The following is a 72,089-nucleotide window of genomic DNA, read 5'->3' on the forward strand; positions in this document are numbered from 1 at the left end:
AGAGAAATAATATGAGACTCGCATTAGTTTTTTTTTAAGTATAGGGGCTTCGTGTGCCATTTGATTTTGATTTTTTTTTGTGTTTAGTCCTAAATCGAGTTTGTTAGATTTATACTTGAATAAGAACAAATTCAGTATGGAAATTTAAGGATAAATATAAACAATAATAAAACATGATCAATATATAATTATTCTACCGATTCAAAAAAAGTTAGAGGGTAAATATCTATTCAGGACAAGAACGGACGCATGATTCCATGTTAGGGGTGAACTTAAATTTATGGGGCGAACTAAAATTCCCGAGAGACGAAACAAATTTTCAATAGAAAATACATAAAATAATTTAAAATATATGGTACTTTTATACTTTTAGGAGACAACAGCCCCCACCTGCCTCCTCGATCCATTCCTGATTCAAGATCTATTTTGCCTATTTTTGAAACTAACATATATCTAATTGTTATTTAAACCGGAAAAGAATAAGGGTTAGATTTAATTTATCTAATTGTAAAATAAATATTAATTTAAGTATTTAAATAAAAAATATGGTCTAATATACTTGATTTTTTAAAATTTCAAAACATAGAGGACCTTAAAAGTAATTGAATCCAAAGATACCGAGGACTAGACTTAATTTATTAGTTTTAAAAATATGAGGGGACTAAAAAACAATTTGACCCAAGAATTTTGGAGGAGGCACAACACCACTAATAATTCCATATCTACCAAATTTAATTTCTATGCGATTATTAGTACAATTTTTCTCAATCATCTGACATACCTAATCTAAAATTTTCGATTCTAAGAACACTAGCTTCATTGGAAAACAAAGACTAAAATAAAATAAAATAAAATACAGGCAATATAGTTTTAGTCCCCAGAGCTAGCAAATTTTTTAATTTAGTCCTTTAATTTTTTATCCGTAACGGTATTTAAACTTATATTTTTAAGTCATTTTAGTTCTTTTGATTATGTCACCTTGAGAACATATTGAGTCTTGGGAGCAAGGATGATCAAATTATTCAAATTTTATGAGTTTCGACCTGACCTAATCATATAAGGTTGACATTTATTTTTTGAAATTTAGATTCAGACGGGTCAATGCAAGTTAGGTCAAGGCTAGGTTCATATTTAGGGTAAAAAATTCTCGATCCGACCTAATTACTACTAAAATTTACCTTTTTATATTTAAAAATAATTATTATAATATCTCTGAATATTTTTTTCAATTATATCTCATAAAATCGAGTAATAATGTGAAAAAAGTTTGTCGGGTTGGGATTAATTTACCCTAAATTTTAGGAGGGATGAAATATTAAAAACAGGGTAAACTACGAATTTAGTATATAAAATATCAGTTTTGGTTCGTTTTAGTACTTAAATTTTTAATTTTTTTAAAACCATACCTAGCGTTTAGTTTGCATTTTATTTTAGTACACTGCTATTAAAAACTTAACGTGTTTAGTACCTAAACTATCAGTTTTTATCTGTTTTACTACCTAAATTTTCAATTTTTTCAAAACTTAACGTTAAATTTTGAATTGGATACTAAAATGAAACGAAAACTAAAAGTTTAAATGACGGGTCCTAAATAAAATAAAAAATTAAACTTTAGATATAATTTTAAAAAATTTAAAAAGTTAAATATTAAAACAAACTAATATTAATAATTTAGATACTAAACGCGACTTATCACTGTATAAAATAGTCGAGAATTGATGAAAGTTTTGAAAGTTCGGGTCGGGACTGCTAAAAAATTGACCCACACCATCTCGGGTCCATCTATATTGGGTGACGTGGAACAGAAAAACCAAACTCGGAGACAAATTTTCATTATTCCAACATAAAATAAATAAAATATCAAACATACACATTGTCCCACAAATCGGCATTGAAAGTTTCAAAACTTAATTCGGCACAATTAAATATTAATTAGGATAAATTACACTAATCAACACTGAACTTTATTCTCTCTCCTACTTCACTCACTTTACTTTAAACCTGTTCAATTTCCTCATTGAATTAATATAGTTAGCATTTTTGGTCGTTGAATTTAAAAAATAAAATATTCATCGAAGCAACGTCTTTTGAATCTATATAACGCTCAGTTGTAACGACGTTAAGTGAGAAAACGACCGAGTGACCAAACTGCTAATTGTATTAAATTCAATGAGAAAGTTGAAAGGATTTAAAGCAAAGTGTGTAAAATATGAGTGAGAGAGAGATTAAAGTCCAGTGATGTAATTTACCCTATTAATTAAGCTAATGTTCGTGGTCGGAATCTTGAAAATAATTTTTAATCATCTGATAATGACAGTTAATTCAGCAGCCACCACTTAAACAGTGTCGATTTAAAAAAAAACAATCATGATGAAATCACAACAGAAGCAAAACTTTTAATATTAAAAAATATTTTATTTAATCTAGTGAATGAAATAAATTAGATTTCGAGGGTCTCCTTTATCTTTACAGTATTTGATTTAGATTAGTCGATCAATAGATCAGATATCAATGATTAATTAAAAAAATAATATTTGTATTTAATTGTTTTTTTGAAAGTCATAGGTACTGGAAGATATTTGATCTCTGTATAAACTATGTGTGTTTTTATAGATTTATTTTTATGTTAATTAATTATTTGTTGATTATATTTATATTTTGATTATTAGTTCAGTGATACTTTGTAATAATAGATTTTGATTATAATGCCTCATATGCATAATTTGTAATAGTAATTATCAGTGTTATTAAAACCGGACCGGACCGGCCGGTTCAACCGGTTGAACCGTGAACCGGTGGCCTGTCCGGTCCGATTAACTCCTAAAATCGGATGAGCACAGAACCGATAAAGAACCGGCTGAGAATCGACAAAATCGAGATGAACCGGCTGAAAACCGATCAAACCATTGGTTCTCTTATTTTTTTTAAAAAAATTAAATCAAACAACGTCATTTGTTAAACGAACTCGAGTACTGTTGAGCTTGACTCGAACTCAAAACTTTAAAAGTAAGCTCCACTCGACTCAAAACTCACGAGCTAAAAATTATCAAGTTAAACTCAAACTCGAAATATAATATTAAACTTGAACTCGAAAAGGCTCGAACTCAAAAAAAATTTAAAAGCTCGATTAAAGCCTGAAATTCGAGCTCAATTGAAGCGAAAGAATAGTTCACTCTGTGCTCACCAAAAGGCTCCATGATTTTGAATGTCAAATTACCTCTAGTATTTATAGAAGTAAGTTGGGATGCTCTTCTATGTTTCTTAGCCATGTGTGATTGTTTTGTTCTCATATTTTTAATCTTTAGACTTTTAGGATGATCTTCTATGTTTCTTAGCCATGTGAGATTGTTTTTAAAAAAAAATTAAACTAAACGACATCGTTTGTTATGATTTTTTTCAGCCCCAAATTTATTTTTTTATTATAGATATATAATTATATTTATTATTTAATATGTTTTACCATAAATATTATGTTGTAGTTGATTTGAATCATTTTGTTTCACTTGATTTTATGTTTTTAACTTATATATGTTATGACTTGTGATATTGTTATACATTTTAATATTGTAAACTTAAAAAAGTGTTATATATATATTAATATTGCTTTGAATATTATGTAAAATTAAAAAAAATATTTTATATAAAATCCGGTTGAACCCGGTTAAACCAGTGAATCAGTACCTTCACCAGTTCAAGGTCCGTTCCGATTTTAAAAACATTGATAATTATAGTTTAAATATTTTGTCTGAGTAAAATATATAATTTGAAAATTATATTAATTATATTAGATTTTGTTACACCTTGAACGAACGAAAGTATTTTACGTGAAATATAGAAATAAATTATGTACACATATAAAATAATAATTTTTTGATCAATCTAGGATAAATACAAAAATAATATTTGTTCAAAAACTCAATTATTTGACAATTAGAGTTTATATTCTTAACTAGTGGCGTATCTAGGGGTGGACCTACCTATGCCATAGCCCACCCCTTGCTTTAAAAAATCTAAAAAATATATATTTTTAGATTAAGTCTAAATATATATTATTTTTTTATTATATTTTAAAATTTTAAAAAAATACATACAAATTATGTTAAGATAATTTTTTAGGTATAATGCCAAAATTATCCCCCAACATTTATTAAAATACTTATTTTACCTCATATTCTATTTTTGGAGCAATTTGACCCCCCAAAGTTTTGTTTTTGAACAAAAATGCACATGATATTTGACAGAATAATCAATTTATTTCATATTTTTTTAATTTATGGGGTATTTTATCCCTCAACGTTTCATTTTAGGTTAAAAAGGCTATGATTTTGGAGCGTTAATTGTGTGTTAAAAAAGGCTCCTACGAGGACCAATTGGGTTGTAGAAAAGCAAGTAAATTTCACTTTTTACTACTGAAGTCAGTTGATGGGTTTGATGACGAAATATACTTAAAGGGACATTATGTTTATTAAGCTTTTTATAAACAAAACCCATAGGAGATCAAATATGTTTACAAAATTATAATGGATAAAAACTTCAAATTCATTTGATTTTTAGCACTTAAAAATCAAATATTGTGATTAGAATTTAAACAAAGGTAAGGGTAAATATACTAGAGGTTATTGAAGTATACTCAAATGATCATCTAGGTCATTGAACTTTCAAATGTCATAAAGTGATCATTAAATTTATCGAACAATTACACAATTATCACTACATTTCATCAAAACATTACAAAATTGGCATAAAATTTTATAAAATTATTACAAAATGATATTAAATTTATCAAAATGTTATAATTCTTATAACATCAGATATCATTTAATTTTGGATTTATATTATTTTTATAATTGAAATTTAAATTGCTTCAATTTTAGTATTGAACTTTAGTTTCGGGTTCAATTAGGGCTTAAATTATTAACAGCGTGATGTCATGATTCTTTTTCCCTGTTAACTTTAGTTTGCATATCAATTTTGTCATAATTTTAAAACGCTTTCATTTTAGGCACCAAGCTTGGATTCGATAATAAATTTGGTTCATACACAAAGCCATAAAAACCTCCAACTGCCATTGTTGTTCTATTATCGCCTATCATCAGTCACCGCTCATGACAAGATTAATACTATAACGTTCATATTTCACTCCTATTTCATTTCATATGATTAGTTTTTTTTTTTATGAAAGTCAATCAAAATTGATGAAAATCTATTAAAGGATAAATATTCTATTGCTCTGTTCTCATTCAACAATTGTCCGATTAGGCTAGTTTTGAAGTATGATGTTCGTATTCTTGATAGAATGCTTCTCATCATTTAGATTTTTTAACAAACACCTCAAACTCCTCAAATTTAAGAAAGCCCTAAGCCTCAAAGATGGTGGATTTTTTGTGTTAAGTTTCATGATTTTTAAAGAGGTTTTGAGAAAAACTAAATCGATAAATTGGTAGAGAACGACGAGACGAGTTCATTGATGTCTAGGGACCACAAAAAATTTCAGAGAACGACATCTTTCGGTTACACCTAAAAATGAGTGAAAATCTCACTTTACTAAAGAAGATAATACGATACAATAAAATCTATTTTTTGACTTTCACATCGACACTACACTGACATATCATTCTACTATTAATAGTTTAACGATCCAATATTTTAATTGAACATGATACTAAAATCCAGTTCTTAAATTAAAATATTTTAAAAATATAGTAATAATATCGATATACAATCTAAATTTAATGATAGTGAATGTAATTTATGCTATTATTAATTACCACTTATAATAATAATAATATATTATTTTTCTTACTATAGAGTACTATTATATCTTTGATTTTTTATACAAACGTCTGACTATTTTTTTTTGGAAAGAAAATTACTTCCCCCCCCCCCCCTGTTCGAGCACATTCCAAGACTTTGGACATGACACAGACATGACATAGTTTTGATTTTGAAAAGGAAATCTAGTGACAGAATGGTTTTTCACGTGTTTCATTCTTTTCTATTTTGGTCGGTTACCATAATTGGCAATTTGGCATGCACAATTACATGCCTTCAAATTCATCAAACATTATGTGTTGAATTCGAAATGATTTTAGTTTGAGGTTTATCGTATATATTTATTTTGCCCATATTAATTTTAGTATAAATGTTGATATATTTAGTTATCAATTTGATGGTATATTACAATGATTGATTTATATTTTATTTATTTATTTATTTACAATTGTTTTTGTACCTAAAAAATAAAAATATTTAATAGTTTACTATAGGATTGAGCACAATAAATTGAAGAAGTAAAAATTGATATGAATAATAGTATTTGGATGTCTCATGGGTAGGGATGGGCATGATTCGGGTTTTGGTCAACCCGACCCGAAAATTTTACATGCTTCACCCGACCCGAAAAATATATACCTTCCACTCGACCCGAACCCGACCCGATTTTTTGAGATAAAATCCGAACCCGATCCAACCCTAAATAATAATAAAAATATTATTTTATTCAATAAAAATAGTGATTTAATTGAAAAATATATACATAGGAGTATTATTGTAATTATTCATAAATATATGATAAATTTATATTTTTTCCATGTCGGGTCGGGTATTTTTCACTCTAAACCCGAATCCAACCCGAACATCACCTTTAAAAACCCGACCCGAACGGGTTGGGTCAGGTCGGAACTCGTCGGGTTCAGGTCCTATGCCCATCCCTACTCATGGGAGCACGTGTTTGAAAAATAGGGTAAATATTGTTTATACTTCTGAAATTTTAGTTTTTCTAATTATAGTATTGGATTTTGGTTTTAACTTCAATTATGTCATTGGATCGTTAAAATTCAAATTGTGTGATGACGAGAACAAAAAAAATCATTTTGGTGTGACTATTAATGCATAAAATGACGTCACCTTATGCACAAAACTTTAAGGATGTATCGATTTTTCAATAAACTTTTAAATAATTCTATTTCTGGCATTGCATTTTTTTCGATCGTCGTCAACAAGCAATCATATTCCATCATTGACCTTTTTAAGTGGCAATATTGGTATTAAATCGTTCACATTCACTCTTCTCCTAAGATTGGGTTTCCACAAAATCATTTAGAATTGATGAAATTAAACAAAAAAAAAAGATCTATCAATTTAGGGTGGGGACTTTTTAGATTTGAGGGATTTTGGGTGTTTGCTCGAAACTTCGGACGAAGAGAAAAATGATTTCGAGGAAAAGAAACAACATACCTAAAAATTACTCTCATTGAACCATCATTGGAAGAGATTGGAGTATTGGCACATTAAAATTTTAATTAATTTTTTGTCTATTTTAAGTGAGTTTCGTGAAAAACTAATCATAGGAGAGAATTTTTAAATAGGGATATAAGTGTTTTTTAGAAGAAAATGAGATGAATGAAGAAAAACTGTATTATATTTATAGAAGGCGGTCAGGTAAAGTCATCTCGGACAAGGTTCGAACCTTGACTTTTGGGCGGACCCGACCCGTGCCCAAGAGTTTTTTTATGGATAAATTATGTTTTAGTCCATCTGTGTTAGCATATCATTCAATCTAGACCTTGTTGTTGTTGCATGGTTTTGGGTGGATCCGACTCGTGCCCAAGAGCTTTTTATGGATAAAATTATGGTTAAAGAGATGATTGTTATTCCTAGAGGTAATGAGTTCAATCTGTAATGACTACAAAATATTTGAGTATTTATTATTAAATGATTAAAAGTCTTTAGAACAAATACTATTATTTTTTTTCTTTTGGTCGGCAATGAGCATATTAGCCCTATCAATCCGACCATTTTTACCTTCGATACACACGTGTCATATTTTTATTTAAGATTATGATATATTTCATATAATTATATTTACGCTTATAGCGTTAATAAATGACAAAAATCCTATACACGACGAGATGTTGCTTTGACGAACCGTATTGTATTGACATTTGATGAAACACGTACACGTCACATAGACCATAAAAATTTACCAAAATTGAATTGGAAAATCAAACTTAATAAGACAAAATTATCAAATTCAAGGAAAAAAAAAAGAATCGAATAACGAAATATACGTGGTTACTATTTTAATATTTTCACACTTGTCTCATGCATAGACTAAAGGGCTGTTTGTTTACTTCAGAATGATTAAGCGTTGAATGATTTAAATGCTGAATGATTCAGAGGCTCTGTATGAATTAGCTCTGAATGTGACATGCTACTTGATAATGGCTTTGAATCATTGAGAATGTACTTCTGTGCTGAATCATTCAACACTGTTTTGTTGAATCAATCAACACTGAATCATTCAGAGGTGAAAAACAAACAGTCTGAATGCTGAACGGTTCAACATTCAGCGCTGAATGGTTCCATTCAGAGCCAAACAAACAACCCCTAATATTATTCCACTTCTTGGAAAAATTAATTAAATGGAAGAAGTTGGTCCAAGTTTTGCAAGGTAAAACATTTTCTTTAATACTTGTATCTAACATATGAAGTTGATCTCAATTTAAAGGAAAGAAGATAAATGTATAATATGATTAATGTAACTTAAAAATTATTAAATTATTTAATCTATCGAGTGATCTCAATGATAAAAAAAATAATGTTGTTATCCCTAAAGGATTCAGGTTCGAGTAATTGCGTCTGTAAGGTTTGTGCATTGCCCTAAGTTCAATTTTTTAAATAAATATTACCTTGTAATTATATCAGATTATAAAAAAATATTAAATTATTAATATATTTTCGATTGATGATCTAATTGTTCATCTCTTTTGAAATTTTATAACTTTGTATCCTCTAAACTTTTAATATAACTTTAATTTTCTAAAAGTTAAAAACCCTAAAATAAAATCTTATGTTTGTATGTAAGATAAAAAAAACTTCATTAATTTCCTTTTCATTTCCTATATAGGATTAACGTAATATTATCCTAGTCAAGAGCAACTAAATGTAATTACTGAAAAATAAATAGGGTAAACTACAGAGTTTGTCACTTTTGTTTTATTTTTTAAACGTATAATCACTCGATCCAAAAGAGTTAATATGTTGTCACTTTTGTTTCATTTTAATTAAGACGTGGTTATTTTTATTTGAACCCTTAAACTTGAGATAAATTACTAATTATGGGTCTTTTTTGTCAATCCAAAAATAATTCAGGGATAAAAAATCAATTTACCCCCTTTTCCCCATATGTTTTCTTCGCAAATCAGAAATGGAAAATCCCTAAAACCAAACTCCCAAATTTCATTTTAATCCTGTCACAATTCCATAAACCTCCAGCATCGTTCAGTTGCCGGTGACCGTCACCGCTATGCCATCGTGAGCGCCTGATCACAGCGATCAAAACCCCGTTGAGAGTGCCTCGTGAGCCACAACAATGTTATCAACAAATTTCGGTTGATCCAGTCACTGTTAGACCTCATCGTCACCATCCATGTGCTCCCTGACATCTTGCAAACCAAACCCAACCGATGTGAACATCCCCGTCGCCGTCGTTGTAACATCCCAAACTACGGGTTAGTGACTAAATCGTAAATTTTTGGAATTTGGTGATAAAAGTAGAATAGTTAAATAGTTCAATGATTTATTTAAAAATATTTCCTGAAAGTTGTTAGTAATTATTAAAGGAATTAAAGGGGAAAATGGTCATTTGACAAGACATATATTTTTTCTTTTTATAAGCATGAATCACGTTGAGGGGGGGAGAGTTATATGAAAACTCTCTTATTCTTCTTCTCCTCTCTTCTTCACGTGTGCCAAGTTAGAGCAAAGGTGAGTTTTCTATTTAGTTGATTATTTGTTGATTTTATAGTTGAGTTTTGATCATTAGATGATAACTAAGCTTAAGGAAAGCTTAAGTTATCCTATAATCAAAAGATGAAGAAGTTATGAAAGATTTAAGTGAAGGAGTTTTTAAATGAATTTCTGTAAAAGAGTTGATAAGTTGAATTTGAAGCTAAATTCGACTTGTCATTAGCTTAATTAAGAGATATGAAGTGATAGAATTGAAATTAGAACATATTGAAAATTTGTGTATGATTATTGATTCCATATTAAAGATGGGATTTTGAGGTTTAAGATGAGATAAATGGATATAAATTAGTTTAAGTATGTGTATTTGAGTTAAGAATATAAAAGGGGATAAAATATGAAGAATTGAAGTTAGAAATAGTGAATTTTCGTAGTTGAACAATAATTTCTAGGTAAAATTCCAGATTATGTAGGGGGCACAGATACCCCCTGGGGGGGTATCGATTCCCCCTAAAGAAAAAAATGGAATTTTGATTCATTAAACTAGCTTAAGTTGTTAACATAAGTTATAAGGTTTAGGCTTCTGATAATCATTCCGAAAATTATGTTTATGTAGATATTGAGCCTAAACAAGTTCTGGAACAATCAAAGAATTAGTATTGAATCAAAGCAAGACTAAGGTGAGTGCAATTTAAATTGTACTTATGTTATTGTATGTGTGACATGATTTGTATGAGTATATGCTAGTGTAATAAGACATAGGAACCGATATAAGTTATATATATATATGTTTACATAAGCTTATGATATTGACATAATGAATGATATGAATATGTGATATATGAACATAGAAGATTAAGTGAATGAACATAGACGAGATATAAGAATAAGATATGAATAAAATGATATGAGTTATATGGGAAATATATGTGAACAAGATATGATATATATATAGGTTTATGTGAAACCATGCAAAGTGATACGAACTATGTGACATATGAATATGAAATCATATGATAAGTTATATGAATTACATGAAAGTAAACTACGTGATTATATGCACATGTGATATGTAACACCCCCAACCCGTATCCGACCCAGATATAAGTCTGATGTGTCACATTGACTTTTCAAACTTTGACTCTTATAGAAAATCACGGGAATTTTTAAAACTTTCATTAAAACGAAATACATTAATTTACATAAAACCATAAAATACAAAATCGATCAGAGTATTCGTAATTAACACTTATTACATGCCCACATTCTATACATAACCAAGTACATACTTTGTCAGTTACTTCTGATCTGATCTCTTAGTAGTATTGCTGTCCGTGCTACTTCTATTTCCACTTTTCCTGATTCTTTGTACCTACGTGTAAATCACTTACACGCTAAGTCATAGACTTAGTGAGGCAATAAATAAATATACAACAATAAACTTATGAATGTTCATACTTACCATTGGATCATGACATTTCAAAATGCATGTATCTATCACACGATAACATATATAATCATATAATGCACATACGAAACTTACCTTCTTGTATCACTTTCACTTTAATTCGGTATTTCAATTGCATTGCCCATGTATATTATTGAGAATAGAGGTATGTGAGTGCATTGAGGTTGTGCACTAATGCTGTCACCACAGCTCGTATCAATTCCCTCATGGGGCACCGAACCTTAGTTCAGTATTCGTCCTGAAGGACCACGATCCAGAGGTCACAATATAAACTGTTCATATGTGCCTTTAAACATATGTAGACTGTTCATATGTGCCTTTAAACATATACAAACTGTTCATATGTGCCTTTAAACATATGTAGACTGTTCATATGTGCCTTTAAACATATACAAACTGTTCATATGTGCCTTTAAACATATGTAGACTGTTCATATGTGCCTTTAAACATATGTAAACTGTTCATATGTGCCTTTAAACATATGTAAACCCTCGACTCTTGGCATGCCAAATACACCTATAGTTCTCATATCGTATACTATGGGCATTATTCTTATATCTTTCATATCACTTATTCTTTCTCTTCTGTCACATACCACATGTATGTGTAATTATATATTTCATATCATATCACATGTATCACAAGTGCATACATTCACGTAGATCATGTAGCTCATATCACTTAATTCATATCATGTTCTCATATCACATATCATATCACCATAATTATCATGTATGCATGTTCACAATCATTGTATTATAAAAATCAACATAAGGATTAGACTTATCACAAGTCTTATTCCATTATACTATACATATAGTATGCACTTACCTTAGCTTTGCTTTGATTCGATTCTAATCCTTTGATTGATCCGGAACGGGATCACGTTCTATATCTACATCATCATACATAGATCTATATTAGTATTATAACTAATATACTCTAATGGTTCACTCTTTAGATTAAGAAAAAAGTCAATTCATCTTTTAATGAAGGTATGCATCGATGCACTACTGATGCATCGGTGCATAAAAGGTATTCGATGTAGTATTATTGCTGGTATGCATCGATGCACTCCTTATGCATCGATGCACCAATTGCATTCGATGTTTCACTATTAATGGGATGCATCGATGCACTACTTATGCATCGATGCACGAATTGCATTCGATGTCTTTATTTTAAAAGAGTGCACATTCAAATAATTTCTGGGTTTTAACCTTGATGAATCGATGCACTATGAATGTGCATCGATGCACTCTGCCCAGAACCTCTTTTTGAACCCGAAAATCCATTCATTTTGGATTAAATCCTTCATGTTTAATCCCCTCTTTCACTCTTAACTCTAGTACACATCCTTAAACCAATTTATACTCATTTATTTCATCTTTAACCTTCAAATCCTATCATTCATATGAAATTCAAGAATTACATCAATAATCCAACATGTTTGAATTCCACTTTTAACACTTCATATATCTTAACTAGATTGATGACAAGTCAAATTTAACTTTCAATTCTAGTTATGAACTCTATTCCAATATTTCATTTAAGAACTTCAAATCTTAAATCTCTCCTAACTCCATCATCCTTTGATGTTAAGATAACTTAAGCTTTCCTTAAGCTTAGTTATCATCTAATGATCAAAACCCAATCTTAAACTTAACAAATAATTAACTAAGTAGAAGACTCACCTTTGAGCTTGGAGATACCAGAGGAGAGGAAGAATAAGGAGAAGAAGTTCTGGAGATCCCTACATGCTTATCTCTTAATAAAGAGATAAGATAATTATCTTTTAGATAAAAAGACCATTTTACCCATTAATTCATTCAATAATTACTAAAACTTTTAGGATTTATCTCCAGATAAATCATTAAACTAATCCATTCTTCTATTTTAACCACTAAATTCTGAAACTTTACCATTTAGTCACTAACCCATAGTTTGGGATGTTACATGATATGTATGTTACATGATATGAACTTATGTGATATATGTTTTGTGATATGAGATATATGTTCACACATACATGTGGTATGTGACAGAAGAAAAGGAACATGTGATTGTAAGATCAATGATTACACGTACATGTGATACGTGACTGAAAAGAAAATATATGCGTTTATAAGAGGAATGGTATGAATAATTGATGTGAATTGTTATAAATGATAATGCCCATGATATGTGATATGAGAGCTAGGGGTATAGTTGGCATGCCAAGAGTCGAGGGTTTACCTATGTTTTACGGAACATATGGACAGAATTACCTATGACTTTTGGGACATATGGACAGTATACCTATGTTCTAAGGAACATATGGACAGTTTACCTAGGTTCTTCGGGACCTATGGATAGTTTTCGAGGTTCTGTATGACCTCTGGATAGGTCATTCGGGACATTTATACGAGCTGTGGTGACAACATTAGTGATGCACAACCTCAATGTATTCATATACCTTAAGTTCTCACTGGTGTACATGGGATAATAAAGAGATTTAATAAGTATACTGAATATGATATGTATATGTGATTTGTTATATGGAATAGATCACAGGATTTATGTAATGGTATATTGGTTTGCGATGAGCCAGTGACGGAGTTACCGTGGTAAGAAGTGACTCCTAAAATGTTATTTGATTTGTGAATGATATATGCTTTTATATGATATGATCGTAATAATTGTTCATGCATTTGATATGAATTATATGATGTTAAGTGTATTTCTTTATGAAATGTTTTATGATTTTATTATATGTTTATATGTCTCACTAAGTCTATGACTTAGCGTGTGATTGTTTCACACGTAGGTTCCAAGAAGAAGAAGATTGTAAAAGTTATACAAGACAGGTCAGTTTCTCATTTCCAAAGATCAGATCAGAAAAGAAGTTAATAGTATGTATTTTGTAATACTTATAGTGGTTGGCATGTAAGCAAAGATTTGAATCCAATATGTTTTAATCGGTTTTGTAAAATCATATGATTGAATTTTGGAATGTTTTAAATGTGTATATGTAAATGATATATTTTATACGGATGAAACCTTAGATTTTTATGAATTTATATGTATTTTATGGAAGTACTGTAGCATGGTATCGGTTCCCTGAAGCAGGGGAATCGATTCCCTGGCAGATTTTTTTTAACATTTGCTACTGTTCATACCGTATTTAACTATTCATAAATACTTTTTTACCTCAAAATTTTATAACAAACACATTTGAACAATCAATGAACATACTTTCTTAATATAAATTCAAATGTTATGTTATTTGCAAGAAGAAAGGTTTTGAAATGTCAATGTGACATCTCGGTCTCGTATCCAGGTTGGATATGGGTTGGGGTGTTATAGTCGTGGAAGGGGTGAAGTGTGGAACTATTTTGGGTTTACAAAAAGACCCATAATTAGTAATTTATCTCAGTGACCATGTCTTAATTAAAAAGAAACAAAAATGACCACATATTAACTTTTTTGGATCAAGTGACCATACGTTTAAAAAATGAAACAAAAGTGACAAACTATGTAGTTTACCCAAATAAATATCAAGAAAATGTAAAAACTTAAAAAATAATTATATTTATGCTATTTGATTATTGTTTGTATTGTTATAAATATTATCATATATGAAATATATGATTTTTTTTGTTGTCCTCTCGTTTCCAGGGCTTAGCTCTGATTAATCCGGACCGACCCGTGTCACATACTTAATTTTGGTGGATAAGTCTTCTAGCGGAGATTTTCTACATACACAATGACTCGAACTCGAAAACTAACTTAAGCGATATCAAGCCACATACCACTTAAACCAACTCCGTTGGTAAACAAATACTTTTGTTTTAATCCATATTAAAAAACCAACATACTTACATCCAATGAAAGGTTTATAACTTTAAATTTGAAATTTAATTCACTTGGTTTTTATAATTACATTTTTTATAAACAGCCATATAAACTTATTGATTGACTAATTTTAGTTAAGGTGATTACAAAGTAATATATGTTCTAAATATTCTCAACCATCTAACAATGAATGCTCAATCACCCTATGCAATCGTTAATACTTGAACTCGTGATCTTTAGGAATAACAACAACTCCTTTAACCACTAAGATAAGTTGATTTGTGCCTCTTAACTTAACTTACTCCATTCACAATATTAAAATTCAACATTGCAATAATGTTTGATAATAATAATCATTCTACATTTTTTTTTCATTATTTTTAAGATAAACTCTTCTCTATTTTCTTAGAGATTACAAAAATTTGCCCTAAATATACAATTGACTATATTATTTACCTCAAAATCTACATAAAAGTCCCCCTTTCCATATAAAAAAAAACTCATTACCATATAAGGCTAAGGGGCTTTTCTTCATCTATCCTAGGGTTAATGTACACTTCAGGTTCTTTGAGATTGAACCAAGTTCACCATGTTGATTGCAGCATCTTTCCATGGCAAATTAATGTTGAGATTTTGGGCACTCAAGATCAAATCCCTAGCCCTATTCAACAATTCAAAATTCAAACCTTCTTTTTGAATCCCTAAACATCTTTTGGGCCATTTGAGTAAGCTGATGTAGGTTTCAAGGTCATGAACACATGAAGGGTTTTGGACATTGAAGAAATTCAAGACTAATTCAACACCCACATGAGTATAACATGAGCAGCTTATCCATGGCAGCTCTAATCTTCCTCCCAAGAAAACCCTAAAGTTCTCATTGAAGAAGACGCCTGGTAGCTTTGTGATGGGGTCATTGACATTCACTATTCTCAGCACTTTAACCCCTAATTCCTCACACCTTTGCTTGAAACTTGAGTTACCCACTCTTGGTCCCCCGAACGAGAACACGGTGATCGGAACTTGATCTCCGGGGATCGAATTATCAGCTTTGTTTAACCCGAGTTCGGCTATGTCATAAGCTAGAAGAAGAGCCAAAGCACTCCCCATACTATGACCTGCCAAAGTTATACTTATGTCCTCACCTTTGTGCTTGTTTAATAGCCTTGAGACCTCTGATAAGAGCTGTTCGCGGCAACTCTCGAGGCCAAACTTGCTGTCGGCTTCGTCCGATGTGTATAAGCTCAAAAACCCCGATTCAACCTTCACTTCTGGCCTTTCGTGGTGAGGGTCGAGCTTTGCGGGCGTGAGGGAGCTCATGAAGTTCGCCATCCATTCATGGTTCGTTACCGTTCCTCGGAACGTCACGAGCACGTCCCTTCTGCCGAGCCTCTTGGTCTCTTGGTCGGATGAAACCGCTACGTATCCGACCCAACGACCGCAAGAAGCTTCATTTTGGATTGGGATGTTGACATCAGGTGTAGCGTAGATGTACTTAGTCACTTGGTAGCCAGAATTATCCATCCCAACCTCCTTCAACATGCTTCTCTTCCCGTACTTGCAATTCAAGTACCGTTTCGAATTCGAGTCGAGATCGAATGCCTTGTAGCAAGCGGCGACGAACTCGCCGTATCGGATTATCTCCTGTCGGAGAAGAGGGTGCAAGGGTTCAACTAAATTCTCCCAGTTCTTCGAACCCTGCACCTCTCTCCAGAAACGAGATAATCTCGAACCGGTTCCTGTGGTACTCACCGCCATAGCCGGTGCCGTCACTGCCGAGTTATTAGCGATCACAGATTGTCTCGATGAACAAAACCCGGTTTTCTTCGGTAAACAGACTTGGCCGAACGAATGTGATTGAGTTTGAGCCTCATTGTTCAAGGGGAATGTAACATGTTTGACGTTTAAGCTCGGTGTTAAAGCTCTGCTCGCCATATGAGAGTGGCTGTTTAGAGAGAGGAAACAGGGTTTGTAGAGAGAGGAAGGGGAAGGAAATTTTGGGTGAAAATGGAAGAAGGGGTTGGGATTTATATAAAGGGAGGGAAAAGATTAGAAGCGGGGAGCCATGGAAACGGTGTTTCTCTTGTGGAGAAATAGAGGGAGGAAAGGGGGAAATAATATAAGAGCACGTTGGGGCGTGTATTTGACTGACATTATCGTCAAAATATTTTTTATTTAAGAGAAAAAAAAAATGAGATTTTTCATTATTTTATGTGGTCGGTTGGGTTCGAAGCCTTAAAATTGTTGCGGCTGGTCACTCGCTTCTCTTGGACCGGTCAATTTTTTTATTCGAACCAAAATAATTTGATTCGATTAATTTAAATTTAATTCGATTATAGAATTAAAATAACAATTTAAACCTATTTTTTTATTAATCTAGGATAAATATAAATCAATATTTGTTCAAATATAACTCTTAATCTATTGAGATAAAACGTTCACACCCCTGACATTCTAGATATTCGAACTCAGATCCTCAAGAAATGATAACAACTTAAACCTATTTATTTTGAATTTAAACAGAAATAATTTAAACTTAAAATAATATAAAAAAATTAGTATATAAAATAATTTAAATCTAAAATAACTCAAATCAATCTAATTCAAATTAAATTGATTTAAAACCAATACAAATTGTATCTAATTATTATGTTTACCTTTTCTATCACAGTTATAAATAGATAAAGTAATAGTAGAGGTGGCAAACGGGTTATTTGGTTTGGGTTTGGGTCGAGTTATTTTGGGTCTAGATTATATTCGGTTTAATTTTATTCAGGTTGGATCAGATCATGTTCGGTTCTAGTTCGAGTGTATGGTAAATCGGATTGGGTCGGTTATCGAGTCAGGTCAATTTCTGTTCGGATCAATATCGGATCAGTTGATTTTCGGGTTTAGGTCAACATTTAGATCAAGTCAATTTAGGTTGAATTGATTATGAGTCTAATCAAGTATATATATAATTATTGATATATTCTTGTAAAAAATGTTTTCTTGTTTGTTAATCTTATCATTTAGGCCTAATTTCAATTCTCAATCGTTCAATGTTTTGAATTAAACCAATATTTTAGAGATGATAAATCGATAATTTGACAAAAATACGATTGTATAATATATGTTAGAATTTGTTATCAAAATTTTATATTGATATTGTATGTAAAGTTTATAATGAGAATTATTTGATCAAGAAATTTTTTTTTATTAAAAATGTTATTTCCAATTATAAATTTAAAATATTTATTAAATTTTAAAAAATAATACATAATTTTGTTTGTTAAGTTTTAGTTTTAACATAAGTAAATTTTATATTATTTTTATTATAAATATAATATTATTTCCTTTATTTTAGTTGTTTTCTATTATTTTTATTATAAATATAATATTTTATTACAAGTAGGATAATTAAACTTTATTTATTACTGTTTTTAATCTTACAATTAGATTCTTACTTTTATATTCCTCTAATGTAATAACATAAGTAAATTTTCTATTATTTTTATTATAAATCTAATATTTTTAATAAATTATCAATTTTATTTAAATTAATTTATTATTTGGTTTGGATTAGTTTATGTTCGGGTTGCTTTCAGGTCGGGTTAAATTCGGTTCGGGTTGCTTTCAGATCGAGTTAAAATTCGGTTCAGGTTTCTTTCGGTTTGGGTTAATTTCTATTTTGATTCAGATTACTTTTGGTTTCACTAAATTTTGGCTCAGGTATGGTTCGGATCGGGTATCAGATCAAATTTGACTATCATATTCGGGTTAATATCGGATATTGGGTCGGATAAATCGGTTCAAGTAATCAGGTTCGGGTCAAACTTGCCAGGTCTTAGTAATAGTAGTATATATATTTTAAATTAATTAATACCATACATTTCCTTTTTTTAAATAATAATAATTGAAGGAATTAAAATTACAACGCACAAAAACATAAAAAAGATATAAAAAATAAAATATTAAACTTAAAAATACGAAGAAAAATAAAACCTTCCATTGAGAATGATAATCAACATTAAAAGAATCTAGTAACATTCATAAAACCACATTGTCTTCGTCGAATGAGATTATTTACGAAGTGATAAAAGAGTGATGACCGAATCAAACAATCTAACAGGCTACTTTGTTACACAATTTTGATTACCAACAAACAACCTTTTACAAAAGAGGAGATTTGACTATACATGACCATCAACAAATCAATTAGAAAATTGATATCTTGATGATTTTTGTGCGAGCACCAAAATGATTGCAAAAGTATGCGAAAAACTTACCAATAATCATAAGGATCGTGCCACAAAAGCATAGAAAAATGTGTCGCAAGTACATAAATTCTTATTCAAAATTAAAGACTCAAGAAAAAAAACATAGTATTTATAAAAAAAGAGAACAAATAACCATCGGCGGTCTGCAACCAACATTAAGATTGGTGTCACCGCTAACTAAACAAAAATCAAAAAGAAAGAAGAAGACGATACAAAAATATTAGGAGAAAATTAGATTGAAGAAAAAGATGATTGTTAAATTTAGCACTCTTAATGTTTTAAATTTGAATTTTATCGAATGAATTAAATGACCTAAGGAGTTGAAAAGATTATTGTTATTCTTTGAGATCTTGAGTTCAAGCACAACGTCTACAAGTATGTACGACCATTCATATATGGTCTAAGATAATATCTAGTCCTATCTCAAATTTAGATAAATTCACGTAAATATTATTTGAAGTCAGATCATTTAAAAATATATATCATCATCATTTATCATTGGAATTATTCATTAAATTAAGAAAAAAATTAAAAAAATAAAAATAAAATCTAAAAAGATATTCATATTTTTAATTTTATAATCTAAAATGTTAAGTAATTGACCAATTCAAAAAAATTACTATTACATTTACAGTACCATAACTTTTGTTTCTCTTCTAAAATATTCTTTTCTAATATCCAGCATTAAATAATTATTATATTTTTTCTTTAATCGTATATTAGGTGGGTCGAACTCTGATTGATTGTAATATCACATGTACCCTAAATTGTTTTTAAAAAAATAAAAAAATAGAAATATGATTATTTTTTTAACTTATGAAATTAAACAAATAGACACTTATTAAATTTGTTGATACAAAACATGATGTTAAAAATTAAAAGACGGTTCACATGAGATACAAAATGATCCTCTGACTATAGAATGATGCTTTGTTAAGTCCTTCAATTATTGGAAGATACAAAATGGTCACCCGACTATTCATTATGTTTCAAACTCAACTTTTTCCGTCATTAGCATGATGACTGGGATATGATAGACATTTGAAATTCTTAGATAATATTTTATCATATCACAGTCAGCAGGTTAACGTTCAGATCATAATACCGTTAATTTTTTAACTAAAAAGGACGAGTTTAGAACATAATGAATAGTTAAGTGATCATTTTGTAACTTTTAATAGTCGAGAAACTCAACAAAGTAACACGCTATAGTCAGATGATCATTTTGTAACTTTTAAAAATTAGTGGACTTAATAAAGCAATATTATATAGTCGAGAGACCATTTGTGTACTTTAGTCTGTTATAATTTAATTATTTTCTAAGTGTTGCATTTTATGTAGTGTACTATATAATATGGTTTAGTATAATCTTGAGTTGCAAAACGCTCATAAGCACATGGTTTACTTTGTTGGGGTTGAATATGTGAAGCTTAACTATTAACAAATCCATTAAACACAACGCTGTGAACACTGCAATAAAATCCAGAACGCGCCGTTTTGGGAAACGTTGACATAACTATTTATTATTATTTATAGAGTTAACTGCATCATCGTCCTCAATCTATGACTGTCCCTTTATATTGGTCCCTAAACTTTTAAATATTTCAATTTTATCCTTAAACTATGATTACCATTCTAAAATAGTCCTTAAATTTTTGAACATTTCATTTTCATCCTCAATCTGTGATCTTCATTATAAATTAATCCCCACACTTTTTGAATGTTTCAAATTTATCCTAAATTATACGTATATACTAATCACATCTCTTGTTAATAAAATCATTAGGCCAAGTTTATTACATGTTTGGAAAAAAATTAGGTTAAACTATGGTTGAAATGGATTATATATTTGGATGAATTTGGGGATGAAATTAGAATATCTAAAAGTTTAGGGACCAATTTATAATGAGATTCATAGTTTGGGGATAATATTAAAATATTCAAAATTTAAGGTCTAATTTAGAAAGAGTCATAGTTTGAGGATGAAACTGGAATGATTGAGAGTTTAAAGACTAATTTGAAATGAGAGTCATAGTTTGGGGACATATGATGAAATTAACTTTTATTTATAAAATAATTTTATATTCATAAAAATTCAAAAAAAAAGTTATCTTTTTGGATAATGTATAAGTACTATATATTTTTAAAAGATTGAACTCTAAATTTCATCACTTGATTTTTAGCTTTAATCTAATTTTGGACATCCAAGTTTAAATTTTTTAATTTAATCACTAAAGCTTCGAATGACTTATTTTGATAAATTCTAAATTATCCTCCTAATAGTAACATTTTGATATAATTTTGATTGACATAGTCTAACCTAAATTTTAGTTTTTTTTTGTAGAATTATAACAATTATCTATTTTTTTTGTTCTCTCGGTTTCAAAGCTTTACCTTGACTAATCTGGACCGACCCGCGTCGTACACCTAACTTTGGTGGGTGAGTCTCCTAGCAGGGATTTTCTGAATATACAAGAACTCGAACTTAAGACCTTACTTAAGCGATATCAAGCTGCTTACCACTTGAACCAACCCCTGCTGGTACAATTATCTAATTTCTTTGGATGAATGTTTTACCTCTTTTACAAGGGTTCTAAGTTCAATCTTCCCTAATAATAACATTTTATCTTCATTTTCATTCACAAACAAAGTACCTCTTTTACAAAGGTTCTAAGTTTGATCCTCTCTAATAGTTACATTTAGTCTTCATCTTCATTAATCAATAAGACGATGATACGTATCATCATTTTATTAGCGAGCATTAATTTATTAAAAAAAATATTATATAGACTATTGATGTGAAGAAAAAATAATTTAACTTTATTATAACATTTCAGATAAAATCAAAGTATGATATTTATCTGAATATCATCTATCATTCAATTTTCTAAAAATTCAATTTTAAATAATTGAACATCATTATAAATGCATTTTCTTTTATATTTTTATATGAATAACATATTTGTCCTCTCTTTTTTTCGTTACAAGGAAAACGATAAATGAAATGAAGCTAGTTTACAGTAAAACCTCTAGGAAAGGACACTCCGATGTTGTCAGCATTCTGTTGATACCGTTTTTCGTCCGGACGAGGAAATATCAATATCGACTCGAAGATTTTCTCTTTGAAAATAGTTTTAGGAAGAATCTCAGTTAGTGGAGGGTCGAAAATAACAAGTTCCATGTCGAGATCACGTCCCATTTTCGAGAGGATATCAACACACAAATTTCCATTTCGGTAGGTATGTTGAAAAGTGAGGATCTAGTTGCGATCTTTCAAGCTCCGGATGTCTGCAATAATAGTTCCCAAGGGATGCATGGAAACATCTTCAGTCTCAATAAGGTTTTAAACCACCCGAGCATCAACCTCACACTCAATGACTCCATAATCATACTCTCAAGCAATAGATAATCCAATTCTAATAGCCTGAAGCTCGACCGCCAGCTTAGTACATATACCCAAATGTGCCGAGAAACCTAGAATCCAACCGCTTGTATCACAACGCAAATTGCCACCCGCTACTGAAACATCTGGATTACTCTGATTAGCACCGTCTGTGCTTAATAGTTAAATACTTAATGGCGTTATGACTTAATATTTTTCTTTTAAGGTTTATGAAATGAACCCAAAACGTTCTTCATTTTTTTATGAAAAACCCTAATTTTTGAATTTCCTTTGATTCCTTAGTGATGAAGCATCTTCTTCCAAATCCAAATGCTAGGAAGATAAAGAAGAGGAAGCGAGTTATATATCTTAATTTCAAGCTTATCAAATTATGGATATTATAGATCAAAGTTGTTTGAAGTTTCATAAGTTTTGGGTTTAGATTGAGTTTTAAAATGATTTAGGTAAAATCAAAACTAATGAGTGGAAGGAGACATGATGCGAGTTCGACAATATCTTGAGTGGTCAAAGAAGACTACGAAGAATTGTAATTATAGTGTTGATGTGACACAAGAATAAAAATGTAAAAAAAATCATCTTTGGAGAAAGACGATATTTAAAAAATAATAATGTGAATAACACATGGATTTCATATCAATAAAAAACACTCTATATCAATCTATGTGGATACCATGTCACCCTTCAATTTATGATTTAACACCTGAATAATCAAAATAAGAGCAAATCGAAAGTTTAATGAGCGAATTGAATTGTTCTAAAATTTTAGAAATCAAAACAAGATTTAAAAATTGAGTGATAGAATTTATAATTTACCCATCCAAAATTTAGAGATCAATCTCTTATGATATAGAGTTGAGTATACACATGGTCTTCCGACTATAAGGTACTACTTTATTAAGTCACTCGATTATTAAAAGTTATAAAATGGTCATTCGACTATAGAGTGTTGCTTTCTTGAGTCTCTTGACTATTAAAAGTTACAAAATTGTCACCCTACTATTCATTATGTTCCAAACTTGTCCTTTTCTGTTAAACAAATAGATGGTATTTTGAGTTGAACGTTAACCTGTTGACTGTGATATGATAAAATCTTATCCTAGAATCTCAAATAACTATTATATCGCAGTCATCATGTAGATGTCTAGCTTAAACAACTGCCAATTTTTTAACAGAAAATGATAGTTTGGAACATAATGAATGGTAGGGTGACCATTTTATAACTTTTAATAGTCAAAGAACTTAATAAAGTAATACCCTATAATTAGGGATCGTTTGTGCACTTTACCCTATGATATATAATTCATCTTGTATCCATAAAATTTTAAAAAAATCAATCAAATTAAAAATCAAATAATAGTTACAACATAATTTTCAAACAAGTCAATTATTGTTTATTTAGTACAAGAACATATATGGTCGGAGAAAGAAGGATGCATGTCGAAATTAACAATTAAAATAGGAAAAAAGCAAAGGTTTTGGAATGTAGCACACAATTTTGCTATTTTATATAAATATTTATTTTTGTACTAAATTTAGTACACAGAGTCACAGACCACCAAAGGGCTAACTTGATTTGACTGCTCACTTTTGCTTTGAGGTTTTAATTTTTAATTAATATTTATTTTAATTCAACGCGGTGTGTCTGACTTTTCGCCTAATTCCCCCCCCCCATTTCTTTTAATTAAGTCTTTTTCACATGCTATAAACCTTTATTAACCCTAGATTTCACCAGTAGATTAGGGATTAAATCGAGTTTTAAATTCAAATTTTATTTTAGCATTTTATATATTTATAAAACTTTAGTATATTAAGTTATATAATTATACAAATTATGAAAACTTTATTGTATTGCATTTTAATTATATTTTACCATATTTCATTTCTTTCTAATATTATTATCTGGTCGGAATAAAAGAGGAGCTGCTGAGTGGTTCACATCAACTCCCCCGTATAGTGGTCGGGGTTTGACTCTTCTTGGGTAATGATTCAATGGTTAGCCAACAATACTTTTAATATTGGGTAAATTATGCGCTTAGTATATAAACTATCAGTTTTAGTTTGTTTCAGTATATAAACTTTCAAAATTTTCAAAATCATACATAACGTTTAGTTTTTATTTCATTTTAGTATACCGTATTAAAACTTAATGGACGGGCTCGTCGGCAGCCATGTCTACAGTTGTAGGCCATCGTATCTGTCGATCGATGAAGCCCAAACTTTGCAGCTCGCATTTTTTGACACCCTAAACTTGATATCAATCTCCGTTTCACCAAAAAATGCTGCATTCTCCCCAAATCGACGATGCACTCTTCGACTTCTTCATCCTCCAATCTCCGTCGTAAATTGTCCGATGAACATGAAACTGGACTATGTTGGTCAACTCATCATTCTCTCGTGGTCCATCGTTCAGATTGGTCATCCATTCACATGAGCTATGCCCTGTCAGCCTGTCTGTTAAGTTTTTAACGACAGAGTATTAAAAAATACAAAAACTAAATGTTAGTTAAGACTTTAAAAAAATTAAAAGTTTAGGTACTAAAACGAAAAAAATGATAGTTTAGGTACTAAATGTGTTATTTACCCTTCAATATTTTGGGTAAATTACATTATTGGTCATCAAACTATTATATCATATTTTACTCATTGAGTTTTCTGTAAATTCGATTACTGATGCTATATTTTTAATTTTGATCATAGACCATTAATTTAAATTTAACAGAGATGATAATATGGTCCAGTATAACACATTCTATTAATATCATTTTTATTCAAAATAATTTAACAAATTTAACTTTTAATGTTTATAAATAGTTTTAATTTAGTAACTAAAAAGAAAAATAAACCAAATATGAGTGAGTAAACTTGTAGAAGAAATAATTTGATAATCAAAATAAGAGAGATGGTAGTTTGATGATCAATGATGTAGTTTATCCTAATTTTGTTTAAATATAGATATCTAAACAAAATATAATCAGAATCAATTATTAAAAAATATAATCAAATTAATGATTGTAAGATTTTGATGTATATTTTTAATAGCGATTGAGTAACATAGTAATAGAATTATACATAATTTAAATTCGCTCCGTCCCATAAAAGATGTCTCTTATTGTTTTTTTTTTTAAAACTTTGACCTTTATTATTTTCAATAATTAAATTTTATAAAATATACATTTGAAAATTACTTGATTGAAGGTTTTTAAAATATATTTTTATTAATAATAAATTTTAAATAATAAATAGTCAAAGTTTAAAAAATTGATAAAAAGTCAATAAACATCTTTTATAAGACAAAGGGAGTACAATAGTCGAACATGAGATCTTAAAGTTTCTAAGGCTCAACCTTATAATGGGAGCTTTAAAACCTTAAGTTCACCTATTATTTTGATTTAGGGTAAATTATAGGTTTACTCACTGAGCTTTACTCTCTTCCCTATTTCACTCACTACACTTTCAAATTTTTTCAATTTTCTAACTAAACTTTAGTCATTGAACTTTTTTTGTCACTCGACCGTTAAATTTCTAACGGCGTTATGACGTTGCTATATTAATTAAAAAAAATTAAAAGTATAGTGACTAAAATAGGAGAGAGAGTAAAGTTCAGTGAGTAAACGTGTAATTTATCTTTTTAATTATAAGTCCTATGTGTCATGTTTTAGTATTAAAATAAGTCACATGAGCACCGTGTTACTGAGTAAACAGTCGAGTGACCAAAAAAGTTCAATGTCTAAAGTTCAGTGAGCAAATTGAAAAAATTGAAAATACGGTGAGTGAAATAGGAGAGATAGTAAAGTTCAGTGTGTAAACATGTAATTTACCCTTTGATATAAGTGCCTTCAATAATTTTATTAATTTTATATTAAAATCAAACACTGAATTAATTCGATTTTTCATTTGATATGTTTTTAAAATTTGATCATAATTTCGAAATAATTGTTTCTTTAATTTGTCGAATAAAGCTAATATTGAAAGAATATTCACATCATTCTTAAGCAGCCCATTGCTGAAAAGCCAATAATTAATCAATAAGGGGGTGTTTAGATCAAGGAACGTGTGATTCCTATTGGAATGAAATCTACATTTTCATGTTTGGTTGACCGGGAATCTCATTCATGGTAATATTTTATTACCAATAGTAGATTTTTTGGGGTATATTACCGGGAATGGCATTACCTCCATTTCCTTAAGTATTGTTGTATTACCGGCATTTTGGACTAAAATGCCCTTAATTTTTTTTCAAAAATATCCTCCTTCTGTTATTGAATAATAAAAATTATACGAATGTTAAATTATAAATTTATCCTTAAACTATTTTACATTTACAAAAAAAAAGTCTATAATTAAAATTTTATATGAAGTTCAAGGGTTAAAATAAAATTTGACCCTTTCATTAAACATTTTTATATTTTCAATTTTGTAAAAAAATATATAAATTTTATGAATTTAAATTTTTTAAAGAAAATATATAAATATTTTTCAACTTGTTAAAAAAACAAACATATAATAAGGACAATTTGGTTAAATATACATTCAAATAATCTTTTATTCCTTTAACCAAACACGGTAATCTTACTTTCATTTGCAATAATTTAATTTAATATATGTTTAATTTTGTTGATCATGTACTATTAGTCGGACTACGTCGATTTAGAATCACATGTGATAATCAGAATATTATTATATTTTGATGATTTTAAAAACAAACTTAAAACATAAGAATATTTGCATGGACATAAGGTTTAACACGAACCGAGTGATCTCAGTAGTAAAGGAGGAGCTGTTATTCATTGAGGTCTCGAGTTTGAGCACCAGAAATGTCAGGGGTGTGAACATTTAATATCAAATGGTTGAGAGTTATCTTAACAGATATTGCATTGCACTTACCCTAGATTAATAAAAAAGATTTTGGAGTTTAAAATTTATAATAACAAAATGGATTTACAATATTGAGTTGAATCGAATCAAATTTCCTTTATAAACAAAAATAAAATCTTATTTTTTTTCTTTGTATTTATAATGCCACCTTATATTATCGAAATTATTCGGGTCAAACCTATTCGATCCTAGGATATTTAGGCCAAAACCATTGGAGCTCATACCTTTCTATTTTTTTTTTGCCCTTTAGTTTAAAGGTTTTGTCTTGATTAATCTGGCCCGATCCGGGTCGCACACATGGCTTTGGTGGGTAAGTCCCCAACGGGATATTCTGCATACACAAGGACTCGAACCTAAGATCTTGCTTAAACGATATCAAACTGCTTACCACTTGAACCAATCCCGTTAGTACTTTTCCATTTTCTTTTAAGTTAGGGAGAACTACAATTATGCTTTAGAATTAGTTGATATTGAATAAAAAGTAAATAAACAATGAGCATGCAATGGACTAGTTTGAAGGGAATTTAAATGAATAAAGAGAATTTCCTCTAATGTGGTCCTTTTCTTAGTGGTCCAACTATAGATTTTTGCACTTAATTTAGAAACCAATTTTTTAATGTTATCTGAATGAAGCGAAAAATATATTAGGGTAAATTACGTACCTAAACTATCAATTTTATTTTGTTTTAGTACTTAAACTTTCAAAATTTTCAAAATCATATCAAAAGTTTAGTTTTTGTTTCATTTTAGTACCTCGTTAAAAAATTTAATTTTATGTTTTGAAAAAAATGAAAGTTTAGGTACTAAAACGGACCAAAACTGATAGTTTAGGTACTAAACGCATTAAGTTTTTAACGACAGAGTACTAAAACGAAACAAAAACTAAACGTTAGGTATGATTTTGAAAAATTAAAAATTTAGGTACTAAACGGGCCAAAACTAATAGTTTAGGTACTAAATATGTAGTTTACCAAAAGAATTAATATTGAATATTTAAGTGATACAAATTTTGAATTTAATCCCTCGATAATATATTTTGAAATGTTAGAAAATGATTTTTGATTGAAAATGCAAAAATAAATTTTTTAATCACTAGCTTTTCAAATATCATAAAATGATCCTTAAACTTTCAAAATAGTTACAAAATGATGATTAAAATTTCTCAGACTGTTCGTATAAATTATTTTTCAGTATTGAGATATCTATCAAATACTAAATAAGAAAACTGTTTACGATAAAAGTTTTGCAAACCTACATGTATATAAATAACAAAATTGGGTTTGCTTCATTAAACTATGCATTTTTAATAATGAATTGAATTGTGTTTTGCATTTTTTAGTGAAAAAAAATCCATCTTTAAATTATTTGAGCATTGAATCATTCAATATAAGAGATATTACATGCCATATCCTTGGTATATAGTTTTTAAATTCTTATAAAATAAATGGTAAAGTACATAAGAGGTTATTGAATTACGCTCAAATGATCGTTTTGATAATTAAACTTTCAAAAATTATGAAATAATTATTAAATTTTATTGAGTTATTACAAAGTGATCATTGAGATGTTATGATGATCATAAAAGTTTGATAAATTTAATAATTATTTTATAATAGTTCAATAAATTTAAGGCAAAATGCATCAGATGTCCTTGTACTTTTGAAAAAAACCAATGTGGCCCTCGTATCATTTTTCTCTCAATTTGGCCCTCCAACTCATAAAACGAACCCAATGTGACCCTTTGACCAACATTTTCCATCGTTGATCGTTACGGTACTGATGTGACGATCGACAGTGTTGTGTGGCAGTCCACCTGCCATGTTTGAGTTCCCAATTTAGCCTATATGCCATTTCATCTGCCATGTTGTCAACCGCTGTGGACTACCACATCAACACTGTGGACAACCACATCAACACTTTGAACTACCACATCAACACGTAATGGTCAACGACAAAAAAAGTTGGTCAAAGGGCCACATTGAGTTTATTTTCTAAGTTGGAGGGCGACATTGAGATAAAAAATTAATATGATGGTCACATTGGTTTTTTTAAAGTACCTGACATCTGATGCATTTTTACCTAAATTTAATGATCATTTTGTAACAGTTCAATAAATTTAATGTTCATTTTGTAACTTTTAAAAAAAAATTAATGATCATTTTATAACTTTTAAAAGTTTAGTGATCAAAACGTTCATTTGAGTATAGTTCAACTACTTCCGAATTATTTTACCCAAAAATAAATAATAACAAAATTATGTCATGTCCCTTGCTAAATTTAGTAAATAGAGGACAAGAGAATGTAGCATGACAATGTCTGAAACACAAAGAACAACCTCCCCAACACCATAGAAATGGCGACAAACATGAACTATGGGCTATTATGGATGGTCTATCTATAGCTTGGGATAAAGGCTTTCGGTGTGTTGAGGTGGAAATCAATAGTAAGGAAGCTCTGTGCATTATGTCGTCCCCGGAGCATCCCAATGACGTGACCCTTGTCCGGCGAACTCGAGCACTTCTCAAGCTCCATGGTAATGCTTCATTGTGTTATATCCACCGGGATGGAAATGTGGTCGCTGATTCGTTCACAAAATTCGACTTGTCCTCAACGCTGGGCTTGGAGGTTCTGTGTATTCTCCCGCTGGGTATCCAAGGTCCGCTAGACATGGATATCGTAAAAGATATGTTAATTAAGAGAAAGATATAAACAAGGAAAAAGAAAATGAAGAAAATCAACCCAGTTTTTATGTATGAAATCATAAGATTATCTAACATGTTCTTTGACCACTTAAGATATAAACGAATTCTCTTCATTGTCCTTTTATCACCCTATTAATTTAGATTATCCTAAAATCACTTTAAAACTCACGAAACTCAACCCCAAGCCCAAGATTTCATAAAAATCTTAAACCAATTGGATCTATAATATCCATCATGTGACCGGTGTGAATCAAGATATATAACTCGTTCTCTCATTCTCCATCCCTCCACTATTGAGATTTGAAAGAAGATGCTTCATCTTCGATAAAAAAAAAGTAAATTGCACCGTTCCTCATTGAACTTTACTCTTTCTCTCTCTTCTATTTTACTCATTGTACTTTCAATTTCTTTTTCATTTGCTCATTGAATTTTATAGATTGAATCATTTTGCTCGCTCCGTCGTTAACTCTCTAACGTTGTGATGACGTGTCATTTTTATTTTTATTTAATATAAAATAATTGAAAATATAAAGGGTATATTACACCGTTCCTCATTGAACTTTACTCTCTCTCCTATTTTTCTCACCCAACTATAAAGAAAATGATTCGAAACGACGTTGTTTTGGTGTATATTTGAGTTTTTCAGAACGACGTCATACTGATGCTTATGTCATGTCATAACACCGTTAAAAAGTTAACGGCAGAGTGAGCAAAATGATTCAATTTGTAAAGTTCAATGAGCAAATTAGAAAAATTGATAGTACGGTGAGTAAAATAGAAGAGATCGTAGAGTTAAGTGAGGAACGATGTTATTTACCAATAAAAAAATCTAAAATCATGGGGTTTTCACACAAAAATGAAGGAAGGTTAGGATAATTTCATAATTTCTGAAAGAAAAATATTTAGTCATAACGTCGTTAAATAGAAGGGATTAAAATAAGAGTAAATTGAAAGTGCAGTGAGTGAATTAAATTTATAAAACTTTTATAACCAAAATAGAAACGAAAAGAAAATTGAGTGATAGAATTTATAATTTACTCTATTATAAAGTGAGATCAGAAAGAGAACATTTAAATTTTATTTGACCATTGATTGGACTTAGTTATTAAAGTGAGTGTTGTTCTCTTTGGCACAAGTGTTTGCATCTATGAGTGTGTACGATGCTAATGATTAAAAAAGATTTTGAATATATACTATTTTGTAACCACCCTACACAATTAAAAGAAAAAACTTTAAGGGTTAACTATATGATTGATCACTTATGTTAGTGTTTTGTCCACTTTTCCTCACTGATTTAAAAAAAAAACCAAAAATGCGGTCACTTCATTTTTATTTATTAAGATGTGGTTATCACGAGTTAACTATCATTGAATATTTTGGTATAATCACATATTTGGTCCCTATTATTTACATATTCTCTCAACTTAGTCCTACTTCTAAGAAATTAAAACAAATTTATTAAAAGTATGACTTAATTGAGAGAATATGTAAATAATAGAAACTTAATGCGTGATTATACAAATATACTACGCCACATAGTTTGTTAACTGTTAGCGGCAATTGGTAACCATATCTTAATTAAATAAAAACGAAAGTGATCATATCTTAATTAAATAAAAATGAAAGTGACCCTATATTATATTTTTTGAAATCAGTAAAGAAAAATGAATAAAACACAAATATAATTGATCAATCGTGTAGTTAAGCGAAACTTTAAATCTTATCAGGTTGGCCATTATTGTTTTTGGGATCTTCCGTTCAATCGACAAGAAACAGCTTCCTCGTCCATATAGGGCGTTAGAAAAAAAAATTCCCTAACCTTAGGGCTCTCACCAAATTATTTCATGAACTGGGGTGTTTTCTACAGTTTCAAGGGAAAGACGCATGGATTACCATGCAATTTTTTTTTCATGCCATGCGTCTTCAACTTTGTAGAGCAAAAAAAAATGGTTGGTGGGGGTGACGACATGCAACAATCTTGAGATCTTCTCCAAATTACTGTTTCAAACACCCTAATCTGAAAAATAATTGCTTGAGTGGACTATTTGAAAAATTCTTTTTTTCAAACACAATATTCCAACCATTTCGCCATTACGTAAATACATCTGTACTATTTTGATTGAAAAGTATATTCTAGGATTGTTGGAAGGTGAAAACATAAACAAAGAGATGGGGGAGAAACCATTAACATTTGTCATTGAAAGCCCCTGTACTTGTAAATTTCGAGTAGTTAAACCCCTTTACTTTCTTGCTGAAATGGCCCTAACATTTGGGCAGACCTTCATTCTCCAAATTTATTGCCCCCCTTTATCATATAGGCCCCAAGGGCCAAATTCCAACACACAATATAAGCATACCTAAACAACTCCAACCCCTTCCTCTTATTTGAGGATAAATATTCGAATTAGGGATGGGCATCTAACCCAAACCCGACGGGTTCCGACCCGATCGGGTCGGATTTTTTTTTAAAAACAATCGGATTCGGGTCGGGTTCGGGTTTAGGGTAAAAAAAATCCGACCCGACCCGACCCGGGAAAAATATATAATTTTACCTTATATATTTAGGAATAATTACAATAATATCCCTCTATATATTATTTTTTTCAATTTAGTCACTGTTTTTATTGAATAAAAATAATTTTTTTATTATTTCGGGTCGGGTCGGGTCGGGTTTTTTAAACTATCTATCGGGTCGGGTCGGGTCGGGTGAAAAACTAATTTTGTCGGGTCGGGTCGGGTCACGGGTGGAGGTTCCCTTCTTCTCGGGTCGGGTGGACCAAAAACCCGACCCATGCCCATCCCTAATTCGAATTGAGTTGCATTGAAAAAAAATATTCGAGTTTCTGTTCAAATTTATATATAATTATTTATAATATTATGATATTAATTAATTCTAATTTAAACAAGTCTTTTTAACCATAACAATGCTTTTTGATAAATCAAATATTATCTAAAATTATATATTTATAATGATATTTTTTTAGAAGGAATTTTGAGGACAAAACATTGGAGTATAAAGGAGTCAATGAATTGAGAGGAAGAAAGAATTTGCAAAGAGTTGTAGCTACAGGTCCAAATTGAACAAAACACAAAATTGAAGGATTAAATTTCAAAAAGTTATTTTCAAAAGAGAAATTGAAATTGCACAAGTATTCTATAGTGGTTGATGAACATGTGATTCAAATTTGATAAGAAATGCATTTAAAACTAATAAGAGATTGAAGAAAAAAAATCATCAACCGAATCACAAAACAATCCAATTATTTAGTTAAAGATAGAAACAATGTAGTTTTGAATTTTATACATCAAATGTAACTCGACTCGAAATCTAAATAAAAAACTTAAATTGACCTGAATAATTTGAAATTAAAATAAATCAATTTTTTCTACTAGATTTGTTTCATCCTTTTTATCAACATACATACATATTAAACTAAACATTATAGAAAATATATTTGAACGTGTTTAAACAAATTACATTTTTATGTAACTTAGACATTGTATTATATATAATATATAACACTGTGCATTACATGAGAAAAAGAAAGGTTATGAACAGGATTGGTTCAAATGATATACAGTTTAATAAGAATTAAGTAAGTTTCGAGTTCGAGTCTTTGTGTAAATAAAAAATCCCTGCTACATGAGAAAAAGAAATGTTACGAACGGGTTGGTTCAAGTGATAAACAATTTAATATGACCTAAGCAAGTTTCGAATTCGAGCCTTTGTGTATATATAAAATCATTGCTTGGATACTTACCCACCAAACCAGGTGTGCAACTGCAACCAAACTCGATCCGAATTAATCAAGACAAAGCCTTAGGAACCGGAAGGACCAAAAAAAATTATATTTACTATTATTCAACCTTGAAGCTTAATATTGAACTAATATTACAAGTTCTTCCAAAGTTTTTTTTTAATGCCTAAAAGCCAGCCTAAGAAGTCATAACCCAAGAAGAGAAGGGATGACAATTGTTTAGAATCTTTAGTTTAAGAGGCTCAAGGTACTAAGAGACTTGGTGGTTTGCAATGTAGGAAGAGAGTGCACATACTTGCAGTTAGGGCAAGCAGGGGATGATTTGGAGAGGATGACAAGAAGATGGCAATTCAAGCATGGCAAAGCCACCATGTTGGTGGTGGTGAAAGATTGTTGTCGGTGCTTTTCGTTGGAGCCTTCAAACGAGATCGAAGAACCGTCTAAATGTACCGAGCTATCGGAGCTTGTCGGCGAGATGTTGAGCTCAAGGTCTAGTTTCTGATCTCTTGGCCAATCCCATGTCCTCTTCATGGTTTTCCTGTTCACGTAGTACATTCTACCCGACTGCAAGAAAAACATAATCCCACCCCAGAGTTTCAAACCATTAGTTGAGTTCGACCATGTCATATATCCTTCAAATGACACATGCATACCCTGTATGTATGTATGTATGTGCCTGCATGTGACAAGTTAGAACATTGAGAAAAATGAACTAAAAATGAAAGATTTCAGGGGGAAGAAAAGAACATACTTCAAGATCAAGACATTGTTCCCAGTCTAATGGCAGAGGTTCTTTAACATGGAGATCAACACTGGTTTGAAACTGATCTGAGAAAAGCTTCCTTTTCTTTGAAGGAAAATTGAACCCGTCATGATGATGATGATGATCATGATGGACCGAAACTGCGTGTTTGATCAGCTGAGACACATTTGTTTGAAGCCAAAGACAACTCTGTAAGTTCCATTTCAAAAATCTCTAGGAAAATCATCAAACAGATAATAGGCAATGAAGGGGAGACTGCAGGAGGAGGCGGAGATTGAAATACTTGAAGAAGGGTTCATCAAACACCATTAAAAGGAGGGCAGGGCAAGCATTAAAAGTGGCAAGTAGATACCACTTTAATGCACCCAAATCCTGCTTCACTGCTTACAATGCCTGTTTAACATTTAAGATGGAACTAAACATGCCAATCTCAAAATCCAAAACGACCTCTTTAAATTGTTGAAAGTTGTTCATAAGTTCCTCCAATTCCCCTCCTTTCTTTAACTCGAAGTTTCTTAACTTTGCACAAACGAAGCGACCTGAGTGATTAAAAGATGATTGTCATTCCTTGAGGTTTTAGGTTCGAATGTCTACACAGATGCTTGAACATTTATTGATGATTGAATCTTTCTAACAAATGCTATCTTATAGTCACTTCAATTAATAAAAAGGGTAAATTACACTTTTAGTACCTAAAAATCAGTTTTGATTAATTTTAGTACCTAAATTTTCAACAATAAAAAAATCAAAACTTAACGTTAAATTTTGAACAGAGATACTAAAATTTTGAACGAGGATATACTAAAATGAAACAAAAACTAAACTTTAGGTATGGTTATAAAAAAAATAAATGTTTAGATACTAAAGCGGACCAAAATTAATAATTTAGGTACTAAGCGCATTAAATTTTTAACGGTGGATACTAAAATTATAGAAATGCCATTTAATAATAAATGTGATATGAGGTGTGGTGTCAACTGATTAAACACTTGTTAAATTTAACGATAAAGATCCGTCAGAGGGGGTGAATTGATGAAATTATAATATAGAAAGTTGAAATTTTCATATATTTTAGATATATTGTTTATTTTTCTATTGATAATATATTTTCGCTTTCTAAAATTTTATAAATCCGTCTCTAACATAAAATTATATCCGTCTCTTATTTATTGTATAAATTATGTATAATTCTATAGAATGATGTGACATCATCTAGTTCATTACAATGTGAATAAATCAAACATTAATCATATATATATAAACATTAAAAATAGAGCAAGGCTAATTTATTGTATAAACTAATTGAATTAATTAGCAACATTAAAAGAAAATAATAAGCATTTAATAGAAATAGATAGCCCATTAAATGGCACAAGCTCTAATATAAATTCAATGAGTTAGTGATCAAATGCTTTAAACATTTTTGTTTTACGGTATAATATGATTACAAGATAATATTTATGTTCGGTTTTTAAATTTAAATAAATTTATATATTTTACTAATAAAATTGTTCAAACTCGGATTACTTAGATAAGAAAATGATTCTAACTCTCTTATTGATTCTAAGTGAATGAATCATTTTTTTTGGTACACAAAAAGTTTAGGTCAGGGGTGGCTCCCAGGGCATACCTAAGACTCAATTGAGATTTACATAGGACTTTACAGATTACCCACCAAAAGTGACGGTGGTGGGATTCGAATGAATCATTTATTTATATTGTTATTATTATTTACTTTTAGCATTGAAAAATGATAAAATGATTTAATATTTATTCTCATTTTATATTGTACTACTAGTGATAATCACATGAGATCAAATGATAACATTTGTAGTAATAATTTAATGGTTTAATATAATATTTCTTCAGTTAAAAAAGTCATCTTTATATCTGATGCAACAACTTCTAAATTATTTCAAAACATTATTTGATAGGAAGGATTATAAAATAAAATTATTCTAATTTATGTGATAATTTTGATTCACATTATTTAGACGATTGACTATAGTTAACTTTAAACGAAAATAAAATTTTAAATACAAGTATTAAATAAAGAGCTCATTCAAATCTGATATGAAAATACAAACTAAGTCAAATACTAACATTCAACTATTCTTACATGACAAACTCAGTTATATATATATTTTTAAATATTTTCTTAATAAAACTTAAAAAAAATTAGTATACTTGCAAAAAATTCAATTTGATCTTCAATTTTAAATGTTAAAGATTTATTGATTCGATTAATTTAAACTAAAACTTTTAACATCGAATTTAGGATTTACCAATATATTGTCATATAATATTTCTGAATTATATGTAATAAAGACAACACCGACTATTATGATGACAAAGAACGACGATGGTTGACCCGAACCGAAACTAACCTAAATTGACCCGAAAATCTAAAAGTTGACACGAACCGAAACAAATCTAAATTGACCCGAACCGAAACCAACCGATCTGATATTGACCCGACCCAAAACCAACCAATCTGACAATAACCCAAACCGGAAGCCAACCATTCTGATTTTGATCCGACCCGAAAATCAATTGATTAGATTTTGGCCCAAACCAATACCCGAACCATATCTGATCCGAACCGAACCAAATCTAAACCAAATATAGTATGACTTGAAATGATCCGATTCGAAATGACCCGATCCAAATGATCCAATTGCCACCTCTAGTAGGTATGGATGGGCATGGGTCGAGCTGAGTTAGATTTTCGGTCCACCCGAACCGACCCGAAAATTATAAATCCTCCACCTGAACTGGACCCCAAAAATATACACCTTCCACCCGACTAAAGCCGATCCATTTTTTGAGATAAAATCCAAACCCAACTCGACTCGAAATAATATAATTATTAGAAACTATTATTTTTATTCAATAAAAATAGAGATTTAATTGAAAGAAAATGTATATAGTGGTATTATTACAATTATCCCTAAATATATAAGGTAAAATTATAAATTTTTTAGGTCAGGTCGGATCGGGTATTTTTAACCATAAACCTAACCCGAACATAACCTTAAAAAACTTATCCGACCAGATCCGAACCCAATTTTCTTTTAAAAAAGCATGACCCGATCGGATCGGGTCGAGTGGAAACCCATTGGGTACGGCTCCCATGCCATCCCTAGGGGTAGGTGAATCGGTTGAACAAGTTATTACTAAGAAATGCAGCAAATTTTATGTGTTGCTGGTCGATGCATTAATTCATTACATTGATTGATCCAAAACCTTAATGTTGTGAAGTAAATGAGGGAAACCAGAAAACAGGCTCCATCACCTGCATTTGTACAATTTAGGGTTTCAACTACTTTGTCATGCATTTAACAAGATGAAAAATACTTCTCACACTTTAAGTTCCATAATTATTTTTACGGACTAAGCGGTAGATAAAATTTTATCCTCTTTTTAAAAGATATGTCCGATAAAATTTAAAATATCATTATTTATAAGGGTAAAGTGCATAAATGGTCCCTCGACTATAGGGTATTGCTTTATTAAGTCCCTTGACTATTAAAAATTACAAAACAGTCTTCCGACTATAGAATGTTGCTTTATTAAGTCGTGGACTATTAAAAGTTACAAAATGGTCACATGACTATTCATTATGTTCCAAACTTGTCATTTTCCGTTAAAAAATTGACAGTTGTCTAAGTTGAACGTTAACATAATGACTGGGATATGATAGTCGTTTGAGATTCTAGGATAAGATTTTATCATATTACAGTCAGAAATGTTAACTTTAAACTCAGAATATCATCAATTTTTAATCGAAAATGACGAATTTGGAACATAGTGAATAGTTGGGTGACCATTTGGTAACTTTTAATAGTCGAATGGCTCAACAAAGCAACACTATTTAGTCGAAAGACCATTTTATAACTTTTAATAGTCGAGAGACTTAATAAGCAGTACCCTATAGTCGAGGACCATTTGTGTACTTAACCCTATTTATAAATCTAATAATTTTTTTTTATTAATTTGGGGTAAGTACAAGGCAGTATTTGTTCAAACATAACTATCAACCTTTCAACATTGAACGCCCACACCCCTGACATCTATGGTGCTCAAACTCGGGTCCTCAAAAAATAACAATTCATTTACCACTGGAGCCACTTGGTTCGTGCAAATCTAATAATCTTCCTTTTCTTTTTAATGTCCTTTTTTTAGAGCTTGGGACATGATAGAAGAAAGTTTAAAGAAAGAGATGTACAAAGGTTGAAAGGGACAATTTAGCATTGGTTTTGAAAAATGTTGTGGAAAATTATTTTTGAAAAAAAAATAGATTTAAGATTTTAACATTTGACATTGTTATTAGAAAAATACTTTTTCAAAAGATAAAATATTTATTTTATACATGATATTATAAAGTAAAATAAGTTAATTAAGGTGATGTTCATATTTATTGTCATTATAGCCCCGGATAATACTCTCTCGAAAATTTTCGGTATAATGGTAATTTAGGTCCTTGATAATTTAAATATTAGTTAAATAAGATTTTTGTCCATCTTATTTTTTGGATTTAAATGGTTAATAAACCCTTGTTCTTTTGATGTAAATTAATTTAGTATCTCTTAATGCTTGATACTAATTATATACCCGATTATGCCATGTGAGTGTTGGGTTTGAGTCTATAACTATGGGCTACTATGACATATATCATTTATTTCATTAAGATTAAAACTAAGGATGCAATGGGTCGGGTTAGGGTCGGGTTAGGGTCGGTTTTTGGTCGACCCGACCCGAAAATATACATCCTCCACCTGAACTCGATCCGAAAAATATATACCTTCCACCCGACTCGAATCCGACCCGACCTGACCCAATATAAAATAAGGACTTAATTTAAAATTAAAAAAAATAAGGAGATTACATTTTTATCCTCGGGTCGGGTCAGGTCGGAGTTTTTTCACCCTCCACCTGAACCAGACCTCACTTCACCCCTTAAAAAACCTGACCCGACCCGACCCGAACCCTATTTTAAAAAAAAAATGACCCTATCTGATCGGATTGAAACCTGTCGAATTCAGATTAAATTGCCGTCTTTAATTAAAACCTGCATTTTAATCAATCAAATGGGTACATATAGGGACCTAAAAAATGTGACCTAAGAATATGATTACCGTTTGGACCTTCTGTCGTATTGTGATAGATGCAATTGGGTATTAGGAATTGTATGTTATTGGGTTCATGGTTTTAGCTGCTGGAACCATTCTTCATGCGATTGAAATTTTTTATTTTTGTAATAATGTGAAAGTGTCCTAGTGTGTAAGAAAGGTTTACGATTTTGTGGTGTTTTGTACCGGACATAAGCTCTGTATACTCTTTTTCCTCGTCTAGGATTAGGGAGGTTTTCCAACGAAATCGGAGCATATGACTCCATCCTATATCTCCTTGAAATAAACACATGTAGACATTTGAGAAAGGAAATCGGTAAAGTAAACTCGAATCCAACTTAAATTTAAACTCATAAAAATTTAAACCCGAAAAAACTCAAAACTCGATTTATTCAAATATAAAAATATCAGTAAAAGCAAAAACTCAAAATAATTCGATCTGAACCTATCTGAACTCATCCGATTGCCACATCTATTTGTTTTCATCTTTACCCTAAAAATATGAGGAATGGGTATTAGTATTGGGGTATTAATTAAATGCTTCCCCAACTTGTACTCCATGAGTACACGATATATATAGGACATACCTTTTAATGAGCGGGTAACAACAATGATTCCCTTCTCAATTTGGGTGTTTGCTTCAAATTCAAGCCACGAAAACGGTTAGACTTTGATTCAAAATTTAAATTCGGTTCGAGTATGATTATCGTTTGGGAATGATTATAAAAGTGCTTTTGATCCAAAAATCCAATTGAAATGTAAAAACAATCTCAAACACTTTATTTTTGATCAAAAAGTCACGTTTGAAAAGAATTTATTGACTCAAACCAATAAGCTGAAAAACCCGATGCTTTTGTGTTTGAAAAGCTCGTTGAAAAAACTCGTTTGGAAAATCATTCCCAAACTATTAATCTTGAACTCAAATGAATAATTAGAGTTGTTGATGACTATAAATAAAAAACATGCTTCGGTTGATTATTTTTTTCTAGCAAAAGAGTAATTTTCAATTATTGCACATGGTGCAGGAGCGGTCGTGGAAGTGACTTGCAAAGCTGGAGAAAAGGAGATCACGGTGTATGATAAGACCAGAAATAATGGTAAGTTCAGCGCCCAAGTTCGTGGGTTCGATTATGAAAAATATGGGGCCGAGGCTTGCACGGCCAAGCTCCATGCCCCACCCAAGGGTTCACCATGCAACATAGCCACGAGCCTACACATAGCCAACAAGGGTGCCAAGCTCAAGGTTAGGTCAAAGGACAAGTACGAGGTTGTGCTCAAGGCCAAGCCATTTGCTTATGCTCCAAAGAAACCATACAAGGAATGTGAGAAGCCTATGCCTAAGCCTCCCACTCCTAACTACTACACTTCTCCACCACCACCGTCTCATCCTTACAAGCCACCACCGTATTATTACAAGTCTCCACCGCCACCTTCACCAGCTTACGTCTATAAGTCACCACCCCCACCAACTCCCACTTATGTCTACAAGTCACCTCCTCCATCATCTCCTACTTATGTCTATAAGTCACCACCACCACCAACTCCCACATATGTCTACAAATCACCACCTCCTCTGAAATACTATTAAAAGTCTCCAACACCACCGAAACACGTTGAGAATCCTCCATAATACTACAAGTCACCTCCTCCACCGTCACCTACCTTTGTTTATAAGTCACCACCACCACCAACTCCCACCTATGTCTACAAGTCACCACCTCCTCCCCATATTACTACAAGTCTCCACCACCACCATCCCCCACCTATGTTTACAAGTCACCTCCTCCTCCACCACACTACTACAAGTCTCCACCACCACCAGTCTACTCTCTACCACCACCATATTACTACAAGTCTCCACCACCACCTTCTTCATCACCACCTTCACCGTACTACTACAAGTCTCCACCACCACCAAAGCATGTAGAGCAACCCCCATACTACTACAAGTCTCCTCCACCATACTATTACAAATCACCCCCACCCCCACCGCCACCACCTTCCCTCCTCCACCATACTACTACAAGTCCCCACGACCACCACCAAAACACGAAGAACAACCCCTATATTATTATAAATCACCTCCTCCACTAGTTCACTCTTCACACACGTCACCTCCTCCACTGGTTCACTCTCCACCACCACCCTACTACTACAAGTCTCCACCACCACCAGTTCACTCTCCACCACTCCCATACTACTACAAGTCCCCTTCTCCACTGTCTCCATCTCCTCCTCCACCATACTACTACAAATCTCTCCCACCACCAGTCCACTCTTCACCACTACCATATTATTACAAATCGACACCCTCATCTCCATAACCCCCACCCCATACTACTACAAGTCCCCTCCTCCACCTTCTCCATCTCCTCCACCTCCAGTTTACACTTACGCTTCTCCCCCACCTCCGACTCCCTACTAGATCCCAAAAGATCAACCACGCAATGTTCATGTAAGTAACATTTTAATTCAACCAGTAGTCAGTTATAAATTATCATTTCCTATTCTAAATCGTTTTCAACGTTGAAACTTCAGGTTCTAGTTTCACCAAAAGAATAAACGAAGGTGCCAAGAAGTGGAGATTTGGACATCAAGAAAATTCCTTTTCAAGTCCATGGAATAAGGGTCTAAGCACAGCATTTGGGAGATACAATTTTGATAATTCAGGCCTAAATAAAGACAACTACTTCTCTGGCAGCCATGCTCTTAATTTATTCTAGTTTGCATAAGAAGAAAGTGAAGGTGAATTTTAATTATTGGTTTTTGTTTTAATTTATTTGTGTATACGGATTGAGCTTTCCTGTCTGTTGTGGGAATGCATTTGGTATTTAATGGATAAATTGTTGTTTCTACGTGCACTATGAGGGTTAACGATGAAGGATTATATTTATGTCCCAAATTTCAATCAAAACGACGCCGGATTTAATAAAACAAAAATATTCATTAACAAAATGAAATCTTTGTCAAGGGGAATTTGCTTTCAAGTTTTAACTACTTGGGGTAAGATGTAGTATGGGATAAGATCTCCATTATAACAATTGCTTACCTAAAAGAATATTTGAGGCATATCCTAATGTTTTATTATTTTAACCCTATAAAAATTAGGATAAAGTATTTTATTCCAGGGTAAAGCAGACAAATATTTCCTCGATTATAGGATACTATTTTATTAAGTCCCTCAATTATTTAAGGTTATAAAATGGTCCTTTGACTATAGAATATTGTTTTGTTAAGTCTCTCGACTATTAAAACTTACAAAAGGATCACTCGACTATTCATTATGTTCCAAACTCGTCATTTTCCATTAAAAACTTGGGGGTTGTCTAAGCTGGACCTTAACACGAGGAATGAGATAGGATAGTCATTTGAGATTCTGGAATAAACTTTTATCATATCATAGTCAGTAGATTAACATTCAACTCATAATATTGCCGATTTTTTAATGGAAAACGATGAGTTTGGAACATAATGAATAGTCAAATAATCATTTTGTAATTTTTAATAGTCGAAAAACTCAACAAAGCAACACTCTATAGTCAGAGGACTATTTTAATAGTCGAGGGACTTTAGAGAAATACCCTATAGTCGGACTACCATTTATGTATTTTACCCTTTATTCTATATTTTTCTATTTTTAACTTATATTTTTTTAAATTTTTAATGATTTGATACTCTAAAATTATGATTTTGAAATTATGACATATGATACAATCTCAAAATGTCATATCAAGTAATGAAAATAAGGAAGTTTCTGCTGGAGGGGTTGGTGTTTTCTTTCTTTTATTTTTAATATTTTCATCTATTTGTAGGGGAAATTAATAAATAATTTCTTTGAGTAAATCATTAAATATAAAAGAATTGGAAAGAGTGAAGCAGCTGAAGATTCTAGCTGCCAATGATCATCATCACTTGCCTAATATTTGTCATGGAATTAAGCTAATTGATGAGTCAAAAACACCCACATGGCTACATGCAAAAATTATCCTCTTCCCCCTGTATGGCAGCATCTTTCTAGGTTTACATTTTCTTGGGTAAGAACTCCACTTACTCAAAAATATCAATTTAAATTAGTCGAGTTCATAAATATTATTTTTTATTTTAAGCATAGTTGAGTTTATAAAGTTTAAATTGAGAAAAATATATTTGTTCGAGTTTATTTGTAAATTTAAATAAATTTAGGATAAATATACAAATGATCACTTTAGATTAATCAATGGTATTAAAATAATAGAGGACTTAATTGTGTAAAATTAAAACCCGTAACTATATACTAAGATCGGGTATACTAGAAGGATAAAAACAAAAATTTGGCCAAATTTCCTGATTAACTCAGTCGCGACCCGACCAGGTTTTTCTTTAACAATCTATGCGACCGGATTGAGATATTGGAATCGTTCTCTGATCTCCTATTGGTAAAGTAAATAAGCAACAGCAGTATCTAGAAAGGCTACCAAGGAACCTGTGTCGATTTACAAACAGAACTGAGAAAGTAAGATCACTCTTCTCCCTCTTCGTTTTCCCCATGTTTTTCTTGCTTGAACTAGACTATTGATCGACTCTGGAACAACCCAGATCCTTTTTATTTTCTTTTTCTGCGTTTAAGTGATTAGGATTTGAGAAGTATTGGGTATTTTAGATCTGGGTTTTTCGTTTGTGAATGATCTGGGTTGAAGAAGGATCTTTTGATGAATTTTGTGCTGGGCTCTTGAAATTTTATGTGGATTGAAATTCTGGGTTTTGATGCTTTGATTGAATAAAGTGATCAAGATAGGGAAGTTGGAGGAGATTTGTAGATATGGGGAAGCCATTAATTTATGAGATATTGGAGAAACCAGCTACTACTTGTGTAATAGGAATTTGTAGTGCAGTTTGGTTTTACATACAAAGGAAGAACATTGGTTATCAGCATGTCGGTTTAAGTTACGAAACCGCCGTGGAAGGCCACCATTGGAGGGTGATTACTTCAGCGTTCTCACATATTAGTGTTATTCATCTTGTTTTCAATATGAGTGCCCTCTGGAGTCTTGGTGTTGTGGAACAATTAGGGCATTTGGGTCTTGGAGTTGCGTATTATCTTCAGTATACTCTTGTTTGGTCGTATTATCCGGTTTGCTCGTGTTGGGATCGTACCATGTCTTGATTCAACGCTTTAAGATCGAGTATTTCCGAAGAGTGACCGCCGTTGGGTATTCTTGTGTCGTTTTCGGCTGGATGACGATTTTGTCTGTCAAGCAACCTTCATCCAAGTTGGATCTTTTTGGTTTCGTCTCGCTTCCTATTAGTTTTGCACCTTTCGAATCATTGATTTTCACTTCGATCATTGTGCCGCAAGCGAGTTTCCTTGGACATTTATCTGGAATCATTGTAGGGTATGCCATAGCTTGGGGTTTGATTCATGGATGACTAATTATTGGGCGGTTTCCATGCTGGGATGGATTGCTCTGGTTTTCGTTTTCAGTTTGAAGCGTTCCGGTGCATATGATTTCAACTTTCTCGAGATTGAATCCGTTACAGATCCTTCATTGCCTTCTGTTCGGTTTATTGGAAATGGTAGATCGTTGCAGAGTACCGTTCCACTTGGAGGCATCGAACTCGTCTAGTTCATTTCCAAAGATGTTGCCATTATATTTACAGCGCAGTCCGGATTTTCAAGTCATCCTTTAACAATGCTTAGTGATTCTCTCTCAGCGGATTAATTCCGGAGTTGGAACAACCCGGACATTCTTGGTCGATCGATTGCTTCCCACGACTGTGATCGGACAAGTTCTCAGGTCTGGTTTTAAACTCAGAAAGATGTTTCATAAATTTATTTTCCGCCTAGTGTGGTATTGCAATTCACTGATCATTGCTCACTTATGCATCATTATTGAATAACTTTATGAATAAAAGACATGTATTTCCCTAAATTGTGCTTTTCTAGATTCAGTTTAATTCTAGAGTTTTTCCGGTGCGAGTCTGGGATACGGGGATGTGTCCGGCCTGCGTATGATGTCTTGAATACGGGGATATGATGTGTCCGACGTACATTAGAAACTCTTTAAATTAATACTCGGTAAATTAATAAACTCTCTAAAATAATAAATTTGTCCGGTCCCCGACTTGGGCCAATGTAAAAAATTGAAAAACTCGATAAAATAATAAGATAATAATTTTTCGTGAGATCCCTTTATAATTTTCGGTCCCAAGAAAATCATAAATTAATAATTCATAGAAAATGAAAAAAATATATTACACTCTATTGAAATATGATTAAATAGTTGTCTGTTTTCCTTTAAAGTTCAAGTCTATTTGGAGTTCATTATTAATTTAACTCATCTCTTGCAATGTAATTCTAAGAGGCACAGACTAGTTTGTCTTTTTGTTTGGTATGTACAAAATAATTACTTAAAAATTCTTTAAATTAATAATTATTAATTTATCGATAAATTAATAACTCTCTAAATTAATAAATTTCTCCGGTCCTGACATTATTAATTTATAGAGTTTTAACCGCGTATGTATGATGTCTCGAATACGGGAATGTGTCCGACGTCTATGATCAGAAGTTCTTTCTTTAACTTTTAAAGATTTCGGGTGTAATATTTTTTTAAAAGAATAAATTTTTCTTTTATTATTGAGACCACTTGATGAGTTTCTATAATTTTTAAAAGAAAAGATGGTGTAATATATATTTTTTAAATATCATATGACAACACTAACTTGATTAAGAAATCAACTGATAAAAAATAAATTTGAATATTAATATTGATTTAATGAGATTTTCTAGTATATAAGCTTAATTGAATACAAAAACAATTATACATTGATCGTTTTTCAAAAATTCAAGGACTTTTGACATTACTAAACCATTTATTTTAAGGGTAAATTATAAATTTAGTAACTGAACTTTACTCTCCTATTCCAATCCCAATACTTTAAATCTTTTTAATTTTCTCATTGAACTATATATATATATATATATATATATATATATATATATATATGCAAACTCACTAACAACATTATAAATAGGCTTTTATATAGATACAAAACGACGTAATTTTGATAATAAAAAAATTCAAAACGAAGTCGTTTTTACGCCATTAACTATTTAACGACAGAGTGACCAAAAAACCTAATATATTAAGTTCAATGAAGAAATTGAAAATTTTAAAGTTTAGTGAGCAAAATATAAGAGTGTAAAGTTTAGTGATGAAATGTAATTTACCCTTATTTTAATTCTTTTTACGTAGCTTAAATTTACAGCCCGATCTAGATTCTTAGGTTTAGAAGTTACTTTCCAACCAGGAAACAAACATTATCACTTAGAACCCGACAAGAACAAGTGCTATATATGTGTGTATATATACAGTGAGTGAATCAGATCAACAACAATGTCGGATGTTCTTGCATCAACAAATTTATTTTATTCATGTCGAAGCAATCTCCAGTACCCCAGGGATATCAATTCCGTCCCACCATACACGATATCTTCGTGTTTCTCATAGCAGTAGTCCTCAAAGGAGATTCTCTGCCTTCTCCTTTTATCTACGTCGAGATCTACGGAGAAAACAAAGAGCCTTGGAATGTTTTCGATACACAAACGAGACGGTCGTTTTGGGTTTTCACTAAGTTGTGGAAGAAGAGTAAATCGAGAATCGATCGGACTGCGGGTTACGGTTGTTAGCTCGCTCGGAGCATGAAGGAAGTTTTGGACAAAAAGGGTCGGGTTTTGGGGATTCACAAGTACTTCACTTTTACTATCAAGAACGATCAGGCAACGAAGCGAGGTAATGGGCACTGGGTTATGCACGAGTTTTCTTTAAAATGCAGGGATTCGGACGATCGGGTTATTTGCAAGATAAAGAATAGAGATGCAAAGAAGAGTAACGATGGAGAGATGAGTTCGGATCCGGAGTTTTCAAATTCGGACGACTACGACTACTCCAATAGTCAGACCCGAGATACAGATGCTATGGATTTGGATCTAAACCTATACCCGAAGCCAAACAATGCAGAAAGTCACAAGTAACAACAGTTCGAAAGACCATGTCTGCCGGATACAAAACAACAATGATGCGGATTCAAATAATGAAGAGACGAGGCTCATTCCAGAACTTTCTCTAAATCGTGAAGATTCAAAAGCCGGCGACGTTAGTTACAAGCAAAAAAGCAAAGATGATGCATGCTCAGATCCTAAACCAAAGAGCGTTTCTGCCGATCAGAACCCAACCGAAGACGATTCTGATGAACCTAACCAACAAAGTTCCAAGCACAACGAAGATACCAACAGTCCCCATTTAGAACGACAAGAATCGAGTATTACTAACGATTCTCCTTGGCAGATTCTAAGCAAGTTTATCGATGAAGTAGATCCTGAAATCATATTGAAAGGGCTCAACTCAACTTCTAAGGATCCGGATTAAATACCCGAACTTTGTAGAACTATTCAATTTAGTCATTTTTTGTTTAGTTTTCAAACTCCACTATGTAATACATTAGGCGTCCAACAATGTTGGCAGACAAGATTATATTCCCAGATCACAAGCAGGATCTAGATGCAAACCTTTGTTTTAATTATTTTCACAACATATCAATTTTGAATGCAATGCAAGAGAATAAAATCACATAATCTATGTTTCTCAGACTATAGTCGTGTACGGTATATGTTCGGGCATTAATATGGAGATACGACTCCAAAAAGAACATGACAAGCTCGAATCTGAATAACACAGCACATGACAAGCTCATACCTATCTTATGGCCTCAACAGCTCGGCCCTTCAAGATAAGTGCCAAAAGCAATGAAATGGATATAAATCGAAAGATTCTCAGAAACGGTAAACCATACCGGATGATATTATATAAAACTTAGGTCAATCTCCAGCTAGATTTAAATATAACAACCTAGAAATAGATTTTACATGGGAAAAGCCCAAACAGATGTAAAGGAAATACATGTCCCATCTAAAAACATAAAAGGCCCATAAATACCTGGTCTTATGATAACTCATCAATCCTTTGATGCTGTCGAGCTGGCATCGGATGAAGCATCTTTGTGAGGGGATGCCATGGAACCTCTAACTCCCATGTCCCCCGTTTGATGTTGCGGCTGGAATGCATGCAGATGTTTCTGCGATTGAATCTGAAGTTGCTGAAACTGTTGTGCGGTTAGGAGAGTACGCATAGCCTGATTATTTGAGTAGTACTGTTGATTAGCTCCGTACGATGCATAGTTCATCATTGGTCCACCATTCGGCATAGATTGGCCAGTCATTACTTTCAGGTGCTGGATTTCCTCTTTCAGTGCATCGTTTAATGCTATCAATACCAAACGACAGAAACAAAGACAAATCAATTAATAACGAAACAGTGGAATTAGCTCAAACATTAATTTGGTGTTTATAGTATAACAGAAAGCATTTATATTCGTAACTGATACGAATAGTCGAAAGGTGAAAAAAACTAGATCGAGAGCCACTCGATAACATAGGAATAATAAATGTCATTTATGTTCCGAACCACGTAATCAAATTGCATACAGGAGTTTATAGTCTAGCCAAGAAAGAATAGTGTTGAACTCGACCAGTGTTTTCAAAAAAATGTATTGAAGAGGTGCTCACCATCTTGCAAATGAACCTGTTGCTCCATTGTTTGCAACCGCAGTTTCAACTCACTATTCTCAGCAGTCATACCATTGGTGTCTCTGCTCATAAATTACCAGATAAGAATTGGGTGAATAATTAAATATAAATAAATTAAAAGAACACAAACGAATAAAATAAAATGAAAACAAAAGGATATGAAGGTCTGCTATATTTCACAACATTTAGAATGCACACAAGGAGACAGTGCTGAGCAGTTGAAACTACCTGTAACAGAGCCAGCTGGGCAGAGAGTGATGTTGCTTCTGTTTGCAACGTCTGTACTTTCCGTTCAAGCTCAGCTATATCGCATCTTTCTTTCCTTTGACCTAGCAGCAGACTGCCGATTTGCCCAATTCTGTTGCAAAGAAAAGAAAAGATAAGATGGCATCAAAATCTAAAAATATATACCAGGGCAACAATATTCATCTCTGTTCTGGTAAAGATGAAAATCCAAACTCCAAAAAAGATCCTCTCGATGGGAAGAAAAGGGGGCGGAGGAGAATTATCGAGACGCAAGCACAGATGGACAGAAAACTAACTATAGCTTCGGCAACTGCCCTAGTTTCAAACTAGCTTCAAATTAAAACCAAGTTACATGATCTCTCAGTAAACATATCTTTATGGAACTGACCTCAACCTGACAGAAAAAGGCTTAAAGGTGGGATCCAAACTAAGAAAGAAATAACATCATCACACAGAGCATATTGCAAAAGGCTTAATGCTGGGATTTAAGCTAGGAGAGAAAACAACAACATCGTGCGGTGCGGGGCACGTTATGAAGACTTAATGCTTTGGGGTTTGAGCTAAAAGAACTAACATCACATGGAGAACGTTGCGAAGGCTTAATGCTTTGGGGTTTGAGCTGAAAAAAAAAACTAACATCACGTGGAGAGCGTTTCGAAGGCTTAATGCTCTGGGGTTTGAGCTAAAAAAACTAACATCACGTGGGGGGCGTTGCGAAGGCTTAATGCTCTAGGGTTTGAGGGGAAAAAACTAACATCATGTGGTGGGGAGGTAGTGAAGGTTTGATGCTCAGACCTAGCCAAGAAAACAACAGCAGGTGGAGCAAGTTGCAAAAGGCTTACCGCTGGGATTTAAGTTAAGAACAAATTAACGAAATCACAAAGCAACATAGCGAAATGCTTAATTCTGGGGATTAAGCCAAGAAAAATCTAACATCAAATGGACACATTAGTAAAGCCTTTTAATGCTGGGATTTAAGCTAAGAGAAAAACTAACATATCAGGAAGAACGTTGTGTGACCGACTCTTTCAATAACGAGTTGCGCGTCCCTGTAATTCTATCTTCAACCATGAGTTAGATAACACTTCATTCTAAAATATAATCACCAAGCTCATAAAACGGAATTGTGTAGTCATTAAAACAATTATCATAGTAAAAAAACAGAGAGTACAATCCCTGCTTATTTAATGCCAAAGGCCACAAACTTTCCTTCTAAAGCATGAATCTTTTAACACAATTCATAATTAAAGACGCTGAAAATAAATCCAATTCAATCAATTCAGCTCATACAAGAATTCCAAGCCAAAAGAAATAAAAAAAAAGGATACCTCTTAGCACGCTTGGGATCAATAAGGGCAAGATCAGCAAGCTTAGCAGCTGGCGTAGCTTTCTTAGAATCAGCAGGAGAAATTTCTTCCGAACCGGACATTAGCATTTCCGGCTTAATACTGGTCGAACCATCCATCGACAGGCTATGCTGGTGCCTAACTCTAGGCTTCTCGGAAGACCCAACGGTAACACTCGCGTTTTCACCGTTCATCCCCGTCCCGTCTCCGGAAGCCACCGGAGCAGTAGCCGGAGAACCATTGGCGGACGACGACTCACGGACCTGAAAAGTGGAGGTTGCAGAAGAAGAATTGAACTTATTCATATCGAGATAAATAGAGAACAAATCCTCCTCCGTATCATCGGAATAAGACGGCCCATCGCCCGCCCCGACAACTCCGAGATCACTATCGAAGCTAATATCATCGGGAAGAGTAAGGATTTCGGAATGTGCACGACGGTGACCCAAGGTCTTCGTCGGATTATCAGGCATTTTGCTAATATCGTGACTGAAACGACTCGAATCCGAACTTTGACAGAATGAGTTCAAAGCATTTCCGGCAGACAAAAACCCCGAATACCTACCTGACGGTGGCGGTAAGCCTGGAGATTTATCTTTCTCCATTCTAGCGAAAAGAGAGAGAGAGAGAGAGAGAGAGAGAGAGAAGAACTACTAAACTTTGAAGTTAAACCCAAGCAGAAACCAAAACCCTAAGCAGAGCAAAGATCTGCAAACTTGAAAATGGGGTATTAAAAGCCAAAAAAAAAAACTGAGACTTGGTGACGAAAAATGAAGACAACAACAGTAGTCAAAGAAGATTTTCACGAGAAAATGAAGGGGTTTTTCTTCAGGGACGAGACAATCTAAGAGTAGATATTGATAATAAATGGAAAGAAATCAAATCATTTCATAAAAGGAAATAAGAGGGAATTGATTACAGGTTGTTTTGTAAGATAAATTGGAGAGCATGAGATCTGAAGACACTACTCTACTCGTCATCTTTCTATATATATATTAATAGGGTAAATTACATCATTTCTCATTTAGCTTTACTTCTCTCTTATTTTTCTCATTGTACTTTTAATTTTTCTATTTTGTTCACTAAACTTTTCGTATTAAATTATTTTACTCACTCTGCCGTTAACTCTCTAACAGTGTGATGAGCTGTAAATTTTTTAATGTTATTTAATCATCAATTACACTGTTTCTCACTGAATTTTACTCTATCTCCTAATTTGCTCACCTAATTATTTAATCGTTAATCGACGTTGAAAGTGGTCGTTCGGTCTCAAAATTCATAGGTTGTTTCGTCTTGACCCCTGAGTCCGAGTCTGATGGTTGTTTCATCAGAAAATGTCTCAAAATTAGTAAATAACGATTGAAACATTTCGACTTCCTCACTTTCAATCTTTGATCCATGGACTTCGGAGTAAGTTCCACAAAAAATAGAGGTTGAATTCGAACTCAATGTGTCGAGGCGAAGCAACCATGAAATTTGGGATCGAACAACCTTTTGTTTTTATTTTATAGTTGGGTGAGCTAAATAGGAGAGAGAGTAAAGCTCAGTGAGGAACAATGTAATTTACTCTTTATATTTTCAATTATTTTATATTAAATAATAATAATAAATGACACATCATCACTCTGTTAGAGAGTTAACGGCATAGTGAGCAAAATGATTCAATCTGTAAAAGTTCAATGAGCAAAATAGAAAAATTGAAAGTACGGTGAGCAAAATAGGAGCGAAAGTAAAGTTCAGTAATAAAGGTGTAATTCACCCATATTAATTTTATATTATGTTACAACCGAACTTTCAAAATTTCATTAACCTGTTTTTTTTTTCTTTAACCGTTAATCGAATCGAAATTTTTTTGAAAATAATTAATCAAACCGAACAAGGTTCAACTAATTGGTCGATTAATCAAATTAACCAAAATTTTAAAATAATATATATTAAATATTTTAGGCTAATTCAGTCGGTTAGTTCGGTCAATTAATTCGGTTAAAACCGAAATTTAAACACTCCTAAAGTTATTAATATATAAATAATATATTAATCGTAAAAATTTTGGTTCGATCTGTTTATTCGGTTAAATGAAATTTTGAACACCCCTACTCTTGATTTTCATGATTTTGTCATGATTAATCTGAACCAAATTATGATGAACACTTAATTTAAATAGACGAGTGACTCAGTAAAAATAATTCAAACTCAAGACGATATCAAATTGTTTACCACTTAAGCCATGCTCGGTAGTTAAAAATTATAAACTTAATTTAAGGATCACGGCAAAGGTGATAGACGGCATCGTGCAAATTAACAATACTATTTCTACCTTTTAATTATATTAATTTTATTCTTTAGTTGATGATCTATTATGATACGACGATCTATTATGATTACACAATAAGTTACGTACATGATAAAAATAGTAAACAGACTTTCATTTACATGTTATAATAAATTCCTCCCCACTTGTATATATTTTCAAATGAAAACAAGACTTAATTTTAACCCTTACTGATTTGAATTTATTTTAAAGATAAAATAATTTTAGAGATAAATTAAGTTCTCTTAACTTGCTCGAATACAACTCTGATATTAGAGGTAAAATTTAATTTTATCTCAAACGTACTTTCAATATTAGAAATATATTTTAATTAAATCTAAATCAATCTTCGATCTCGAGTCGAGAGGCCCGAATCGGATGACAAGTGAAGGGTTAATACGTTTGCGTTAAGTTCGGATCGGCCAAAAATCCGACTCAACCCATAATCATGACACAGTAAATATATAAAAAGTATATGATAATAATATAAAAGTTTTTAAGTACGAGCAATCTCACAATGTCATAAAGAGCACACACACACACATACAAATATGTAACAATAACATATAATACATGTGAAATCAACAGGAAAGCAGATCAAAGCACAAGTTTTTCTCAAAAAACATAATCCGGCTTCTGAAGCGGGAACCTTGCCACTTGAACTTCGAACGGACCGCCTTTCGGATCAGCCAACCTAACCGTAACGGTAAAAGCTCCGTTAGAAAGCATTCATGTCACACACATATCCATGTCCTATATAAACATGGATGATAACGACATTAGAGCGGAGAACAAATATTCACAACCTACGGAAAACAATCTTGGTTCGATAAAAGAAATGAATTTTTCGTGGTTTCGTTTATCGGAAACTCGAGTTGTAATATCGGCAGTCGGAAAATGGAACTACCTGTTGGAAGAAAATGTAATGCAGGTGTCTTTGAAATGATGCTAAATAAAAAGATAAATATATATTTTGTACCTCAACTTGGTTTTAATGTGCAGTTCGGTTACTGAAGATTTTGTAGGTCCAATTAGGTACTCGAACTTGAATTGTTAGTTCAAATTGGTACCCGAACTATTTGAACCATAAAGACAAGTTTAGGTAACAAATTGAATATACCCATATCCAATATTCACTCTCTTCAAAGAGAAACAGTAACAAATTGAGCTTATCAGACTGAACAATTTTCTTATGAACCGGTAACATAAGAGTATATCCATGTCGGATAAAAGTTTTTGCACAATACCTGCCAGGGACAAATGAGAAAGACCCTTCAATGGATCCCGAAGGGCATGATAAAGGGGTGCAGCTCTCGTAAACAAATTCATCTTCACCGGGATGCAAGATTGGGAACTGCAAGGACAAGAGAATATGAGATTCATAGCAAAAGTAGACAACTCAATGACTCGTGTTAATAACATATGCAAAACTACTTGTCTCGTGATAGTCGACAGAAAAAGACATCCTGGACAACGAATTTCCTTCTTTAATCATTACCTCTCAAAGCAAAATATTCTTAGCAAGTGAAAATTAAATTGCCGGGAGGATGGAACATTATCTACACTATGAAGAGTCGGACCAACATAGTTATCTATCCGAGAAACTGAACCGAGAGAAATTGGTATGTCATTCATTACCTTTCCAATCACAGCTTCTCCATTAACATTAGATACAATATCTTCATTGGCACGAATAATCCAGTGCCTCAGACTCAGTTGGCAGGAGCCAAAGGTCGTTCCATTAATGATACATCCTTCTGGCAATAGCGACATGCGGATTGAATAAGCAAACGTGTACTTCTCGGCTTCACCTTGCAGGTCAGCAAATTCCGGAACAAAAACAGCCGAAGCACGAACCTGAAGATAATAATCTTTGTTAGTACCGTTATGTGAATAATAATGAAAAGCTATGTTTCGTAAGACTTGAGTGTAATGTGTCAAATACGAGTAAAAGCCCCTAAGATGTTAAAAACATGATGTAGTATCCAGCACAGATAGAAAAATATAAGATAATAATCGAACTCAGCTAGCAACACACACACTGATTCTCCGAAAGAATCAGTGAAAAAGAATTAGAACAAACTAAGTATCAGAAGAAAGAAATTGATGCACAATTACTTTGCAAAAAGAAGAAAAAATACCTGCACACCATTTGTTACAGCAGTGGAACATAGGGGAGGAACCTCGGAAAGAGATTGATACTTCGGACACCTCCTTCTTTGCGGACTTTGATTACGCCGTTCTCTAAACGGCGTCCGTGTTCCTCTAACCACAGCAGCAAAGCATCTTGCTGCTGATCATCATGCAAATTGTGAACGGAACGGATAAGTGCATTGGGGACACATTGAATCATTTCTCCATCCATAGGAAGGTTTCGGGTACCAACATAAAGTTGTCCATTGGTAGAGTTCAAGAAAAACAATTTCTCACTAACAGTGGAAGAAGCAGCCACGAGGATGTACTTGGACCGGCTCGAAAAACCCAAGTGACGTATGAAGCCTCTCGTTTCAACAATAACCTGACTTATCGGTAACAAGAAAACATTAACTGAATTGGTATAGAAAGAGTAGCCACCTATAATTCCCAACGAGCTACCAGGCGCTGTCCTCGAGTCTCTCAGATCTTGACCGTCGTGAAAACGATATAGAAGTCGAGTGGGAAGAGGTAGTTTTACTTTCAAAAGCGTCTGCAATTGTTCGATATCAGATTCTGATGCACCCCTTCTAAGTGTAGCTTCAGCCTCGGGAAAATTATTGCTCAACCATTGCTTAAGCTTATCCCAGCATCTCTTAACACGCATAACAAGCGGCCATGGATACATCGAGAAAGCCTCTCGCCATAACTGATAAGTCACCTGGTAAAAAAAAGAATAAACAATGATAAAAGCATACTCGAGTTTATACACACTATAAATCCACAAATTCATACATACTAGTGTATTCAAATCTAGTGAAACATTTTTGCTAAAATAAAAAAAAATGCCCTTGAACTTTACCATTTTATTTAAATAACCCCCGTACTTCTTGTGCACATAAATGCAGCCTTGCTGGTCTTGTATATACTTGAATAAACCCTAATCTTTAATTTACACCTAAAATCCCTTATCATAAAAAAACTTCACTTAAAAAAACGAGGGTTAAGTGTACCAATCAAAAGATAAGGCTGAAAAAAGGATAAGGGCCTATCCAAGTAAAATAGTATGGCTATCGGAGGCCAGTTTATTCGTGCGATTATTGTACTTTCAAAAGTTACAAAAAATGTCATACGATTAAATCGAACATCACTCAATTTTATCAAAAAGTAAATTTATCGAAAATTTGCAATTATTATAACATCGGAGTGATTGTTTTGTAACAGTTCATGTGACCATAATTCAGTGATCTCTAGCTTACCCTATACTAAATTTTAGCTTATTTTCTTCTAAATTCCAAATCTCGAGTCTTAGATCCCCATGAATGCGATTTATTAGCAAAATGGTGTTTTTACGGAGAAATTTACTTTACATAATTGATTTCCCCCCAATTCAACAAGAACAGCCACACGATCAAGTAAATCAACACAAACATTCATAGAAAAGGAAAATCAAATCACCTTAAAAGAAGGGAGAGGGTTTCCATGATGATCTTGAGGGGATGCAAGATGAAGCTCTTGGGAACAAAAGTGAGCCCAAAGCGAATCTTCAGAAGCTGAAACTCTATACCTTTTGCTGACACATGATACTCTAACAGTATCTGAAGGAGTTAACTTTGATAAAATCGTGTGGAGAGCTAAATCTCCTAAACCATCTAATCCCAACTCCTTTTCCATTGAAATCACACTTCAAAACCCAAAACCCGGATTTTGAAAAACAAACAAAAAAAGAGGTCAGAACCTCCTAGCACTAAATCGAGACATTTATGGGTCACTGTCTGGTGTTGAGAGAGAGATAGAGATAGACGGGATGCTTTGTCTTGGGGTTTGGGTTTGGAGTTTTCTTCGAGTGTTTGGATGAAGGGATGGGAGAAGCTATCTTTGTTGGCGGCTGATTAATTTGGTATGCCTTCTGCCTCAATCGCAGTCGTGGAGTCGTATTCTGATGTTGGACTCGTCTCGACGACTTTGCAGATGTATGGTTTCGAGATTTCTCATTAAAAAAAAAAAGGCTTAATGTACAAATAAGTACCTAAATTATACCTTTTATGTTAAATAAGTGTTTGTATTTTTTTTGTTCATTCGGGTGTCTAATGTTACAAACGTTAGTATTTTAGGTGCTCGGGCCGTCATTCGAGTGGTTTTTTTGCTCATTAGATTATTATATTTATAAAGAACCCCTAAATTTTCTTATATTATAAAACAACTCCTAAATCCCAAATCTCAACCTTAATCTATCTTCATCGCCCTTTCCAGTCACGACCATCGCTGTCGACATAATCATTGTCATCATCCTAGTTATATGTCGCCGTAGTTGTTACCGATTCACCATCAAAATCACTTAAGATCACAATTTTTATCCTAGGGTTCGTGGGATTTAAAACGTCAATTTATCGTTGATCGGTCATCAACCAGTCACGATTTCATATAGGTTTTGATCGTTGGATGGAGCGGAGGATGGGTGGAGCTTCTTCGACAGAAAAGGACGACAGGCGACGTAGGTTTAAGGGTTGAAATAAAAGTTTTTAGAGTTTAGGTGTTATTTCAAAATTTATGTTTTCATTTTAAAAAATATATAATTTTATTTTTTTAATTTTTATATAAAATTTTTAAAATTGCCAAATTGTCACACGTGTCACTTAACGAAAAAAACTAATGTCGTTGATAGCCTGGACACCTAAAGTGCCAACTTTTGTGACGTTAGATGGGTAAAAAAAATGTAGACACTTATTTGACACAAATGATATAGTTTGAATACTTATTTAGGCATTAAACCTTAAAAAAGGATAAGCTACATGTTTAATAATTAAATTATCACTTTTGCTCTGTTTTGATCATTTTGTTAACGTATTAATAGAACTGTTGACATAATTTTTAAAAAACAAATCATTAATAACATAACACTATTTTATGATGACACATCAATATCATAGTTGGTTACTAACTTGAATATTTCAATTTAGCTTAACGTATTTCTTCCAGATTAATTATTACGTAAAGAATGATAAAAATAGGGAACCAAGCAAGATTTGTGAAATTGGCACTTGAAACGACCAAGTAAAAAATCAAAGCCTATATACGTTATCAAAGAAGAAACAAACAGTTTGTACATTCACGTCCTCATGAATCATTTATGCCGCAGAAGCCGATATGACGAACCAACGAAGTTCACACTCTAGGGCTTATCGCGAAAAATAGAAAATACAATATCTAAATTCACGAGCGTAGAACTAACAAAATTGCTTCTTTTGAGAGCATTCACAGCCCAAATTTTTCCTACATGAATCGGGAAAATATATATTTAAGTAGGCTTCGTTATGACTATTTAAGAAATCCCGAAAAAGAAACCGTATCCGAGATTAAGCCAAACATGCAAATATTATGTTATTTCCTGCCTCATTGAACTCTCTAAACAAGAGATAAACTGTACCGACATTTATCGGAACATGAGATAAATAACGTTAACAAGTTTGAGATATAACATTTATCGAAACATGAGATAAACTAATGAATCCTTACCCCTCGTTGTTTTGTATCGGAAAAACCACAAGAAAAATAATGGTTTTGCCATTGTTAAAAAACCTATGCTCTTTCATTAGACGTATTGACATTATGTGCAGTAGTTTCAGATTGGAAAGTGTTCAAGGCTAGGAACATTCGTTAAAAGAAAAGGCGAATGCAGCCTGTCCCATTCAGTCCCTTGTCTTCAAGCTACGATCAATTTTATATCGAAAGAAAATGAGAAAAATGGATGTTTGCCAGGAGAGACTCAACAAAAGAACAGCGTATGGAGACGAAACGAAAAAATGGGATGCAATCAATTCAATAGTTTCAACTTCAACCTTTTCAGCCCTGTACAAAATGAACCTAACAGGGTATTGACGATTTGATAGTGTTTCAATGTATGCATGCAACATTGTATAGAATAATGCACACCAGACATCTGATGACGCAGATTAGTAGACGGTTTGATAGACATATATATATATATATATATACACACACGCACGTAACATAATTGAAATTAATGCACATCAGGGCTCAGGTTCATACAAATAGAAGACAAACCCGTAAACATAAAACCTTTTCATTCAATAAGGTTCCACAACCCAACACATCAAAACCAAAACTGAAAAGGCAAAATACTTGCTATCCATCTGGGTTGATACGTTTCCTCAAATTTCAAGTAAAATGGAAGATATAGCTTTTTCGTGGAACCAACTAGTTTGATATCTAAGTTCAATCCTATTGCCTAGTGAAAAAGTGTAAAAAGCCTCAAAATAAATGCAACAATAAGATAATAGTGTAAGATGTGTTATACAGAAATACAGTAACAATGCTCACAAAGAAAAGAATAACAAAACTAACATTTACTACTGCCAGCGAAAAAAGATACGCATACAATAATTTCTATCAAGAAGATAAAACTAGTGACCTAAACAAAAATTTAATCTCCATGCAAGAAAAACGAATAGGAAAAAAGATATCAAACATCGATCATAATTTACAAGTCATGTCAATGCAAATGAGCCCAGATTCAGTAAAGAAACAATTATTTGTAAAAACCTATGTTATTTGAACTTGGATGTTAATGTTGCAAATGGGTATGTGTTTGACACGGATATTTTCATTTATCTAGAAGTTATTCCATGTATTTGAAAGGTCCTTCAAGGGTCATATCACAATATCATCCAAATACATTATAACTTTAAAACGCCACTAGAAGAATGCACCAATCATTTGTCCAATTAATCCAACAATTATGTTTTTGTCGACTAGATCAATCTGGAACTTCCTGGCACCAAGATTTCGTTTACAGTGAAATAGTGAATCAGCTTTCAAACACCATGGGACGATATATAGGACATCACAGCTAGAGCTAATAGACCACACGCAAAACCTCTAAAAAAATACAAATCAGATTAAATCAACAACCATATCCTAATTGTCACAACCAACCCCATAACATTCTCAAAACGCCACCTTGAAACACTTCAACAAACAAAAATGATTGCAGCCATCTCATTACAAAAAAGATGGCCTGTTTTCTATTCACAAAATAGTAAAATATCTCGCCAAATGCTATGACACTACGGCTACATTTCCCAAGCTATAAATCAGCAAGGTTATGCATAATTTTCAGAATGCATATGCAACCATATAAAAGAAGGATAATAACAGTCGACGTACAGCTACCATCACAAAAAAAATCAAGAAATTCCCTAAACTAACCAATTGAGCATGTATATGCTCAAGAAAACATGTTAAGGGACAATTACCTAGATTGGAGAAGCTATCAATGTTGATTCCCCAACCCTTGTCCACCAGGAGTATTTTCTGCTGCTGCTGAATCTGGAGGAGAAGATTAGCTGCAAATTGCAAAGTTGACTGGTACCTCTGGTTTCTATCAGCATCCACATCTGATATGCACTGACCAGCACCAGAAACCACAGATTGCTGCTGCTGTCCGTGACTAGGAAGCTCCAAATTTTGTTTGTCACCTTGCATCAAATTTAGTGGCTGAGAAACATTAGCACCTTGAACCTGATTAGAAGAAACATTAACATTAGCATTAGCATTGCTTGGCTGCTGAAAAGCTGGCACACCATACAACCCAGAAGCGTCTGCTCCATGCATCATTCCATTGCCATTCCGTGTATTAGAAGGGACCTCAGGATGATATTGCTGGCTAATAGGGACTGAAACTGCACCATATTCTCTTTGTGAAGGGGTATTAAAATTAGTTAATGGCCTTGAAGAAGCAACCGTTTGCTGTGGTAAGCTGACTGCAGTATCCATATTCTTGGCGCTGCCAAGAGCCATCTGGGTGGACTGGATGGTTGTACTAGTTGAGTAATGTTGAGCTGGTGGTGGTAACTGTGCTGGCAGATTGTACTGTTGGAAAGATGAGGTGGCAGGGTCATAAGCTGGCTGCTCCTGGTTCCAAATCATTGCAGTTCCTTTCGTCAAAATGCTTTGAGCAAATGAGGGCTTGGTAGTGGGTGTCACCAGTGGAGGCTGGACATCTCCAACAGCAGCAGACTGTGAAACTGTTGGGAGGAAAGAAGTTAGGGTAGCAATAAGATCAGGTGTTAAAGCAACACCAGTTTCAGGAAGTGCCGTAGCATTATTGAGTGGTCGACTTTGTACAATAGATTGCCCAAGTGGTCCTGCAGAAGATACGGATTCCTCATGCAAAACCCTTCCATACTCCATTGGTGAAGCTTGTTCATCCTTCAAGTGTGCAAGATTATAATCATGATGAGAGAGAAGGGGTGGATGTGATTGCAGTGGTGCAGTGATAGGCACCTGTGGAGGCAACTTTAAAACAACACCATAGAGCCGTTCAGGTCCTGCAACTTTAAGAACCTTCGTTAAGAATTCTGATGGCGGCACCAAAAAGAGTGTTGTCCCATCATCAAACTTAGCAACACCGGCTCTGTTTTTTGAACCAAGGTAGCGAAGAAATTCAGTATATGATGCAAAATCATCTTCACTATCCGGTAAGAAGAAAACAATATCAAATCCGATGGCCTCACAATAGTGTTTCGCTAGCATATCCAATCCTGTTCTGGCAGAACAGTTAACAACTTCGGGACTGAAAAAATAGAAGGAAATTTTAGTAACATGATAACTGGAAGGAATAAAAAATAGGTGAATAAATAAACAAACAAACACTGAAACTACTACAACTAGAACTCAAATTTATCATATTTTGACGAAGTGGGCACTCAAAGAAAATGAACTTATGGGCAATGCTCCAATAGAAGAAAATTCTCTAGTAAATAAGAACTTACCCTCAGGTACTACAGTAAATTGGCTACAATGAAAACCAACGGAAATCTAATTGTCCAACAAATTACAAGGGTAGCATGCAAAACTATTTGCAAATAATACACAATTAGAAGAGGAACTTTTATAAAATTCCCACTTTGTTAACTTCAATAGAACGGAAAGTCGAAATAAATTTCCAGCGAACATCTCAGAACAAAAATACATCACATAAAACCACATTATGCTATGTCTAGAATTCAAATATGAAAGTAAGCCTCAAAGGAAATCTACACCAAATCAAACAAGATATCAAGCATTTCCCTCAAAAATAGGGAAGACAACATGGAAAATAACAACACTTACAGTTCTGTCTCAAGCCCCTTTCCAATGGGAACACATCGAGCATGACAAACAGGTGTTCCACCCTTGGCAATAATGCCACGCCAAATGTAATCATTATCAGGATGAGTTCGTCCACCAGCAGGGATCTTTCCAGGCACTGGACTCACACGACCCTTCCCCTGGGCATTCAAAAATGGACCTGAAACACCCACCCCAATTACTGGTCCAATGTGGCCTGAAACAGGCCCAAGATCGTCCATCCTCCTTAAATGTAAAGCATCATTAATGGGCAAGGAAGCCTCTATCCTCGAACGTTTTGCACCTCTCTGAAATTGACTCACGTCATAAACATCCCAAGAACCAGATGACTGTCTCAATGGAGGCCTGAGACCTTGAGCAGGGTGATAAGGAGAGGAGCTCCTCCAATTTGGACCCGTGAGATTCTTAAGATCAGCATCCAACATATTACGATGCACAGACAAATCTTTGTATTCCAGACCTGAAAGCAGAGGATCATAGCTACCTTGATGATTGAAAGGCTTAATTTGCACATTCGATCCAAAAATTCCACTAGTTGCTAATGGTCCAGTTACTTTACTAGGTAGTACTCTAGGATTTTGGACAAACATGTCCAATTGTGAAGACCTAAATAGATTATCACTCAAGAGAATGTCGGACCCTGGCCCCTTTATGCTTGAATAAAAGCCAGAGTAATCTTTTCCAGGTGCAAATTCACTACTTGAGAACATAATAGTGATCCTTGGATCATTAAATAAACGACCCTGTAAGCCCTCCTTAGCACGACGAGCTTCCTCCACACTCCTGAACTCCACAAAGGCAAAGTGCCTTGAAGGGAAGCTCTTAATGTTCTCAATCTCACCAAACAGTATCATAGCATTATGAATCATTTGTTCATCAATCAGCACAGAGGGAGGATAGCCTACCCACAAAACTTTGCTAGGCTGACCATCTCCCTTTTGCCCACCTAGTTGAGAATGCTGCAAAGATGATTAGACAAACGAGAATGCAAAAGTCATTCAATTTACACAGTAGATATAGGTGCAGGAACAATGAAGAAATAATATACAAAATCTATTTCAACCGAGATTTTGGTTTATAACTCACAGGTCTGTTTGCAAAAAGGCTATCAGATGGCCCCATCCTCCCAGTCAAAGGACCATTTCTGAAATCATGAGAGATAGGCCACTGTTCCTGTCAACAGGATTGAGAATAAATTTTGTTCAAAAAGAAAATTACTCTCATATAAAACATTTCAAAGAGTTACATGGAAGAAATGGAAAAAAGGTAGAAGACGTGCCAACTAAAATCCTAACAATTAAAAGCAGATCTAAAATCCTAAAAGCATATACTTTTCTTGAAGGATTGGATCGCAAAAAATGAACTTGTATCTGTGCACCACCTATTTTCTTCCCATTCATGCTTCTCATAGCACGGGAAGCATCTTCCATTTTAAAATACTCAATAAATGCAGTATTACGATCTCTAAGGAATTTGAAGTCTTCAATTTTACCAAATTTGGAAAATTCTTCTTCCAATTCTTCCTTTGAAATAGTTTGGCTAATTCCACCAACCCATAGACTCTTACAAGGTTTTGCCTGAGGAATTTCACAACAAACCCAAAAAATTAGACACCAAGTTTAACAAAATTACTTACTGGGAGTGTATAAATCCTATTACTATAAATTCATATAATCGCAAAATGCTACAATATTTATTCTATTGCAAGAAAATGCTCAGATCTGCTGTTCTAACCTCCTTCAAGATACAGAGAAAGTTAAAAAATAACAGAAACTACTTTCTGCATGACCAACTACAACTCTTTCAAGTATAGCAAAGAAAAGAAAATTATAAAGAAATTCACTTCCTTTGGAGGGGGTGTGAATTAAGCAAATTTAAAAAAAGAAAATAAAAAAGTCTATACTATATAGGGATGCCTACAATATCAAATTTTGCCCAATGCTGTACAAGGTGATCCTTCATTCTATGTATCATCTTAATGCCATCCAATTAAACATGCACACAAATGTGTTTATGAGATATTAATCATCTCAATTCACTTCCTAATGACAACATTTAATAAGACCATAGAAGAAAATGAATACGCTAATAACATCAGAGATAAAAGGAGTTCAAATACTAGGGTTTTTTTATAGCTTTCCTTGCTACTTAAGAATACATATATCATTGATTTTTTTCCTCCTTTGTTCTCTTTTCTCATAGACAAAAAAAAAACTTTTTTTATAAGAATTGGAGGCCTCGTTAAAAACCCCCTTCATAGCATCAACATACTAAAGTGTATGTCAACGAAAATTGGAAGGAGGAAAAGAGTACCTCATGATTTATTAAATAATCAAACCAGTACACCTTAGAGGAAAGAATGCACCAATCTAGATACAAACACTAAATCAAGAAAAACCAGAAAACCTCTAAGAACTCCCTCAAACAGCCAAATAAAACAAGGACAGCCCTATCCGATACCAACTCACACTTATCCCGAGCCTCACATCACTAAAAACCAAAATAACCGAAAGCAACACCCAAATCCATTAATGTGAAAAAACACAACCGATTCCAAGAGGCGAACCATCTACATATTTGGACAAGCAACACAATCCAATCAATTAAAACTCCTTCAAAAATCGCTAATAGACCAAAGCCCAAGCTTCCTCCGAGACACTTAAGCAACCTTAACCTTTTGCTTGCTCCTTTTAGATTCGCGAGGTCTCTTTTTCTTCCCGAGCTTTGGGCCCTTCCCAAGATCCTCTCCCTCCACCAGATTGAATCACTTATTGCCCCATTAGAAACCAATAGACCCATACTGAGACCGTCTTTCAGGGCGCGAGACTCCACAACGTTTTGATCTAATTGATCGAGGGTACTAGGTAAGGAAGACTCCGAAATTGACTGAATTCAGGAAAACTAACGAAGAGAAACAAAAGAGGGGAAAATCCATATCCTGAGAGTTTTTAAACTACGTTGCCACAACTCTTCATTTGTATTGATATGTAAATGCATTTACAGAAGCAGATTGGTGAATTCCTCAAGCACTTCGAGTAGTTTCTTTTCAACATGATAGTTTATGAATTCTTTCTGAAATGCATAGATATATGTGCATAAATTTTGTCTTCATTTTGGCAAAATACTCTAAATATTGTAATTTTTCGCTACAATAACAGTTAATAGATAGTTTGAATCCAAGAAAAGACCAAAGAATGAAGATACGAGATCAATGATGGCAACCAAATGAAACACGATAGTGTTCTACCAAAGTATATTGACAACATTAGAAGTCAATTTAGCTAGAAGTGATGATTTCGTTATACATAGTGGAAAGCTTGAATTCATTTTAAAGAATGAAGCAAGTTTAAAAGGGCACATATGGCATTTCGAAGATTAATCGTTTCTCTATAACAGTTTTGAACATTATAAGAACCAAAGAAAAGAATGTAGCACTTATTTTTTTTTTACAAATATTGCTAACTAAATAATATTTAGTTTCATCAACCTTTTAATAGATATTCCTTTTTATTGATTCAATCAAGTTGAGAAGTAGAACACTGCAAATTTGGAAATACTGCTTGCTTTTACTCATGTAAGATTATGCTAGAGGTTTATGCACCATACTGAATACACAGAAGAACTAGAATCAGTATATTTTAGTCTTCTAATTAGGCATGTTCTTTTGAGGAAAGTATATAAGAGTTATAACACTGGGAATCATCTCATGTTCCCACCATTACCCTCTTTAACTCATAAATCCATAAAATTAGAAGCATTTTCGCATTATGATCCAAAAGATTTTAACAGTTGCAAAGATTTCCGAGTTTCAAAAAAAGAATTAAGAAACACACAATATCCTGCCGAAATTGCTTTATCATCTAACCCCAGATTAGATCTTGATGGTTTTAAATACTGCCTACTCTTTTATACAATAGAATATATCAGATTGAGTCCGAGTTCCTTAATTTTATATTCCTTTATAAAAATTTGAATTCTAAGCTTCATATTGGGCTGCGTTCCTTAAAAATCCAATATCTATTCCGACAATTGATATAAAAGAGACGAATAATATATCAGTGTAAAAAGTATGCAAATATATGAATTTGGAGCAACTAAAACATAAAATATTCTTCTGTTTCTTTCAAAGCATAAAGGAAGATAATTACACATAAAGCGACACAAATTTGAAAAACCTAAAGAGGCAAAAAGGAGAAGAAAAACGAAACGAACCGGTCGAGCAAACTCAATCTTGATCTGGTTTCCGTGCAAGGTAGCTCCCCGGAGAGCGTCCTTAGCCGCCCTCGCATCCTCGACGCGCTTAAAGAACACGAAAGCGAAGCTTCTGGAAGAGTACGTGGCGACGCTATCGAGCTCGCCAAACTTGCCGAATAATTCCATCAGATCTGAATCCACCGTCTCGCCCGACAAGTTCCCCACCCATAGATTGTTCGAAGGGGTATCGGAAAGTTCCGATTCCTTCCCTAGCTTCTGCTGCCTCATCGACGGGAACATTGTTCGATATTTTAAGCTTTAGATTTTTAGCAATTCGTTAAAAAAACAAAAAGGAACGTGCAAGGGAGTGATTCGTGAAATTCAAAACCCTTAGGGGTGTTTGGTTTAGGGATGTACATTTTCATGTTTGGTTGGTTTTATTCTTGGTAAAGTTTTATTATTAATAGTAGATTTTTTGAAGAGAAAATCGCCTCAGTTACCAAAAATGCCTTATAATATACGATTTTAACCAATTTTTTTTGGATTTGCCAAAATGACCAACAAAATCGCAACGCGAAATAAAAATCGCAACGCGATCCCCAGAATCGCAAATCAGTTTCCAAAATCGCAATGCGATAGTACAAATTCGCATTGCGATTTTCCAAAATCGCAACGCGAATATGAAAATCGCAACGCGAACACATAAATCGCAACGCGTATCCGTAAATCGCAACGTGTATCCGTAAATCGCAACGCGTATGGGTAAATCGCAATGCGTATCCGTATATCGCAACGCGTATCCGTAAATCGCAACGATAATACATAAAATCGCAACGCGTATCCGTAAATCGCAACGCGATATTTAAAGCGCCATTATAATCGCTACGCGTATTTTATTTTCAAATTACAAAAACGAATATTAAGACAAAATCCCGTAATCGCAACTCATAACCTAAAACCTAAAATCACAACTCAGTCCCATCTCCATCTCTCACTCTCTACGGCGAAGAAATCCGTCCCCATCTCCGAAGATTTCCGTCCCCATCTCCGGCGAAATCCCTCACAACCATTCACGGTCAGAAATCCCTCACAATATTCAGAAATGGAAAATCAACCTCCGAGGGTTAGTTTTTTTAATTATTTTTATTTTGAAATGTTTGCATTATTGTAGGTTTTTCATATTGAAACTGATGATAAGTTTACTGGTCATTTCAATAATAGATTAACCATTTCACTTAGATTTCATTTCGCGTTACGATTCTGTCGTTGCGATTTTCATTTCGCGTTGCTATTCTCTCGTTGCGATTTTCAAGTTAGTATTTGTCTTTGTCTTTGTTCTGTCTTTTGGTTGAAGTAATGCAATCCATTCAAGTTTCAATTTGCAGAAGAGTCGCAACGAGATAAATGAAAATCGCAACGAGAGAATGACTGTCGCAACGAGAGAAATGAAAATCGCAACGAGAGAATCGCAACGCGAAATGAAAATCGCAACGAGAGAATCGCAACGCGAAACCAAAATCGCTTTGCGATTTTCATTTCGCGTTGCGATTCTCTCGTTGCGATTTTCATTTCGCGTTGCGATTTTCATTTCTCTCGTTGCGACAATCATTCTCTCGTTGCGATTTTCATTTCAACCAAAAGACAAAACAGTGTTGCAAATTTTAGTTTCAAGAATAAACTACTACTTTTTATGTTTATTGTTTTTGGTATATCTTCACAGTGTAGTTTTTGGTATATCTAACTTGGTATGTTTATTGTTTTTGTAGAAATTTTTTTCGGCTTCATTGACATTAAGGAATAAAGTTAGCCTAGCCACTACAATTGCTTCGAAGCTTTCACCTGCTCAAAGACAATTGTTTGAGGAAACCTGCTTCGGGCCATGGCTGAGAGTACAGCATCCGGGTGGAGATGCTAATTTGACCCATTTGTGGCTTCAGACCATGACATCAAATCTACCCGACAGTATACAACGTGGTGAGGAAGAGATATGGTTTCATTTTCCACCAGCGTATACTTGTTTTGGGCGGAAGGAGTTCTGCTTAATCACTGGTCTACGATTCGGACACGATGATGTAGGCCGGTACACTCGTCATATCGCCCGCCCATCATGGTTATCCCGGGTTTTTCCGGATGAGTCAATGGAGAAGCCGAACCTACACGTCGACGACCTGAAGAAATTGTTTAATAAGAAAGCTGGTTTCACTCGGATGGATGACGTCGATGTTGTCCGAGTATGCCTTCTACTACTTGTGTATGCCGGCTTTTTAGGCAGAGAGGCCAGACAACCTATTCCTCGGGAGCTAATAATATTGGTAGAGGACCTGAATGCATGGAATCTGTTTCCGTGGGGTTCGTATATATGGAAAGCTACCTGGACTAAGTTGTCTACTGCCTTTGATGACCGCAAAAGTTTGCGTGGCGATGGGTCGAAATACACTTTGTCAGGCTTTGTTTGGGCCTTTAAGGTAAGAATTTCTATATAATGTTTCTAAAATTATAATTAATTATTTAACAATTACTAATTTTGTTATTATATTGTTTGTAGATTTGGATATTCGAGGCTTTCCCCAGCATGCGTACATATGCAATAAAAACGTCAAATGATATTCCCAGGGCTATTTCCTGGAAGAGGAAAACTCTGTTGGATTGGGAAGACTTAATACCATATGCGACAATAAATAATGTAAGTTAACACAATACTTTCATATAATATATAAACAAGTTATTAATAGTAGACGTTTAACTTTGTTTGAGTTTTTATATTTTAGGAGGCTAACATTCCATTACAAAGACTGACACCCACGGAGGAAGAGCTTGCCACTGATTGGTGGCAAGCTAGTCAGAGTTTTTTTGATGGCACGGATGATGAGCAGCATCCACTTCCTCCAATTCGAGAGCCATCACCTCACCTAGAGCCATCACCCGATCGACCCGACTATACACCTCTAGAACGAGAGCCATCACCTATCCCGTCACATCATCGAGCCTCTTCTCCACCATCACCTCATGATAGGCGACCGGCAAAGATGCCACGACTCCTATCTCTCTGTTCTCCACCTCCACCTCCACGGGATGAGTCAAGGGAGTTACGTGATGAGGTCAATGCCTTGCGTGAGGAGATCGGTACTCTACGCGATAACGATGGTGCATGGCGTGTGGAGGTGTCAACTTTACGTGGTGAGGTTGTCGCTCTACGTGAGATGATAGTATCGTTGCAGAATGAGGTTCATACTCTACGCAACGAGGTAAGTTTAAGATTTTCCATATTTAACTTAATGATAAATTTACTCGTAATTTCACTTAGATTAGCCATTTCACTTAGATTGCTTAGTAAATTTATTCGGTTGCTGCCAATTCTGCTAAACTGTGTATTCTTTAACACTGTGAAATAGTATTTGTCTTTGTTTTGTCTTTTGGTTGAAAGTAAATTTGTTCGGTTGCTGCCAATTCTGCTAAACTGTGTATTCTTTAACATTGTGAAATAGTATTTGTCTTTGTTTTGTCTTTTGGTTGAAAGTAAATTTGTTCGGTTGCTGCCAATTCTGCTAAACTGTGTATTCTTTAACACTGTGAAATAGTATTTGTCTTTGTTTTGTCTTTTGGTTGAAAGTAAATTTGTTCGGTTGCTGCCAATTCTGCTAAACTGTGTATTCTTTAACACTATGAAATAGTATTTGTCTTTGTTTTGTCTTTTGGTTGAAAGTAAATTTGTTCGGTTGTTGCCAATTCTGCTAAACTGTGTATTCTTTAACACTGTGAAATAGTATTTGTCTTTGTTTTGTCTTTTGGTTGAAAGTAAATTTGTTCGGTTGCTGCCAATTCTGCTAAACTGTGTATTCTTTAACACTGTGAAATAGTATTTGTCTTTGTTTTGTCTTTTGGTTGAAGTAATGCAATCCATTCAAGTTTCAATTTGCAGAAGAAGAAATAGTTTACTTTCGCAACACGAAACTTAAAATCGCAATACGAAACCAAAATCGCAACGACAGAATCGCAACGCGAAACCAAAATCGCAACGACAAGATCGCAACGCGAAACCAAAATCGCATTGCGATTTTCATTTCGCGTTGCGATTCTTTCGTTGCGATTTTCATTTCGCATTGCGATTCTGTCGTTGCGATTTTCATTTCGCGTTGCGATTTTGGTTTCGCGTTGCGATTTTGGTTTCTCGTTGCGATTATCATTTCGTGTTGCGATTTTAAGTTTCGTGTTGCGAAAGTAAACTATTTCTTCTTCTGCAAATTGAAACTTGAATGGATTGCATTACTTCAACCAATAGACAAAACAAAGACAAATACTAACTTCAGGGTATTAGTTTGAAACATATTTTTCTTTGTTATCTGATGCATTTTGTGAACTATGATAGAATAATGACTTGGGTGAATACAATGCAAGTTTGAAACATATTTGTCTTTGTTTTCACTGTTTAAATATCATGTCTGTTTATTTACTGATTTTTGTATTTAATTATTTAGCGGCCCGATAGAGTGGATGCTTTACGTCGGGTTATGCTTGCACGACGGAATTCACGCATCAGACAGCGTGCACGTGCTATTAAGTCTCCGTACACCCCAATAGTGCGAAGACACCGCAAGAAGAAGCCCGACTCGCCTGTCATCCCTCAAGAGTCCACTCCTATCGTTGAAGAGGCCCCCCCTATCATTCCTCGAGAGTCCCCTCCCACCGTTCAAGAGGCCACTGTCATCATTGAAGAGGTCCCTCCCACCATTCAAGAGCCCGATTCACATGGCGTCATATGTAGGCTTCTTGAGAAACCCTCTGACGTGCCGGACATGATGGATTCAAGTTGGCTCTCGTATGAGTTACCGGCCAGTACCATACCGGTATCTGAAGAGGAGAGGGAACAACTACCGGACACAATTCTGGATAACACCCTTTGGGCTAAGACCGCTGTTGATTTTATCTACATGAGCGGAGCCAGGGGTGTTTCACTGACATATGCAAGCTCACCGATGATATCTATTTGTTGCTTGATCGGTCTTGGTGGGGCGTATTATTAGGGGTCGAAGACAATGGCTATTTCGATGGGGGGGTAAGTCTTATATTTTCTTATATTTCAATTTGATTAATTTTTTTTAAATTTATGTAAGTCACTAATATATGTCTTTTTTTGTAAAACAGC

General features: G+C 33.2%; 3 protein-coding genes and 3 pseudogenes across 3 annotated transcripts; 2 read left to right on the plus strand and 4 right to left on the minus strand.

Moving 5' to 3' along the window:
* Nucleotides 1-15,601: 15,601 nt before the first annotated feature.
* On the minus strand, nucleotides 15,602-16,955 carry LOC120204809 (galactolipase DONGLE, chloroplastic-like). Its single transcript, XM_039204823.1, has one exon. It carries the CDS (start codon nucleotides 16,803-16,805, stop codon nucleotides 15,609-15,611), a length of 1,197 nt encoding a protein of 398 aa, XP_039060754.1. The 5' UTR covers nucleotides 16,806-16,955; the 3' UTR covers nucleotides 15,602-15,608.
* A 23,492-nt stretch (nucleotides 16,956-40,447) lies between these two features.
* On the plus strand, nucleotides 40,448-42,798 carry LOC120204793 (protein expanded-like). Its single transcript, XM_039204810.1, has 6 exons — nucleotides 40,448-40,451; nucleotides 40,965-41,355; nucleotides 41,614-41,733; nucleotides 42,087-42,394; nucleotides 42,478-42,731; nucleotides 42,762-42,798. The coding sequence occupies exons 1-5, from the start codon at nucleotides 40,448-40,450 to the stop codon at nucleotides 42,660-42,662; spliced, it is 1,008 nt and encodes a 335-aa protein (XP_039060741.1). The 3' UTR covers nucleotides 42,663-42,731; nucleotides 42,762-42,798.
* A 1,525-nt stretch (nucleotides 42,799-44,323) lies between these two features.
* Nucleotides 44,324-45,787, plus strand: LOC120204890 (annotated as a pseudogene).
* Nucleotides 45,788-48,867: 3,080 nt separating this feature from the next.
* On the minus strand, nucleotides 48,868-51,993 carry LOC120204892 (annotated as a pseudogene).
* Nucleotides 51,994-53,990: 1,997 nt separating this feature from the next.
* Nucleotides 53,991-57,527, minus strand: LOC120204889 (F-box protein SKIP16-like). The gene is given in 6 exon segments (XM_039204899.1): nucleotides 53,991-54,161; nucleotides 54,715-54,821; nucleotides 55,106-55,324; nucleotides 55,609-55,652; nucleotides 55,655-56,321; nucleotides 57,059-57,527. Coding segments are annotated over 6 exon segments (1,332 nt in total). The 5' UTR covers nucleotides 57,275-57,527; the 3' UTR covers nucleotides 53,991-54,082.
* Nucleotides 57,528-60,878: 3,351 nt separating this feature from the next.
* LOC120204893 lies at nucleotides 60,879-67,285 on the minus strand (annotated as a pseudogene).
* Between the last annotated feature and the right edge of the window lie 4,804 nt (nucleotides 67,286-72,089).

Source organism: Hibiscus syriacus, unplaced genomic scaffold (genome assembly GCF_006381635.1).
Source record: "Hibiscus syriacus cultivar Baekdansim isolate YM2019G1 unplaced genomic scaffold, ASM638163v2 tig00011718_pilon, whole genome shotgun sequence".
Taxonomy (NCBI): domain Eukaryota; kingdom Viridiplantae; phylum Streptophyta; class Magnoliopsida; order Malvales; family Malvaceae; genus Hibiscus; species Hibiscus syriacus.

Coding starts and splice junctions, on each gene's coding strand:
- LOC120204793 (XM_039204810.1), top strand. Junction 41,356..41,613: donor CCACCACCGTATTATTACAA/GTCTCCACCGCC, acceptor CTTTGTTTATAA/GTCACCACCACCACCAACTC. Junction 41,734..42,086: donor AGTCACCTCCTCCTCCACCA/CACTACTACAAG, acceptor CCACCACCACCC/TACTACTACAAGTCTCCACC.
- LOC120204809 (XM_039204823.1), bottom strand. CDS start 16,805: ATGGCGGTGAGTACCACAGGAACCGGTTCGAGATTATCTCGTTTCTGG.